This window comes from Miscanthus floridulus, chromosome 1 (assembly GCF_019320115.1).
Source record: "Miscanthus floridulus cultivar M001 chromosome 1, ASM1932011v1, whole genome shotgun sequence".
In the NCBI taxonomy this organism is placed as follows: domain Eukaryota; kingdom Viridiplantae; phylum Streptophyta; class Magnoliopsida; order Poales; family Poaceae; genus Miscanthus; species Miscanthus floridulus.
In genome coordinates this window covers 196,961,516-197,033,604 of record NC_089580.1, presented here as the reverse complement: position 1 = coordinate 197,033,604, position 72,089 = coordinate 196,961,516, and the positions used below count along the sequence as shown (strand labels likewise).

Sequence of the window (72,089 nt, the reverse complement as noted above, 5' to 3'; positions counted from 1 at the left end):
GTATAAAACATGCATGTGATAATTTTTGTACAGTGATTATTTGCTGTGTAGAACATAGGAAAAATATTTCCTCTATTGTTTGACACATTTCACAGTACAAAGTATTTTCATGTTCATAATTATGCCATAGCTTGTTATTTTTGTATAGGCTAATCCACTCATTCAAATACCATGAAAATCTGATGGTAGACTACTTAGGGTAGTACTGTGCTATAGTAATTTTCTAAGATTTTTCTAAGCAATAAAAATAGATGTTACTATTCAAACCTATTATTAATTAGGGTTTAATCAAGTGTTGCTTTATGTGTGATTAAGAAATTACTGAAGCTTTGGTGTATCTTTGAAGCAATTAATAAGATGTGTTGATTTAGCATATTAGTAGTAGAAGAGAATGCAGTAGATGACATGTGCTTGTAGTATATGTTCTTGGATGATGTTGACTACCTTGTATTCAAGCATATCCATTGTATTCATTCATCTGATGCACTTTTTGCATAAGCACTTACGTACATGCATCATACAGGATCGCAAACCGAGAACCCAGTCGTCATACCCGAGGAGCCCGAGGAGCAGCTCGAGGTGCAGCCGCAGGAAGTGCCCGAAGCCGACGAGGAGGACGTTGAGGAACTTCCGGAGTGCCCCGATCACCGCCCGAGCTCCTTCGAGAGAGGCAAGCCCCGGAGCATTTTCTCCCCGGTTTGCAAATTATTAATTAAATGCTTTACTTTAATTAATGCATTACGTTCAGGAGTTGTTTGCAACCGTTGCTTCATTATACCTTGTCTACCTTTGTTATACTATATCCTTGTTACCCTGGTATCCGCAGTCGAGTCAATGCTTAGCTGGCTTAGACCGGTAGAAGTCGGGTGATTTCCTGTCACCTATGAGCTATAGGTGGTTACCTGGATCTGCTTGGATAACTATGTAGTCATGGTATAACTAAGTGTTAAATGAAGTTGAGACCGGACAGAGACTTACAGAGTTTTGAACTGTAGTACTTTTCATCTGTGTCGATTAAGGACCGACCGTTGTTGGGCCTCGAGTCATGTTGAACGCATGCCTTACATTTAGCTGGCCGGATAAAGTACCTTCTGACCGCAAAGCTAGGAGATTATTTGGGCCGAGTAGATTGCCCGCAACGCACTGTGCCGGAGCAGGTGTGGTAGGACACGGGGCGAGATGATAAGACCAAAGTGTAGTCGGTCGGCCCTCGGGTACATGTGGTTCCTAGCAAACTCGAGATTCCTGGATAGTTGACTCGATGATCAATACCTCACTTTAGCGGGTGAGTGAGGTTTGTGTAAGGAATAAATCACCAGCTGGTTAGGAATCGATTCGAATTGCTATCGCTCCTGGATAGTGAGCACTTGACTTGAGTGACTTCATCGTAGTAATGTTAATGGAACACTTGGACAGTTATAATGAATATGACATTATGGAAGTTGATTAATGATCATTGGTAATCATTATCTGCTTAATCACATGTTTGCTCTAGTATAGGTGCAAATCTAGTCGACAGGTTATAAATAATTAACTTGGCAATAATGTTTTTAGAAAGGTTCTTGAAATGCTAAAAACGCTTCTTTTTGCAAATAAGTCAGCTACCCTACTATAAAGCCCTTCATAATCCTTGGTGTCACTTATTTTCGGTTATGTCGGGTAAGTCTAGCTGAGTACCTTCTCGTACTCAGGGTTTTATTCCCACTTGTTGCAGATGGGTAGATGTATTACGGCTACTGTATCAACAGCCTTTATCCTATGATGGGTGATGCTTAGGACCATGGGCATGTTCATTCCGTACGTCTCGTCTAATGCTTTTGTTGGAGATGATCATCAGCTGGCACTGTATTTGAACTCCATGTGAGTGTGTGTGGTTTTGAACAAATGGCTTCCGCTACTTCTATTTGAACTCATTTTGTAATAACTATGTTTAAACTCTGATGTATCTGAGATGCAAACTTTTATGTAATATGTGATGGTGACCGCTAAACTTATTACGATCTTGGCTGGGATGTGAGTTGGTTGAAATCCTTCGTGATTTCACGGACTACCGGGTTATACGGGCTTAAGTTTGCTAAATCGTCTGCTCTGGTGGATGATTTTCTTACTTAATTTCGTATAATTGGTCGGTTCTGTTACATGCCATACCTTTGATACCCAGAGGTGTCCAAGGGTTTTTACCATGTTCACTTGGTACGGTAAATGCTGGCGCCCACAACACTATCGATGCCCAGAGGCATGCGGGGGGAGCCTTACCGTATGGGAGTCAATGGCGCCCACAATACTGTAGGGGAAAATGTTAGCACCTACAACACTGCTTACATTCTATCATGTCAGGGGGTCATAGGGTACTATCCTATAGGTGTACAGGGCATGGTCCTCGGTATGCGATTGACTTAGGTGCCCTACCTTGCTTTCTACGTCTGTGTCCTGGTCCTTACCGAGTGGGCATCTATGGTCGGTCTAGTCCTAGTCGGCTCTGATTGCGCTAGTTGGAGAGGAGTTGTAAGTAGGGGTTCGGAGAAGCAGGTCGGAGTCAAAAGTAGAGTTTGGCCAGGCCTTCTAGTTAGAGAGGCTATCCGAAGGCGGGCTAGAGATCGAAGTGAGCGCTCTGGTCGGAGAGGCGGGCTGGAGTCGGAAGCGGGTGTCGTTCCTCCTCAGTCAGGCTTTCTGGTGGGAGATTGGATCATCATTCTAGCCTATCGTTTAGGCTCTTAGGCCAGCCCAAGAGCTATGCATTCATTCGTAGCATTACCTGCTAGGCTGAGCCTTTGTTGGGAAGCCAGTCTACGAGGGACCCCGGGTTTATGAACCCGACAGGAGCCCCCAAACCCCCAGGCGATTCAGGTAGAATCATCTAGGGGATTTTTGTCTTGATGGCGGGTGCGCGTGAGCGCACCCACGGGTGTAGCCCCCGAGCCCTCGGGCGATTCGGGTAGAATCGTTCGGGGGGGGGTTCATGTTGCCATCAGGGGAGGTTTTTGTTTTGTCGGCGGGTGCGCACGAGCGCACCCAAGGGTGTAGCCCCCGGGCGATTCAGGCAGAATCGTCTGGGGGGTTTTTCAGCGGGCGTATGTGAGTGTTTTTAGTCATGATAGAGTCATCAACCAAGGCATCATTACATAGCCAAGGTGTTTAGTTTTGGGATCGGGCGAGGTAGAGCTCGTGGATCCTGGCGTTGATGCGCGTCGTGGGATCAGGTGAGGCAGTTAGTTAGTTTAGGGATTGGGCAAGCCGGAGGTCACGGATCCTAATGGGGCGAGTTCGAGGTCACAGACCCTGGCATTTTTGGTGTGCAGTCGAAGCGTAGCTGAGGGATGGGGTGAGTTTGGGGTCGCAGACCCTGGTGTTTTGGTGTCTTGAGCCCCCGAGCCCCATTGGACTTTGGTAGGGGTCAGTTTGAGTTGTGTGTGTTACCCTGTCCTCGGTTTCTCACAATCGGAGGGGCTAAGCTTTGTTGCTTGCCTTGATCGCTTAGGCTCGAGTGACGTGCTCGGTGAGCTCACTAACGGGTATGATCGAGTGGAATCTAGGTCCATCGTTCGTGATAGGGTTGGCATAGCCCTCTTGTGACATTCCACTGCTCCTTTACCTGCAACCCGGTAGATGCCTGGGTCATTCCAGAGACCAACCCGAGTGGCCTGCTGGCCTCCCCTCGATGGAGATTCTATGGGCTTGGTAGAGGTTTAGGATCGAACAAGAAGGTTGAGATGACCCTGTCTGCTTTGGGGCATACTGGACGAGGGTCGCATGGGGCTCATCTGTATTTTCTCCCCTGGCTCTATTTGACATAGGATAGCCTCGAGCCCTTGTGGGCTAGCCTTCGAACCTTGGTCGGTCGTTGCTCATGTCGAATGAGGCAACTACCGCTTCGTGATGCAACACGGAGTGTTGTGATGCATTTTGCTGCACATGCGATGCTTTAGTTCCTGAGCCCCCAGGTGATTTAGGGCCCAAATCGTCCGGGGGCATGGGCATATGGAATGAATGCGTGTATGGATGTATGAAATGATCATAAAGAAATAGCGGGGGTCGGTAGTGTTACCTTGATGACTCGAGTGACGGGGTTTGAAGAGCTCCAATAGGAAATGCCTGATTGGGACCCATGCTTGTTGTTCGTGATGAAGTCGGCATGACCTATATGGGGCGCCCCTTTGCTCCTTAGTTGTCTCTCGGTGTTTTCTTGAGCCGTTCGATCGACTTTAGGTACCCGTTGCGCTCGTCGAAGTCAAGGGAGCGGAACCGGGCGAGGCCCCTATGGCGGTGGTTATGTTCGGTGGCGTGTCCCATGGCCTCTCCTTTGGCATCAGGCGATGTCATCGAGCGGTCGTAGTAGTATTTGGATTAGAAGTAGTTAGAAAATGTAATAGTTGCGTTCATGGGTGAGCCCCCGTGTAAATTTTTTTGTATCAATGAATCCATCAGTTCTGTTCTTGTGATAGAACCACTATTCGTTCCTTGTTTTTTATCCTAGTATAACTTTTGTTTTTATCCTTTCTTTTTCGCACTTGCCCGTTAGTTCCATAGGCTATAGCTGTTAAGAACCTAGGCATGGCCCGCGGGGCTCGGCTGCTCATAACCATAGGAGTAAGAACAGAGTCACGTAGGGCAATCAAAGGAATAGAATGCGCTTCCATTCAGGGACAAAGTTGTTACCATGTGATAGTAAAAAAAGAGATAGTATTTAGTATTCTACAGTCATGGAGCCCTCGAGCGACCTGGGCTGAAAGTGTTTAGGTTGGGGTGCTTTACAGGAGCGAGTGTTGATTAAAAAGCGGTAAGACCAAATTTAGGGGAAATGACGTAGTTGTTCAATGTTCCAAGTGTTGGTGAGAACATTGCCATTATCGTCCTCCAGTTGGTAGGTGCCTGGTCATATCACTTCGGTCACCGTATAGGGTCCTTCCTATGGTGGAGAGAGTTTGTGTTTTTCCTTCATTGATTAGGTCCTCCAGAGTACGAGATCGCCGACTTCGAGTATCCTCCCCTTGATCTTCCTTTCATGGTACCTTCGGAGAGTTTGTTGGTAGCGAGCGGAGAATATGATGGTCGTCTCGTGGGCTTCTTTGAGCAGGTCGACTGCGTCTTGCTGAGCCTCTGCGGCTTGGTTGTGGTCGAAAGCCTTCACTCTTGGGGCGTCGTGGTTGAGGTCAGAGGGTAGCACCGCCTCAACTTCATAGGCTAGGAAGAAGGGTGTAAACCCTATGGATCGGTTTGGGGTCATTCTCAGGCTCTAGAGGATCACTGGGACCTCTGCAACCCATCGCCCGGTGTACTTGTTGAGTCAGTCGAAGATGCATGGCTTAAGTCCTTGGAGGACCATGTCATTAGCTCGCTTGACCTGACCGTTAGTATGTGGATGTCCGTCCGAGGCCTAGTCGATCCTAATGCCATATCCATCACTGAAGTCTAGGAACTTATTTTCATTGAAGTTAGTTCTATGGTCAGTGATAATACAGTTAGGAACGCCGAACCGGTAGATGATGTCGAGGAAGAATTTGACCGCCTCTTCCGAGCGGATGTTGGTGATGGGCTTGGCCTCTATCCACTTGGTGAACTTATTGACTACTACGAGTAGGTGAGTGAAGCCGCCTAGGCCCTTTTTGAGGGTCCCACCATATTGAGGCCCCAGACCACGAATGGCCAAGTGATGGGGATGGTTTGAAGTTCCTGTGCCAGCAAATGAGTTTTCCGAGCATAGAATTGGCATCTTTCACACCTGTGAACGACCACTTCTACATCTCGTAGTGTGGTGGGCTAGTCAAAACCTTAGCAAAACTATTTTCCGACCAGCAACCTCGGGGCCGCATGATGTCCGCAGATCCTGGCATGGACCTCGAGGTGGAGCTGCTTCCCTTGGTTGGTGTGGATGCACTTCATGAGTACCCTCGATGGACTCTGTTTGAAGAGTTCATCATTGAGCACGACGAAGGTCTTGGCGAGTAGCAGCGCTCGCCAGTCGGTTTGATCGAGTGCCAATATGACAACATCAGCGGGTGATGTCGTCATAGAGGCACAGGGGTCAGAGCCCCAAGCATCGGCTTAGCATGGGGGTCGGCTTGGCATTGGGGTGTGTTTGGATTGGACCTTCTAGGACATGGGTGGACAGCTCATGGAGATCATTGATGAAGACCCTGCTTGGGGATGGATTCCGCCTGGCGGCCAATTTTATGAGAAAATCGGCGGCGTCATTGTCCTTTCGGGGGACATGATGCAGCTCGATTCCCTAGAATTTGTCCTCGAGCTTGCGCACCTCTTGGCAGTATGCCGCCATGAGGGGGCTTTCACAGGAGGACTCCTTCATGACCTAATCAACAACCAGCTCCAAGTCACCATGAACATAGAGTCATGTAGCACCAAGTTCGATGGTGATGTGTAGTCCGTTGATGAGGGCCTTGTACTCCACAGCGTTGTTTGAGGCTAAAAAGTGAAGGCGGATGGCGTAGCGGAGCCTACTCCCATCTGGGGAGATCAGAACCACTCTTGCCCCTGATCCGGATGCCATGATGGACCCATTGAAGTACATTGTCCAGTACTCATGGGTGACATCTGGAGTCAGTAGCTAGACCTCTATCCATTCGGCAACAAAATCCATGAGAGCTTGAGACTTAATGGTGGTACGGGGGATATACCTGATGTCATGGCCCATGAGTTCGAGTGGCCACTTGGAGATTCGTCCTATGGCAGTGCAGTTACGGATGATGTCTCCGAGCGGGTATGAAGTGATGACCGTAACTTCATGGTCGGTGAAGTAGTGTAGGAGCTTTCGGGTTGCCATTAGCACGGCATATAGAAGATTCTGCACCTGGTGGTACCAGACCTTGGGGTCAATGAATACCTCCCTGATGAAGTATATAGGCCACTAGACCTTAAGGTGGTGTCCTGGTTCCTCCCTTTCAACAACCAAGGCGGCGCTTACCACATGGTTGCTGGCCGTGACGTAGAGGAGGAGGGGTTCTCCTTGTTTGGGAGCGATGAGGATTGGGGCCAACATTAGAGATGCTTTGAGGCTCTCTAGAGCTTGCTGAACTTCCTCAGTCTAGACAAAGGCGTTTGTCATTTTGAGGAGCTTGTAGAGTGGCATCCCTTGTTCGCTGAGCTGAGAGATGAACCAGCTCAGAGCGGCCAGACAGCCAGTGAGCCTTTGCACACCGTTGACTTTGCGTATGGGCCCATGTTGGAAATGGCCGTGCTTTTTTTGGGGTTGGCCTCGATGCCACGCTCGAACACAATGTATCCTAACAGCTTCCCCTTTGGAACCCCAAAAACACATTTCTCAGGATTCAATCTGATATTGAACCTTTGGAGGTTCGCGAACGTTGCGGCCAAGTTTGCAATAAGGTCACAAGCTCAAGTTGTTTTGACCACTATGTCATCAACATAGATGGCGATTGTTGGTCTCGGCCGCTCGGCTTGATTAGGCTGATCGAGTGGGTCGATTTGGTCAGCGAAACATTGCTGCATGCACCTTTGGTAGGTGGCGCCAGCGTTTTTAGGCTGAAAGGCATGGTTACATTGCAGTACAAATGATACGGGGTGATGAACGAGGTTGGAAGCTGATCAGACTCTTTCATCGTGATATGGTGATAGCCCAAGTAGGCATCCAGAAAGGAGAGGATCTCGCAAACTGAGGTGGAGTCAACTATCTGGTCTATGCGTGGCAAAGGAAAGTGATCCATTGGACACGCTTTGTTGATGCCAGTATAATCAACGCACATTCTCCATTTCCTGGTCTTCTTTTTAACAAGAACGGGATTGGCAGGCCAGTTGGAGTGGACAACCTCTCTGATAAATCCGGCTGCCAAGAGTTTGGTGATTTCTTCACCTATGGCGATGCGCCTTTCATCGTCAAAATGGCGTAGGCATTGCTTGGCAGGCTTCGAGCCCAGGAAGAGGCACAATGCATGCTCGGTGACCTCCCGCGGTATGTCTGGCATGTCAGAAGGCTGCCATGTGAAGACATCATGATTGGCGCGCAGGAACTCAACGAGCTCGAATTCCTATTTGGCTAGGAGCTGGGTCTCGATCCGCACCGTCTTGGTTGGGTCAGTGGGGTGATTCCCACCACCTTGGTTTCCTCGAGCGGGCAGAAGGCCATTGAGGAGGGTGGTTTGTTGCAGTCTAGGACTACTGGGATCGATGATTCCCCTAGCCACAGGAGCTCGGATGAGTTGACGACCGCGGTGGTGAGCTTGAAATGCTCGCGGTCGCATGTGAAGGCGTGTAAAAAGGGGCTGCTCATGGTGATGACGCCGTTCGGTCCTAGTATCTTTAGCTTGAGGTAGGTGTAGTTGGGGATTGCCATGAATTTGGCGTAGCATGGCCGCCTCAAGATGGCGTGGTAGGACCCTAGAAAGTCCACCACTTCGGAGGTGAGGACCTCTGAGTGGAAGTTGGCTCGGTTGCCAAACGTGACGGGCAGGTTGATCTGCCCGAGCGGGTATGCCTGCGCTCCTAGGATCACCCCATGGAAGGGAGAGCCCGCCAGGCGGAGTTCAGATCGGGGGATGCATATGGCATCGAGGGTGTTGACATAGAGGATGTTGAGGCCACTGCCTCCGTCCATCAGCACCTTGTGTCGACGATGAGAGGATAATGTCTCGGTCTCGCAACATGGGAGGGATGGTCCCTCTGATCGAAGGTGGTCGAAGATTACAACCAGCTGAGGAAGGAGGGGACGGTCGTCTCAGCGGTGCATGCCTCCCTATAGCGCACCTTGTGCTAGCGCTTCGACCAGATGGTGTTGGATCCACCAAAGATCATGATGCATTCCTCAGGGTCAGGGAAGCCACCTTCGTCCTTGCCCGCCGCGCCTCCCTTCTTGGCTGTCGCCTCTTTGCCATCTCCTTCTTTTGGCCCACCGGCCTGTCATAGAAATGTTTGAGGAGTTCGCAGTCCTTGTAGAGATGTTTAATGGGGGTAGGCCTGGTTGGTGCATGGGCTGTTCATGAGCATGTTGAAGTGGCCCGAAAGGTCCTGTTGGGGCTGCTTGCCCGTGTGATCAGCCGTGGCGACCAACACGGAGTTGGCCGGTCGGCAGCGATCTTTTCTATTCTTTTTTCCCCTCTGCATGGAGGGGCCCTCATCCTGATCTTGGTGCTTTGCCTTGCCTTTGCCTCGGCCTTCATTGGAGTGCTGCGGGAGCGGCGCTCTCAGGATGCATCGGACAAAGGCTTGTGGTCCTAGGCCATCTAGGCTAGGACTTCGGTCGCTGCTATGAGCATCTCGGTTCGGCCCGAGCTGCTCGTGTATAGGTGGTCGATGCGGAGCTGTTGCCAAGTCAAGATGAGGCATTGATGTGGCCTGCTATGCCGTGCTCGGTGGCTATAGCGGTGAGCGGGTGGAGTGATTCGTCTGCCGTGTCCCCACTCCCCTGGTGGGAGAGAGAGGCCACAAGTCGGTGTCACGATGCGAAGCTCTCTGCCTATTGAACGGCAACGGTCTCCACTAGTGCCCAGAGGTTCCGGTGGATCGCCTGTTCCTAGGGGTCATTCGGCTCGGGAAGGCCGCGCAGAAGCATTGTCGTTGCGGCGATGTTCTGAATGGCCCAAGTGAACTGTGGGGGATCATTCCCCCTGTCCATGGTGTTGCACTGGACCCGACTTGCACGACCCTGGGCATCGCTGAAAGGGTCGAGATGGCAACTAGAGGGGGGGTGAATAGTCCTTTTTAAAACTTAATCACGTTGGCTAACCGAAACAAGTGTGGAATTAAAATTATCGGTCTAGCCAAGACTACACCCCCCATCTATGTTCACTAGCACCTTGCAAAGATACTAATCAAGCAACAAAGGTGCCGGGCTAGCTATAGCTCTCCTAACCAATTCTAGAAGCAAGGTCACACAAACCTATGCCCTAGTACTTTAAGCAACAAGGGAGCTCCTACACATGCTAGTAAGCAAAAGCACAAAGCCACCTAATGCTCACTAGCAATGCTCAATAACAAGGAAACCAATGCCAAATTAGAGAGCGCAATTACTTAGCTACACAAACTAAGCAATGTGACTAACAAGGTTATACAAACCAAATTAGCCATGCAAGGGAGCTACTTCTATGCTACACAAGCAAGAAGGTAACTAGTAAGCTACACAAGCTAACTAATTACAAGAGCAACTACACAAGCTTAATATGTATAAAAGTAATTGCAAGCTTGTGTAATGGGGATGCAAACCAACAGGAAGAACAAGGTTGACACGATGATTTTTCTCCCGAGGTTCACGTGTTTGCCAACACGCTAGTCCCCGTTGTGTCGACCGCTCACTTGGTGGTTCGGCGGCTAATTAGCATCACCCGCTAAGCCTGCACGTCGGGCGCCGCAAGAACCTACACCGGAAGTGAGGGTAGCTCAATGACATGCTTTACTAAAGTTGCTCTTCGCGGCTCTCACAGGGCGAGCACAATGCCCCTCACAAGCTCTTCTCCGGAGCGCCGCACAAGCTTCTTGTGGGCTTTCACAGAGACCACCACCAAGCCATCTAGGAGGTGGCAACCTCCAAGAGTAATAAGCACCACCGACTTGCAACTCGATCACCTAGTGCCACTCAATGCAACCTCATGATGCAATCGCACTAGAATCGCTCACTCACACAATCGGATGATCACTATCAAGTATGTGTGAGATGGAGGGCTCCTAAGCACTCTCAAGCAAGGACACAAAGTCCCCCAAGGTGCTCAGCACCAGCCATGGCCAAAGGCCACTTCTATTTATAGCCCCAAGGGCTAAACTAGCCATTACCCCTTCACTGGGAAAAAATCGAGCTGACCGGACGCTCTGGTCGTGTTGACCGGACGCTGGACCTCAGCGTCCGGTCACCCGATGACAGCCACGTGTCACCTGCGTTCAACGGCATTCTTCTGATCTCAATGGTCATCATCTGACCGAATACAGCAGCTTCAACTGACCAGACGCTGGACCCTCAGCATCCGGTTGTTTACAGTAAGGTACCGACCCCGACCGGACACGTCCAGTCGAACATGATCGGACGCAGCCCCAGCGTCCGGTCACTCTCCAGTGACACTGCTTCATCCGACAATAGGACCAGACACTGCCTCCAGCATCCGGTCACTTTCAAAGCCAGCGTCCAGTCGACTGACCGACGCTGCACGCTGACTGCCACCACTGACCGGACGCTGAGCCTCAGCGTCCGGTCACTACGTGACCAGAGTCCGGTCCACTCTGTGGGACCTTTCTCATCTCCATTTCTCCACCGAGTTGATCCACATCAACTCCAACTTCATCTCCTTTGTAAATGTGCCAACACCACCAAGTGTACACCACCATGTGTATGTGTGTTAGCTTTTCATAATCATTTTTCAAAGGATTAGCCACTCAACTTGCCACGCCACTCAATCCTAGCGAAGATGCAAAGTTAGATCACTCGAGTGGCACATAGATGACTGATATGCAAACAAGTTTGCTCCTCTTGATAGTACGGCCATCTATCGTAAACCCGATCATAAACTTCTCTACACACCTATGAACGGTGAAATGAAATGCCCTAGGTTATACCTTTGCCTTGCGCATTCCATTCCATCTCCTCCAATGTTGATGCAACACATGCACCAACACGATCAACAATGATATGATCCACTTCATATCATCACGTGATCATATTGGTTCCTCGATCTTGACTTCACTTGCTTTTCACCGTTGCCTTCGTCCATCGGCGCCAAGTCTTGCTCAAGCTTTAACGCCACGCGGTTCATCACTCCAAAGCCTCCGACTTGCCCTTCACGCTTGCAACTGGTCCATCAAGCCAAGTCTTGTCTTGATCTTCTCCACCTTGATCACATGACTCAATGTCATGTCTCATGTGCAATGAGCTCCTTCATCATCACATGTGTGAGCTTTGCAACATCTCTAAGCCATTTTCACCTTCATGGCATATGTTGCTCACACACATGTACCTATGGACTAATCACATGTGTATCTCACATAAACACAATTAGTCCACCTAGGTTGTCACTCAATTACTAAAACCATACAAGGACCTTTCAGCCGCTGGCCGATCTATGCGCACAGGGCGCAGCGTGGTGCACCGAGTGCGCTGGCACAGTGGGCGGCTGGTTCAGCCGCTGTTATCATAGCTCCTCACTGTGCTCCCGTGTGAGAGTGGGGGTCTCCACACAAGGTCTGAAAGGACTCTGTTACCACCGGTGGCTGTCCCAGAGTGTCCGCCATAGCGCACTCCTAGGACGGACGGTGGCTAGGCTCCACATCGCCGATGCTAGAGCTATTACTCTCAACATCGTCATCCATGAGGTCAAGGAAATAGGTGGGAGCATAGCTCGCCATCCCCACGAATTTAGACCTAAGAGGGGGCGGCGTCGGCATCCTTCAGAACCCCCGAGCGTACGCGTCCGCAGGGGACGTGAGGTCATAGGAGAACCGGTCGCATGGCGGTTGCAGCGAGGACAACAGGGTCCCTCCGGATAATCGGCGGAAGATAGAGAATAGCAGGTAAATAACAGAATGTACATTACTCACAGCGGGGTTTGAGCAGAGAGTTTGCTCGGAATGAAGCACAGATGCCTCATCGTTGAAGTCATCGTGTGTCCCAAAGCCAATGGAGGGTGCCCCGCTGATGGGCGCCAAAATGAGAGCCTCCTCACGGAGGTGTAGTATGCTGAGCCGGTCGGCGACAAAGTCTAGGCTTCCAAAGATGAAGGCCTAGGACGGCTTGAAGACCGGTGGAACCCACGTACCAAAAGGTGGGAGTGCGGGAAACTCCAATGAGCCAAAGCGAGTCGTATTGCCTGAGCCCGCCATGGCGAAGGTGGCGGAAAAGTGGGTCATCCGATGACCAAAAAGTGTCAAACGTACAGCGTCTATCCCACGGACGGCGCCAACTATCGGGGCAGAAAGTGACCAACACATAAATATTTGTAGTTTTGTCATACGTTGTGATTGGAGGTGGCCTAGCACTCAATGACATAGGGTTTATACTGGTTCAGGCAACGTGCCCCATGTCCAGTTTGAGTCGATCGGTGACTTTATTCCTGAGCCCAGGTGCTCGAAGTTTGCAGTGGGGTTACAAACGAGAAGGAGAAAGATGGGGGGTACAAGAGGTCTGGTCGGACTCTGGTCGGATGGACCAAAAGCAATAGGAGCTCTGCTAGGTGCTAAGTATTCGAGCGAGTGGTCGTGTTTGAACCTGGTGGTTCTGCTGTTGTGTACTAGTGAACTTGATCGATCTAATGAACCTACCTGTTGGGAGAGAGCGCATCCCCTTTTATAGATGAAGGGGATGGCCTTACAAGTGAGAGGGAGAGAATACGTATGCTACTAAGCCTTATCACCCATGTCAGTGGGTACAAGATGATGGTAGGCGCCCACAATACTATTGAATGTCAGATGCACGTGGGAGGTCATGTTGTCTTCTTCGGGTATGGTAGACATCAGCGCCTGCCATACTGTTGATGCCTAGAGGTGTGCAATGGGTTTTACCCTGTTCACCTGGTATGGTAAATGTTGGCGCCCACAACACTGTCGATGCCCAGAGGCATGCGGGGGGAGCCTTACCGTATGGGAGTCAATGGCGCCCGCAATACTATAGGGGAAAATGTCAGCGCCTACAACACTGCTTGCATTTTGTCATGTCAGGGGGTCGTAGGGTACTATCCTGTAGGTGTACAGGGTATGGCTCTCGGTATTGCGGTTGACTTGGGTGCCCTACCTTGTTTTCTCTATCTATGTCCAGGTCCTTACCGAGCGGGCGTCCTCGGTCGGTCTGGTCCTAGTTGGCTCTGATTGTGCCAGTTGGAGAGGAGTTGTAAGCAGGGGTTTGAAGAAGTGGGTCAGAGTCAGAAGTGGTGTTTGGCCAGGCCTTCCAGTCGGAGAGGCCGTCCGTAGGTGAGCTGGAGATCGAAGCGAGCGCTCTGGTCGGAGAGGCGGGCTGGAGTCAGAAGCGAGCGTCGTTTTTCCTCGGCCCGGCCTTCAGGTTGGAGATTGGATCGCTCTTCTGGCCTGTCATTTAGGCTCTCGGGCCAGCCCAAGAGCTGCGTGTTCGTTTGTAGCATTGCCTGCTGGGGCGAGCCTCTATTCGGAAGCCAGTCCACAAGGGACCCCGGGTTTATGAACCCGACAGTCGGCGAGTTCATGGAGACCCACACGCAGACACTAGCAGAAAAGCACGCGCGCCCGACCGGCGTGGCCCGCATGGCCGTAGGTCATAAATGACATGGCGACGGCGACACGACCATGTGTGTGCGGCATCAAAGCAGGCCAGCAACACAGCACGGTGCAGTGGTGTAGGGTCTAGATGGCAGACTAGAGGGGGGTGAATAGTCCTTTCTAAAATTAATCGTGTCAGCTAACCAAAACAAGTGCGAAATTAAAACAATCGGTCTAGCCAAGACTACACCCCTCTATCTATGTTCTCTAGCACCTTGTAAAGATCCTAATTAAGCAACTAAGGTGTCGGGCTAGTTAGAGCTCACCTTACCAATTCTACAAGCAAGGTCACACAAACCTATGCCACAAGCACAATGTATATGAAAGTAATCACAAGCTTGTGTAAGGGGATTGCAAACCAACAGGAAGAAAAATTTGACATGGTGATTTTCTCCCGAGGTTCACGTGCTTCCCAACATGCTACGTCCACATTGTATCAACCGCTCACTTGGTGGTTTGACGGCTAAATGGCATCACCTGCCAAACCCGCACGTCGGGCACTGCAAGAACCTACCCCGAAAGTGAGGGTAGCTCAATGACACGCTCAACTAGAGTTGCTCTTCGCGGCTCCTTCGGCGCAAGCACAATGCCCCTCACAAAGCTCTTCTTCGGAGCACCGCACAAGCTTCTTGCGGGCTTCGACGGAGACCACGACCAAGCCGTCTAGGAGGTGGCAACCTCTAAGAGTAATAAGCACCACCGGCTTACAAGACGACCACCTAGTGTCACTCGATGCAACATCATGATGCAATCGCACAAGAATCGCTCACTCACTCGATCAGATGAATACTATCAAGCTCAAGTGAGTTAGAGGGCTCCCAAGCACTACCACATAAGCCACCAAGGCTCTAGTGTGCTCAGCAACCAACCCAAGGCCGAGACCCCTTCTATTTATAGCCCCCACGAAAATAGAGCCGTTGTACCCCTTCACTGGGCATAGCTCGGGGTGACCGGATGCTCTGGTCAGATCGACCAGACGCACCCAGTCCAGTGTTTGGTCAAAGGATGCACGCCACGTGTCACCTCTGTTCAATCTCAGTCGCTTGATCTCAATGGTCAAGTGATGACCGGACGTAGCACAGTGCCAAGACCGAACATAGGACCCCAGCGTCCGGTCACTTTCAGTAAGGTTCCAGTTGCGACTGAACATGTCTGATTATTAGCGACCGGATGCAGACCAGCCAGAGTTCGGTCATTTTCAGAGAGCTCCCCGAACCTCTATTTTGCGACCAGACACGTCTGCTCCTGTATGACTGGACGTAGCACCTGAGTCCTATCATTCTCCAACTACCACGCATCACTGCTATTCCTCACGCTACCACGTCAGCGTGCGTCAGCACTAATCGGACACAGGGCCTGAGCGTCCGGTCACAAGACCGAGACTGCATGCTCACTGCTGCTACTGACCGAACACAGGGTCAGAGTCTGGTCACCGTGTGACCAGCGTCTGGTGCACTTTGTGAAACCCTGTCTTTTCTGTGCAGGGCGTCCGGTGCACCTTGTATGTTTTGTGATTGCTTCCTCTCAATTGTATGCTTATAGTGTTGTAGCATGGATTCATGGTTGGGTATTGCTTCTGGCTAGAGGCATGTGTCTCGTGCCTGAGGTTAAGTGCTGATGCAAACCATTGTCGATCCTTTTGTTTGGAAACTATTCTTGCTCCAATCTAGTGTCAATTACAGATGGTGTCTCCACTTGATCACCATCTGTGATTCACACCAGATGCTGGCAGTTCCTTTTCAATACTACAGATGCTTGCTAAGCTTTTTTATGAGTTTGTGTAGAGAAATTATTGTTTACATTTCTCTGACTGCATCTTGGATCTCAAACAGGCTATGTTCTACTACATCTAACTGTAGTTATATCTCAACGAGGAAAAACAATATCCTGATAACAGCATGTATTCCTTGATGTTTTTAGCAAGTATTCTAGTTACCAACTACCAAGCCACCTTTTTCAGGCTTAACACTACTAAGCTGCTAGCACAAATTTATCATTTGATATGCATTCTGTGGTTGTAGCTACAGAAGACGTTTTGGACTCCAGGATATATATTTGACAAAGAGGGAAAGATGGGGAGCTAAATTAAAAGTTTAGTTGATATTCATCATGCCTTCTCATACATTAGCATTCCTTCTCCACAGTTTGTAAGGAAAATGGACCCTTGGCCCATTTACTTTAGATTTTGGTGTTTGATGACCAACACAACCAAATTGGACTAATGATTTGCAAGTGTTTGTTTTGTAGTTCAACAGGGTGCAAGACATGTCTTGGACGAAGGCGACGTGATGATCCGATGATCAACACCATAACCAAGACTTTAGGAGCACAAGAGAAGACTCAAGATATCAAGCAAAGTCTAAGCATAAAGATAGGAACCAAGTCGTACGCACGATCGTGAAGAAACGAGCTCGCAAAGGCGACCGGACGTTGGAAGAAGCGACCGGACGTTGGACCAGAGGCTCGGCAGACAGGCGTCATCAGCAGCAATCGGACGCTGGACCAGACGCTGGCGACAATCGACCAGACACAGGGCAGTAGTGTTCGATCAAGTACAGAGAGGTTCTAGAGCGGCAAAATTGCAACCGGACGCGTCCGGTGGCAGGTGACCGGACGCTGGCAGCGTTCGATCAAGTGTTCACGGCTCCAACCGTCGGGACGACCGGACGCATTCGGTCAGGACGAGTTCAGCGTCCGGTTAGTAGCAGAAAAGGTGGATTTCATCCCTAATAGCTACTTTCTCAGTGGGGCTTATAAATACAACCCCAACTAGCCAAATGAGTGTGTGGAGTTGAGGAAACATACCAAGGGTGTTGATACACCATTTTAGTGATCTCCACTTGCATAGTGCTTAGTGTTTTATTAGGTGATTAGTGTAGGTGCTTTACGAAGTGCTTAGGTTGATTAGACTACCGCTTATGCGCTTGCTCTAGGTTTAGGTCTAGTGTTTAATGAGGTTTGCATACCTCTTACCACTCGGTGCTTGTGCGCAACATTGTTGTACATCGGAGGGCTTGTAGTCTTGTGAGATCACACCAACCGAGTTTGTGGTGTGGCCACCATCGTGTACCGGAGGGAACAAGGCCCACGACGGTTCGGCCGGAAGCTTGATAGTGAAGATGGCCAGGAGCATCTGGGAGAGGCTTGCCGGAAGGCACGTCGGAGACCTACTTGTGTGTGGGGAAGGCCCAAGGCTATCCACGGAGTTACCCGACCAGGAGCTTGGCCCTTGTGAGGGAGTCCTTGTGAGGGGCTCTAACGAGGACTAGGGGGAAGCTTGCACGCTTCTCAATACCTCAGTAAAAATACCAGAGTCATCGATGGGAGTTTGCATGTCTCTACCTTGCTCTTTAGCTTCCGCATTTACATTGTTTACATTACTTCGTTTGCGGTAGAGATAGCAACACACTAGCAAAACCGTAGTTGCGCATTTAGATAGTTTATCTATTGCATAGATTTTGCTAGGGTTAGAAAAAGAGGCCATAGTTTAGAGTTAAAATTTTAAGTTGCCTAATTCACCCCCCCCCCTCTTAGGTGCCATGGCCCCTTCAATTGGTATCAGAGCTAGTTGGCTCAATTTGGACCTTTGGCTTAACCGCCGTTGAGCCGACGCTACTTAGAGTGGTTGGGATGGATACCTCTAGGCCTCCGCACTTTGATGGCACTAACTTCCCATACTACAAGGCAAGAATGGCTTGCCACCTTGAGGTGGTTGATTTGGGTGTATGGAGAGTTACTCGTGACGGGATGAAACCCATCAAGAATCCCGAAAAACCCACAAAGAGTGATGAAAAAGAAATGCATTTCAATGCTAGAGCTAAAAATTGCTTGTTTGAATCATTTAGCATGGATGTGTTTAACCAAGTGTTCATTTTAAATATGGCACATGAAATTTGGTTAAAACTCCAAGAGCTCCATGACGGCACAAGTAATATCCACGATCAAAATCATTCTCTAGCTAAACAAAATTATGACTCCTATACAATGAATGATGATTAGCTTGTTCGCGATATGTATTCTCGTTTGAATCTTATTATCAATGAGCTCCATTCAATAGGATTAATAAAGCTAGATGATGCGGACATCGTGAGGAAGATCATCTATGTGCTACCACAAAAGAAATATGCAAGCATCATCACCATCCTTCACAATATGGAGGACTTGAGCACCATGACCCCGGGCATAGTCATTGGCAAGATAGTGGCATTTGAAATGTCACGTAAGATGGGTCAAGAAGAAGCTTCTTCATCAAGCAAAGGCAAAGCTCTCGCATGTAGCGAGAAAAAGAAGATGAAGGGCAAGCAAGTTGAGACAAGCTCAAGCTCCTCGAGTGAAGATGAAGTAGAAGATGAGGATGATGAGGATGAAGATTCAAGTGATGATGATCAATCTTCCTTCTCCACCTCCGACCTTGATGAAGAATCAATCAAACTAATCAACAAGGTGGAGAAGATGATCCAAAAGCTCAATGTTAAGGGTGTGCCCATCCAAATCCAAGATCTCATTTTCACCAATCAAGAAATGAGCAAAGAAAGAGAGGATGCTATGGATGCAACGAGTTGGGGCACTTTGTTGAGGTTTGTCCAAATAAGCCCACACCCAAGACAAAGAAGAAGGCGTGTAAGAACCAAGCCCTCACATCAATAAGATCATGGGATAATTCATCAAGTGAAGAAGAACATCATCACAAAAGGCGAGTCCGCAAGCACTCATCATCAAGCTCTTCTCATGTGTGCCTTATGGCACGAGGTAATGAAAGCTCATCCTCTAGTGAGAGTGATAGTGATGATGATATGCCTTCTTATGATGAAATTGTGCAACAAAATCTTAATTATGCTAAAGTTTGCACTAGTTAACAAAAGAAGCTCAAAAGTTTAAAAGAAAAGCTAGATAGTTTCACAAGAACCATACAAAAATTTGCTTGAATAATATGAGAACTTTGCTAATTATCTACTAAAATTGAGCAACTTAAGGCTAGTGCAACAACAAATGAATGCACAATCAATGATGAGCAACTTATAAAGAAAAATGAAAAATTAAAAGAAAAGTTAGCTAGCTCACAAGATGCTTATAAAAGTTTGCTTGCAAAAATGGAAAACACGTGCAAACATTGTGATGAGCTAACTAATAAAGTTGCTAATCTTGAAGCCATTGGTACAACCCCCACCAAGGCATCTAAAAAGAAAAGTTATATCTTTAACATGTCTAAAAAGGATGCCTCTACTTCTTGTAATGATTTATGTTTAGACTCACCTTTGTGCAACCAAGTTTGTGTTGAGAAAGTTGTTGTAGATACATGCACACAAGAGGTTGCAAAGGAGAATGAGCAACTCAAGCAAGAAGTAGCTCGTCTCACCAAGGACTTGACTCAAGTGAAAGGCAAGGCGAAGCAAACTCAACTTCATCAAGATAACACCATCAAGGGAGTGAAGAAGCTTGATGAAGGACAAACCATGGTTTGTTACGTGTGCCACAAGGAAGGCCACAAGTCCTATGAGTGCAAGGTGAAGAATGGGGGAGGAGCAAAGAAGAAGGAGAAAAAGCAAACAAGCAAGCTCTCCAACACCTACACCAACAAGGTGGACAAGAAGGCCTCCACACCTTATCTCTTGAAGAAGAAGAAAAATGACAAGGTAGTGGCCATCAAGGTGATCAAGCAAGCCACCAATGGGGTCAAACGCTTTTGGGTGCCAAAGGAAATCATCTCCAACATGAAGAGCACCAAAAAGATTTGGATCCCAAAAGGGAAGTGAGAAGTCCAATGGACTTCGGGGAATTTGGAGACTTGGCAAAGTATGGATGCATTTCATGGGGTGCATCATGATGGACAAAATCATTGCCAAGTGGATCAGTGAATACTATGAACCCAAATTCCCCTACCCATGTTAGATAACTAGATTCTATTTGCTTCAATTCGTATTAGATTTAAATTTTCCTACAATTGGTATCTTTTAGCATCTAGTTACTATTGATGCCTAGGTTTGCATTTGCATGCTTATATCTTTTGTCATGCATACACTAGGTATTTCATATGGTAGGCTTGCTCAGTTTCATTCTTATTCCTTGGAGCAATCCTACATGGTTTAAAATTGTTTAGGAGCACGACACATAGCTTGTCCTTCAATTGTTCATCTAATATGTGCCAAAGTCCAAATTGTAGATAATTTCTCCTGAATATCATCTTCGAAAATAATTCTCACATTTATGAGATGTCATCTTTCAAGTGTATTATTGATTCTAAAATCAACATGCATAACTTCTACAAGTATCCCATACTTGTGTGCACAAATTTAGGGGCAGGTTACTCTACAAGTTGGATGCTTTGAGACTAACACCTTTTCAAGCTTATCATGTGTGTAGTAGTCTCATTGCAAGGAAAATGGGGTCCCCGAAGTTAAGCATCATACTTTAAATATCCACCACCTATTGCAAGTGGTAGAAATCAAGTTGATTTCCACATATGGTATTTCTAAACCAATATCATCATGTTGATTTCTTTTTTATATTTATATGCTTTCTCCATGCATTATATAGATTAAATTCTCTTAAGCAATAACTTGCTAACTATGCATATACTTTGCTTTCTATCATATGTATGCATATATTTAGGGGGAGCTTAATCTATATAATGTGAGAGTCAAATTTTGTGACCTATTCCACTCTACATACAAAGGATCACAAAGTTTGACCCTCCCTTGTGCTACTAATTAATGTCTTCCTTTTTTGTGTTTAATTCCAAAGGGGGAAAATTTAGAGGACCAAAAACAAGCATTAATTTGTAGTAATGGTCCGAGAAAGGGAGGATAGTGGATTATAGATTAGCCTAAGTAATGGGAAAACTTGTAGGAAGCAAGGCTTAAATCCATAATACCACGTGGGGACATTTGCAAGGGCAAGATAAGTTTCTATATAGTCTTACAAGTAGTATTGCTTAGCATCATATAATCTTGCCCCTTGCATTGCATCCTAGCAAGTAGGTAGTTTTTAAATTTCAAAAATTCTACTATTTGGTTGCTTTGGTCGTGTTGTCATCAATCACCAAAAAGGGGGAGATTGTAAGGAAAATGGACCCTGGGCCCATTTACTTTGGATTTTGGTGTTTGATGACCAACACAACCAAATTAGACTAATGATTTGCAAGTGTTTGTTTTGTAGTTCAATAGGGTGCAAGACGTGACTTGGACGAAGACGACGTGATGATCCGATGATCAACACCATAACCAAGACCTTAGGAGCACAAGAGAAGACTCAAGATATCAAGCAAAGTCTAAGCATGAAGATAGGAACCAAGCCGTATGCAAGATCGCGAAGAAACGAGCTCGCAAAGGCGACCAAACGTAGGAAGAAGTGACCGAATGCTGGACCAGAGGCTCGGCAGACAGGCATCATCAGCAGCGACCAGACGCTGGACCGGACACTGGCTGCAATCGACCGGACACAGGGCAGCAGCGTCCGATCGAGTACAGAGAGGTTCTAGAGCGGCGAAACTACGACTAGACGTGTCCGATGGTAGGTGACCGGACACTGGCAGCATCCAATCAAGTGTTCGCGGCTCCAACGGTCAGGACGACTAGACGCGTCCGGTCAGTAGCAGAAAAGCGGGATTTCGTCCCCAATGGCTACTTTCTCAGTGGGGCTTATAAATACAACCCCCAACCGGCCAAATGAGTGTGTGGAGTTGAGGAAACATACCAAGGGTGTTGATACACCATTTTAGTGATCTCCACTAGCATAGTGCTTAGTGTTTCATTAGGTGATTAGCGTAGGTGCTTAGGTTGATTAGACCACCGCTTATGCGCTTGCTCTAGGTTTAGGTCTAGTGTTTAGTGAGGTTTGTATACCTCTTACCACTCGGTGCTTGTGCGCACCATTGTTGTACATCAGAGGGCTTGTAGTCTTGCGAGATCACACCAACCGCATTTGTGGTGTGGCCGCCACCGTGTACCGGAGGAAACAAGGCCCACGGCGGTTCGACCGGAAGCTTGATAGTGAAGACGGCCGGAGCATCCGGGAGAGGCTTGCTGGAAGGCACATCGAAGACCCACTTGCGCGTGGGGAAGGCCCGAGGCTATGCACGGAGTTACCCGATCGGGAGCTTGGCCCTTGCGAGGGATTCCTTGTGAGGGGCTCTAACGAGGACTAGGGGGAAGCTTGCGTGCTTCTCGATACCTCGGTAAAAATACCGGAGTCGTCGACGGGAGTTTGCATATCTCTACCTTGCTCTTTAGCTTCCGCATTTACATTGTTTACATTACTTCGTTTGTGGTAGAGATAGCAACACACTAGCAAAACCATAGTTGCGCATTTAGATAGTTTATCTGTTGGATAGATTTTGCTAGGGTTAGAAAAAGAGGCCATAGGTTAGAGTTAGAATTTTAAGTTGCCTAATTCACCCCCCCTCTTAGGCACCATGGTCCCTTCATAGGGGACAGGCAGGGCCTACCAATAGCAGCCACAGGCACACGCGCCACCCACAAACCAATCAGCAGCATGCTGCGGTGCTGCTCACAGATGACCAGCAAGAAACCATCCGGTCCATATGGAACCGGCCGGTTCAACTAGTTTTTAGCGGTTTGATTGCACAGACGGTCTTTTAAGTGAACCAGACTGGTCTAGGCTCTGGTTCGGTCTTTTAGCGATCGAACCGCCGGTCTGGTCCGGTCCTAATAACTAGGGGTGTAGCAAATTAGTTGAGGTTATATAAGGATTGGACTGACTCCCTAATTGGCAAAGGGTTGGGGCTCGATCCTGATCCATTACCATACAGTAACCCCTCTGCAAAGTATGTGGAGAACCTGAAGAATCAATTAGGCATGTCCTGCTGAACTGCACTATAGCCAATTATTTCTGGGCACAAACAAGATTGGCAACAGGGGTGAAGGTCCTTGACCTACATGTGGTGTCATGCGCCCTGTTCGTTTGGGCTTGTTTAGCTTATAAGCCATGGTTGAAAGTACTATTGGCTGGTTTAGTATGAGAGAAAAATACTGTTCGTTGGCAGATAAGCCATGGCTTATAAGCCAAATACGACCAAATGAATAGGCTAATGGGCTGTTGACTTGATGACAGAGCTATGTCCAAAACATGACCAAGCCCTCATCATGTGCGGCATGTGGGCACTCTGGATGATGCGGAATAAGCCTATCTCAAATTCATAAGACGAAAGATAGAAATTGATTCTATAGATTACCATACTATGTTTCTAATTTACAACTTATAACACGTTCTTCAGCTCACTCCTCTATGATAGAAATGCAACACATAAGCATCTTTCTCGTATAGTCAACAATAATATAAAAATATATTCCATAATATAACCATATTAGCTTAATATGTGCCTAAATTATGATTATTAAAATAAATTCAATTCCAAGGATCGGCCCTAGAGAACGTATGATTGCTGGACGCCTGGATCAGTGCCAAATGTATGATTGCTGATCCCTTTCAAGGCAGAAATGGCTAGAAGCAATTCGTGAGTTTCTCACTAAGTACTTCTGATTAATTAGACAGAAAAAGCACTTAAAAAGGAACTATAAACTCTGAGGTCATGATGCTTACTTCGCGTTTTCTTCACATGACTAAACGTCTAAACCCCTTAAAAGATCTTCACATGACTATACATCTAAACCCCTTAAAAGATATTCCCTCTCTCCAAACTGGTCAGACGTTTTGTTTTTTAGATACATACTAGTTTTTACGATGCACTTCGATGCACATTGTGTCTAAAAGCCAAAACATCTTATAATTTGAAACAAAGGAAGTACATGATTGCTAGATGTAATTACAAAACTATATCAGAAAACCATTGGAATCATTGCCTGGCGTCATAATTGTACGATGACACCTCCAATGCATTACTGCTCCTTGCTCAGAAAATTGCAGAGAACAACGTCCTTGGCTTTTACTCATGCCTATTGGGTTTCTTGATACAAAAATAGGTCACATCCTTCATCGTCATCATCAGTCCTGATGTTTGCTGGAAAGATTTCAAGGGTACTCAAGGTTAGATGAGATTCGCCAAAACATATGGTACAATGCCAATGTACAGATATCTATTCGGTTAACAATGGACATGCATAATGAAGAAAGCACATTACTGCTACCTTAATATACTTATGATCAAAGTGGTTAAAGACTTGTCATGATCATTCTTCAGACATGTGACCAACCTTGATGACACTATTCAGACATGGGGAAATTACACAAGAGTTAGCTACATGGTCATAAATATTGATGCTTAACTGGATACCACAGGGAACATCAGCGGTAGTGAAGTACAACAATCTCAACAACATAAAATGTATCACAACAATTAGCTTTGGACGTTATTTGTTTGTGGCAGAACCGCCCAAGATAACGCGCTTACGGAGGTGCTTGTCTTCCACTAACACTAAGCACCCCTAGAGCGAGCTACATCGGGCGGGTTTCGTCGGGCACACCCCAAGGGAGAGCCCGAAAGATCCACATTTTCCCCCAAGGATCTAATAATGAGAACGACTTATAATACTTAGTCCATTTCATACATCCAGAGTTCTTAGAAATACAATATTACATTACCAAATTCAGAGTGTAGAATATTAAACAACGGAATGAAAAGAAACAACTATCGATAATGAACAAGGATTCGTCTGTGCCCACCAGAAGAATCCATCACACAACGGCTACTCCTCAAGCAGTACCTGCAACAGGGGTAAATAAACCCTGAGTACACAATGTACTCACAAGACTTATCTGACTAGTGAGAATAATTTTCTGACTCTAAGGGATATGATAAGCTTTATGGTTTGCTGGGTTTCTTTTTGCAGAAAGCAATTCTAATAGTGAGTCCTTAGTTATGTTCTTATTAGCAATACTAATTAATTTATTATCTAGTCATTCTATGTAAGCACTTGTTCTATTTTCAAGCAAGAGTTGAGCAATCAGTTTCATTTCATCACCTTTTATCTTTCAGTTCTTACTACGGTGCTAGACTATAGACAAGCCGTACCGGAACGCCGATGATTCATGAATCAATGCCCCTAGCTGGGTATTCTGAAAACACACACCCCGCTTATACCCTAGGCACAAGCAGGACCAGCCCATCACTCTTCTATCATGGGGTCTAGGTCCCCGTCTAAACTTGGACTACAAGCCCCCGCTCCTAAGTCCTAGACTCAGTGCGGTGCTTAGACCTCCACTATCCCCACCTCTAATTAGTCGGTCCGGAAAGTGCCAGAACCCACGACAAGAGAGCAACAAGCCTTCCCTGCGCCCATACCCATGTATGTGCTCGGGATAATAAATCTGTGACTTGCCTAGAACCCAATGCAATGGCCGGTCCTTAACCGACACAGGCAGGAAAAAAGTGTAACCAAGCTATGCCCTATTGGCCACAGGACACAACCTCTTACACCCACCAATACATAACCACATCCCTGCCCGGTCTCTATTTTTCCTTTCCATCATTTATCAGGGGTGATCATAATTGTTCACCTATTGTGAGTAACGGCAGTTTACTCACGCTACCAATATCCTGAGCATAGCAGCTACTTGACCTATACTAGTAGGACTCATAGGTAGATATAGCTATGCATGTAGTTTCCATAAAATGTTTGTAACGCAAATGCACATCACATAGGGGTTATGCAAAAATAGGGGTTATGCACTGGGGCTTGCCTTGGGGCAGGCGGTGTGTCAACAAAGTCAGCAACGAATGGCTCTGGGGCTCCCTCCTATACGAGAACCTCCTCCTCATACTCCTTAATAATCTCCTCATAGTCTTATTCGTCCGCAGACACGAACTCTACCAACTCGTGATCTACATGCATGAAATGATGATGCAACACTTAGTAGTACGACAATAGCAACTCTTAAAATAAAAATACATATGTCAAGCTATTGAACTAGCTCTACCGACTAAGACGCTACGTTACCTATCATTCCCACTGAACAGGTATGCAACATTTCATGTATTAACTTAGCAACTAAAAGAATCCATAGTCTTAATATCGATTTACTCTATATATGATAAAACAGGGAGTACTAGCTATTCTATTTATCAACCTACTCTAGGGCTACAAGAATTATAGTGAGCACATAATAATCTAATGAGCCTACTGTAAAACTTTCATGGCTAAAGCTATAACCGATTTGCCACAAAAATTCCTACAAATATTAAGCTAACTAATACTAAGCTTTCTAAATTAAATTTATGAATCTATCATTATCATAGCTAACTGTAAACTAACTATACCAACAGATAGTTAGCATTTTTATGAACCTAACAAATTTTGTTTCACTATTTTTGAACATCTACAGAATTTACTATAATTTTACAAAGATCAATTCAAAACTAAATTGAATAAACATTTATTCATTCACTGAAAAAGAAAACTGAATCCACCCACGTAGCCCACCGCACGAGCGGCTTGGCCCACTCCAGCGCCTCGCGCATGCACACTGTGACCCACCAGCATGGCCTGCTCGCACAACTACGGCCCACGACGGGGAGGCTCGCGTGCGCCGGTCATCTTGCGAAAACATCCTCGGACTACCTAGTAATAGCGAGCCCTAAGTGCACTATTCCTTCAGTTGAGATTACGTAAAACAGCCCCTGCAACAACCTATCTTCACATCGGGGAGGTCCTTGACCTGGCTGCGCACGCCGGCGTGGCGGCCAGTGGCACCGACGGCCCCCACCGGGCACCCGGGACCCTCCCCGCCCTATCTACAGAGCCGATGTCTGCCTAGGCACGAACGCAAATCACTAGGCGAAGAAAGCATGAGCTGGGACACCGCAGTAAAGCCGGACCACAGCGGCGGAGCTCCTGTAGCAAAATGGTGGCGTTCCGGTGAGTTACAATAACACCGGAGTAAATAGGGTAGCGAGTGAGTTCCAGGCACTCACCACGGACCCAGTCGAGGTGGTAGTTCGGTCGGAGGTGGCCTAAGCCAAACTGGTCGCGTGCGCATAGACGGTGTGGTGGTGCACAGCGGTGTCAAGCCTGTGTCAGGGGTGGCTAGAGGGTGGTAACGACTTAGCAAGGGTGCGCCGGGTGATGGGTAGATGGAGGTGAAGCTAGCGGTGCAACAAAACAAACTCGAGCATCTCTAGAGTGGGGACCTTGTCGTCGACGCGTGCCGAGATGGACTTAACGACCCGGCGAGAGGAAAGCTCCAAATTGAAGCATGGCATAGCAAGGATCACCGCACCATGGGCTTGGGTGGATGGCTGACAACACCATGAAGCCATGGACAAAGCTAATTGGACCGACGTGGCTCCACCAAGCTAAATTGAAGGCATGGGTCCAGCGACCAAGGCGATAGAGGAATAGGGGAAGAGCCAGCATGGCTTGGCTTGTCGCTACCATGGCGGGACGTGATTGTCAACTCGATGCACAAGCACGCACGTGCTACAGGCCGTTGGGGAATCAGCCAAATGTGCTCTGGGAGGGTTGGTGTGGGGGTACGACCCTGGATACCCACGGCAGGTCACATGGGCTGTGCCTCCAGGGGCGGTCTAGCCCCAAGAAGGAGCCTTGCGGGGCACGATTCTGTTCAGCGACCCCCGCAAGGCACAGAGAGGATATCCTAAAGATGTTACGAGATCTGATAGGATATATACGATCCCATGTTTCTTGTAATCTGTTATTACTTTCCGATTATCTCTCAGATCTAACCGACTTGTAACCTTGCCCCCCAGACCATATAAGGCGGGCAGGGACCCCCTACGAATTCACGGCAAATCATACGATAGCTAATGCAAACCAACAGACCACAGGAGTAAGGTATTACATTGTACCGACGGCCTGAACCTGTATAACTCGTGTGTCTCAGTTGCCTTCTTGTTCTCGATTACACGCTCCTCTACCGATCAATCTACCATCGCGGGGTGCCCCTCGGTGGACTGCCGACGATATTCCATCGACAGTTCGCGCGCCAGGTAGGGGTGTGCGTGTTGTTTCCTTGTCGAACAAGATGGTTTTTTCCGCAGGCTCTTCGTCCCTCCCGCAGCCTGGCCAGATCTTCACGGTCGGATCCATCATGTGGGTCATCAACGCCGACGGAGTCGGAGAGCTTCTCGAGCCGATGTAGATCGGCTCTGCACCGACCACCCTCGCATCTGCAACTGCAGATCCAATCTTGGAACCACTTCCGAGGTCGGCTCCATCAGCCACCCACCGCTCGCTTCCTTGCTACCAGAGGAGGCATGTCAACAACGATGATCTGATCGAGTCTATCGATCAGGTCGGCCTGAAACTTGCCGATTGCCTCTCCATTGCTGAGTCGGCTCTAGACACCCTTGTTCAGCACCGAGCACCCTCCAATCCCGATCTGTCAACGTTCAATGCTTGGCAGACTCCAGGGCCCGCTGCCCTGCCTTTTGGGCTCACCAACACCGCAACTACATATCAGGACACCCTGAGGGGCAAGTTCGCCGACCAGCTCGCCGACCAATTTCCACCAACCGTCAACATGCTGCACGTCGGCCGGGATCTCGGAGCATCTCTCCAAACTATCCTCGAGGAAAATCCGGACTCCGAATCTCAAGGATCCACCGAGCCCCTCGCCAAGACCTTCACCAAGCAACCTCCTCTCCTGCCTTTCCGGGGTGGCGCGATTTTCAACGTCAGTATCGACAGCCCCCCCCCGGAACGGCGAAATAGATGAGGAACACGCCGCCCGTGAAAACAGGAACGCCAACCGCGCGCAATGGCATGATAACGAACGCGCCATCACGATGGCCAAGGCCGCTCATGATAACCAGTTCGATTCACAAGGAAGGCCCCTTCATCGCAACCTCAACGAAGAATTCCTCCGCATTGACGGCCACGATGTTTTCAAGACTCCGAGCGCTAATTTGGCCGTGGCCGCCAATGAACTCGCTCACCTCCCGCAGACGCCCGAGCTCGCCAAGGTCGCCGCTATGCTTAAAGCGGCACACTATCAAGTTAACGAGATCCGAGAAGTTCAGAGACCTTCGTGCTCCACAAGCGTGATCCACCGATCAGTTGATCCTAGATCCAATCGCTGCCCCAGTCAAAGCCGCTTCGCTGACCAGTCACCACCTCCCCAGGGGGGAGTTGGAGGCCACCGCGTCGAGCATCATCGCCAGCACGACCAAGAGGTCGAACAGGACGCCCGAGTGCACCTCAGCAATCTTCGGGACGCACGACGGCGTATCGACCGACGACGTTTCGGGTGCCATGAAGATGAAGTACGACGTCGCCAGGAGTACGAGCAGGAATACAGCAACCCGAACTCAGCTCTGGAGCCGATCGTCGCCGGCAACACCGCCGATGCTGGTCCCGACAGCCCAGAAGGGCCCCCTGCGTTCACCAGGGCACTCCGAACACTCCAGTGGCCCCGTGGTTTCAAAATCACCGGAGTCGAGCCCTATGAAGGAAGAATGAACCCAACTCAATGGCTGCAGGCTTATGCCACTGCCGTCCGCGTCACCGGAGGAGACACCAACGTTATGGCAAACTATCTCCCTATCATGCTCACGCCAGCCGCCATGAGCTGGTTCACAAGCCTCGCCCTGGACTCCATCAGCTCTTAGGAAGATCTGAAGAGAGTCTTCACTGACAACTACATGGCCACATGTAGGCGGCCGGGCACTAAGCACGATCTCAACCGCATCAACCAAAAGCCGTCCGAACTACTCCGTAGCTACATCAGACGCTTCTCCGAGATGAGGAATTCTATTCCCAACATCATGGAGGCCGAAGTCATCACCGCCTTCGTCCGAGGACTTCATCACCGAGAACTCCATTCTAAGTTCAATAGAAAGCCACCCACCGGCATCGGCGAGATGATCACAACCGCCAATCAGTACGCCGATGCCGAGGAAGCGAAGGCGCATTTTAACGAAGACACGGGCACTAATCGCCCGTCTCGCCGCCACGACGACTGCAACGACGACCGACAGCACAACGTTCGCCGCCATGACGACCGCAATGACAATCGATAGTACAACGATCGCCGCTACGATGACCGTAGTTTCCATCGGGACAGCGGACGTGATCGGCCAGATGGATTCAAACCTGGTCAGAATCGCCGCCGCCGACCAGATCACTTTGTCGCCAACATCAATGAGCCGCGCGCAAAGCGTAACTACGACGAGCAGTACAAGAAGATCCTAGACGGTCCGTGCCCCCTGCACAAGAACTCCAAACACAAGATGAAAGATTGCCTTGGTTTGGCTAAGGAATTCCAGGATAAAAAGTACAACGACGACAATGGTGGGAACAAGAGGACGCCGAACCACCAGGGGATAATAATAACGCCTTCCAGGACCACGACAAGGTGGTCGCCACCATCTTCGAGGGTCTCGCCTCCAACGAAAGCAGAAGGGAACGAAAGCTCGCCGCCCGACGAGTGCTCACCATAGCTTTAGAAGAAACTACCGCCAACCCCAGCTATCGCCCGTGGTCCGAAATCTCCATCACCTTCAGCAGGGCCGACCAATGGGCAAACATACCCTACATAGGGTGTTTTCCCCTCGTCCTTGACGCGACTGTTCAGAAGGTGCTCTTCAGGAAAGTCCTCGTCGACGGTGGGAGCGCTTTGAATCTACTCTTCGCCGGGGCCCTAAGGGAGCTCGGACTCAGGACAACAGACCTCACGCCTTCAGACTCCTCCTTTTGGGGTGTGGTGCCCGGCAGGGCATCCAGACCACTGGGGGAAATTACCCTACCAGTACAGTTCGGCACGACAACCAACTACAGAGTGGAGCATATCAACTTTTATGTCGCCGACTTCGACACCGCCTACCACGCCATACAAGGGCGCCTGGCTCTGACCAAGTTCATGGCTGTTCCGCACTATGCGTATCTAGTGTTGAAGATGCCTTCGCCTGCTGGAGTCCTATCTCTGTGGGCCAACCTCTCCGTCGCCTACGCCTGCGAGACGGAAAGTCTCGCCCTCGCCGAAGCCACCGACCCCTCCATCCAGATGGCCAGCGTGGTCGCCGAAGCCAAGACCGCATCTGCTGACGACATGGAGATCCCAGAGCCTCCCCGGGCCTCCGCCAAGTCCAAGGAAGTCAAGGAGATCGGCCTCGGCCTCGACGACCCTTCCAAGACGATGAAAATTGGGGGCTCACCTTGACCCCAAATAGGAAAGCGCGCTCGTCTCCTTCCTACGTGCCAACGCCGATGTGTTTGCTTGGAAACCTGCAGACATACCGAGGGTACCACGAGAGAAGATCGAGCACTCCTTGAATGTCTCGCCGATCGCTAAGCCGATCAAGCAGAAACTTCGACGATTCGCGCCGGATTTATAAAAGAAGTGTATCATCCAGATTGGCTAGCTAATCCTGTTTATTTAAGAAAAAGAATAAAGAATGTGTGTTGATTATACTGATCTTAACAAACACTGCCCTAAAGACCCCTTCGGCTTGCCTCGGATAGACGAGGTTGTCGACTCCACCGCCGGCTGCGAGTTGCTCTCCTTTCTCGACTGTTACTCAGGCTACCATCAGATCTCCCTCAAGGAGGAAGACCAGGTTAAAACATCGTTCATCACGCCTTTCGGTGCATATTGTTACACCACTATGTCCTTCGGACTAAAGAATGCTGACGCAACCTACCAAAGGGCTATCTAGACGTGCCTCGACCAACAGAATGGCCGCAACATCGAAGCCTACATCGACGACGTGGTCGTCAAGACTAGAACCGCCGACAATCTTATCTCCGACCTTGAAGAAACTTTCTCCAACCTAAGCAAATACCGATGGAAGCTGAACCCTTCAAAGTGCATCTTTGGAGTTCCATCCGGTACCCTGCTCGGCTACATCGTCAGCGCTCGGGGCATCGAACCAAACCCCGACAAAGTCTCCGCCATCACCAACATGAAACGGCCGACGTGTGTCAAGGATATACAGAAGCTCACAGGCTGCATGGCTGCGTTAAGCCGATTTATCTCGCGCCTCGGTGAAAAAGGGCTGCCTTTCTTCAAGCTCCTCAAGGCCTCTGAGCTCTTTTCTTGGTCGGAGGAGGCAGACACAGCTTTTGAGCAGCTCAAATTGTTTTTAACAAAACCTCCAATCATGACAGCGCCACGACCAGATGAAACTCTGCTGGTATACATCGCCGCCACTTCTCGAGTTGTCAGTACGGCTATTGTCGTCGAACGCAAGGAAACTGGACACGCCTACAAGGTACAGCGTCCGGTCTATTTCATCAGCGAGGTACTTAATGAGCCCAAAACTCGTTATCCTCAGGTGCAAAAGCTGTTATATGCAATTTTAATCACCTCACGCAAGCTTCGACATTACTTCGAATACTACAAGATCGCTGTGGTCACCGAGTTCCCTCTGGGAGACATTCTCTGAAATAAAGAGGCCAACGGTCGTATCATCAAGTGGGTTGTTGAGCTCGGCACCTACTCCATCGACTTCAGAAGCAGGCCGACCATAAAGTCGCAGGCGCTAGCCGATTTCATCGCTGAGTGGACCGAAATCCAAGAACCCGTCGCCACCACTTGCCCCGAGCACTGGGTGATGTACTTCGACGTCGCCCTTAACATTAATGGGGCTGGTGCGGGCATTTTGTTCATCACACCGACGAAGGATAAACTCCGATACGTTCTTCGCATACATTTCCCGGTCTCTAACAACGCCGCGGAATACGAAGCATGTCTCCACGGCCTCCGTATAGCCATTGAGCTCGGCATCAAACGCCTTATGGTATACGGGGATTCCGCGCTAGTTATCAATCAACTCAATAAAGATTGGTCTTGTTCCAGTGAGAAGATGGACGCTTACTACGCTGAAATCAGGAAGCTTGAAGGAAAATTCTACGGCATTGAGTATCACCACGTGGTACGGGATCAAAACCAAATCGCCGACCAACTATCGAAGATAGGATCTTCTCGTACCACGGCCCCGGCGAGGATCTTCGTTCAGGACCTCTTGACACCATCAATTAATGAAGACACGGAAGTTGTAGAAGTACCCCCTGCCAAGCAGTTGGTGCTCACGATACCTTCGCAGATCGCCGATTGGAGGGAACAATTCATCAAGTACCTCTCCAACGACGAAGTACCCGCCGACAAAATCGAAACCGAACGACTAATTCGCCGAAGTAACCACTACGTGTTGGTGGACGGTATCCTGATGAGGAAAAGTGCCAAGGAAGGGATACTGCAGAAATGCATCATCCAAGACGACGATGTGAAGCTACTTTCTGAAATTCACTCTGGCTCCTGTGGCAATCATGCGGCTTCGAGAACACTGGTCGGCAAAGCTTTCCGAGCAGGTTTCTACTGGCCCACGGCCATTACCGATGCAGAAGATCTCATCCGACGATGTGAGGGATGTCAATTTTTCACCAAGCAAATACATGTGCCGGCACAAGAATTACAAACCATTCCATCTTCCTGGCCATTCGCATGCTGGGGACTGGATATGATCAGGCCTTTCAAACCTGCGCCAGGAGGTTTCCGGTACGTGTACGTCGCCATCGATAAGTTCTCCAAGTGGATCGAGTACAAACCACTCGTCGCAGCTACTGCTAAGAAAGCAGTCGAGCTCTTTGAAGACATCGTACACAGATTCGGTCTCCCGAACAGCATCATCACCAACCTCGGGACAACTTTTACCGGCCATCATTTTTGGGACTTCTGCGAGGACAGGTGCATCTCTGTTAAATACATTTCCGTTGCTCATCCTAGAGCTAACGGTCAGGTCGAGCGAGCTAACGGTATGATCCTCGACGCCCTCAAGAAAAGGCTCTATCAGAAAGAAGAAAAGCACCCGGGGAGGTGGCTCCAAGAACTACCAGCTATGGTCTAGGGACTGCGCACTCAAGCTAGTCGCAGTACCGGCGTATCTCCATATTTTATGGTCTACGGCTCAGAGGCCATGCTTCCAGCGGATATTGCATTCCGAGCACCCAGAGTAGAAAACTATGATGAAGACCAAGCCGTAGCTGTTCGGACAGAGGACATTGATCGGGCCGAGGAAGAACGTTTGATTACTTGTGTTCGCACAACCAAGTACCTCGAAGGTCTGCGGAGGTATTACAACCGTAACATCAAAGGTCGTTCGTTCGCGATCGGCGACCTCGTCTTGCGTCGGAAACAAAAAACTGAAGGGCTTCACAAGCTGTCTTCACCATGGGAGGGCCCTTACATCGTAAAAGGTGTTACTCGACCAGGGTCTTATCGTTTATGCGACCTAGATGGACTCGATGTTCCCAACTCCTGGCACATAGAGCACCTTATACGTTTCTTCCCCTAAAATAATATAGATATGTATTCTTTACTTTAATATTAATAAAGTTCTGGTCTCCATAATTTCTCTACATTTTTTCCTTCATCATAAGCTTCAACTACCGTTAGCGAAATGTAAGCCACACCGCGATGGCCTCCAATACGCTCGACTAATACCTCCAAATCGCCGAGCACGATTTCTCCAAATCACCGAGCACGATTCCTCCAAATCGCCGAGCACGATTCCTCCAAATCGCCGAGCACAATTTCTCCAAATCGCCGAGCACGATTACTCCAAATCGCCGAGCACGATTTCTCCAAATCGCCGAGCACGATTTCTCCAAATCGCCGAGCACGATTACTCCAAATCGCCGAGCACGATTTCTCCAAATCGCCGAGCATGATTTCTCCAAATCGCCGAGCACGATTCCTCCAAATCGCCGAGCACGATTTCTCCAAATCACCAAGCACGATTTCTCCAATTCGCCGAACAAGTTAACTCCCGATCGCCAAATACGATTTCTCCAATTCGCCGAACACATTAACACCAAATCACCGAACATGATTTTTCCAAAAACCGCCTACTATGCTTCCTCCGGGACGCGTAGGTTTTCCTACAAAAACAACGACGGTGTTGCACTTTCAATTTCCGCAACATAGCCCGCCGATCGTCAAACAGCACACCTTTTTTCCTTCTATTTTCTATGGAAACGACCCAGTCCCCGACTACATCCTACACGTGCCTAGGGGCTCCGCACTGTGCGTTACGGTTGGTCGGCTGCGGTTCCTTGGCCATGCCTGTTCGTCCTACACGGGTCAGCGCCTCCGCGCTCAACATTATGGACTATGGGCTAGCCAAGGCCTAGATTTTAGTTATGAACTAACCGCTCGGACGCCGCTTTAGCCATTTCTCTCGCCACGTTATTTCACGTTGGCTGCTGGGCAGAACGTTTTTTCACAATAGCAATTCTGGAGGGCAACAAGGGTCTAACACCCCACCAAACGTACCATGAGCTCGGTGCTCGGCATGTTGGCCGGTAGGACACGGTCTTATGACAACGCCTATTTCTCCAACATACACATGGGCTCCGCGTTATGCGTTATGGATCACGACCTAACTAAGGCATTTAGTTCAGTGAAAGCTAAAAGATCGAACACAGCTTATATTGGGAAAAAGAGCATCGGGTCCATAATACACAGATTCTTCTTAGCCAGATAAATCATGTAATACAGGAGGTAATATCTGAGCAGTTCTTTAAGCTTTGCCAGCAGCTTCGGTTTCGCCAAACAAGTCTATATCGCCGACAAGCACTTTCGCCACATCCTCAACGTCATCCTCCAGCTACTGGGTCTGCGCGTCGCTCAGCCCATCGGCAAACCCACCACCTATCGACTGGATGTCGATGGACGGATAATGGGACCGAACCACCGCAAGGGCATGAGTAGCGGCGGTCAAAACGGCGTCGCGGTTGAAGTTTTTGAAGTTTTCCCACGCTGCCTTGCATCTCTGAATGATGGTGTCTGGCCCTTGCTGCCTACCATCAGGACGGGGCACTGGTTCAACGTCGACGCAGTCCAGCACTGGTTTTATTGCGGCAGTTATAGTGTTGAAGTTGTCCTTCTGGACTTTGGCCTCTTGCACCAGCACATTGAACTGTGCCTTGGTTTTATGTCGCTAATCTGCAAGAATTACAATGGTTCGTCACGGTAAAAAAGAATTACGGCGTCACTTCCGATCAGGGGAAGCCTACCTTTCAATTCTTCGGCCAGTTTGTCGGCTCGATCCGACTCCTTCGTTTTCTCTTGTCGGATTTGTTCGACGGTCTGGCGAAGCCGGTTGAGTTCTGCATCTTGCTCTGCCAGCACAAAAGATAAGACACAAAAAAAATACGGCCACTTACTGCAAAGCACATTATGTGAAAAAGAGTACCCAATTTCAGCTTGGATGCATCTTCCAACTGCTGGCACTTCCGGTCGAGCTGTTCAGTTTTACTATCGAGTTCTACGTTTTTCTTGCTCAACTGCTCGGACATCTTCTTAAGTTCCTCGGATGCAATTGCCAGCTCCTCGGATGTCTTCTTCAGTTGCTCGGATGACGCCGTTAGTCGCTCGGATAGAACCCCATTTTGATGTTCAAGGTCCCGCGAATTCGACTCCGCAAGGTCCCGCTCCCGCTGGGCCCTCTGAATACTTTTTTTCCGAAAGACTTAAAGCCTCCCGGAGTATCTTATTTTCCTCGGCGAGGGGCTCCATCCTCTTTATCAGTTGGTGCCGTTGTTCAGCTGTCCGAGCTATCCCCTGCGGATTAACAGTGCAAAAGATAAACCTTGATCTTCCGACAACATTTATCGGTGTTATTGGCGTGGCACTCACCTCGATTTGAGTCATAACTCCGGCAATGGCAGATTTCAACCTCTTTATCTCTCTGGTGGTGTTTTCTTCTTCGACGACTACCACCTCTTCCCCGCGTTTCCGAAGAATCCAGAAGGACTAGGGCTCAGGCGCGGCGCGCTCGATCTCCATGACCTCGTCCTCCTCCATCATCGCTTGAGGCACCTTCGGGGCGCTCCGTGGTCGGACCACCGCTCCGACCACTCCCGGCACCCCTACGGGTGACGACGTTTGCTCCTCAGCAGTTGACGGGGTGGCGTCTATAACCTCCGGTGCATCAACAGCAGCCGTAGTTTCCGTTTCCACGGTTATGACCTTTTCGGTCATAGCCGCGGTTGTGGTCGCCGACGAGCCCATCATGTGCGCCAACGATTCACCATCGCCAGGTCTGCTGGGAGCGGCGGCTGGCTCGTCCTCTGTTCGCCGAACACTCGGGGACTCCTGGACGGGGGTAGTCGTCATTCTTTCTTCTGAGGTCACGGGCCTCGGCGTCGCACTGTGTCATATCAGCGTCTCAGTGACAAGGTGAAATCAAAGAACAATATAATTACTCCAAGGCAAATATACTCACGGTTTGGTCTTCCGATTGATTTTCTTGAATCGGCGATGCCTGCCTGACCCCCCAGGCACGGCTGCTTGATCGACCTTGTGGGAGGACTCCTGCACCTCCACAGTGGGCTACCGCTCTTCTTGGTGCTCGGAGGCCCCACCTTCCGTGCGTTGTTCGGGGGCTTCAGTACTTTGCATCGCCGGGGCGTCCGCTGTTGCCCGACCATAACTTTCCCCTGCTCGATGCTTGGGAGCGACACTATCCGCCGGCACCTCCGTCGCGCTCGGCGGAAGTGCTGACTGGTCTTCGTTGTCGTCCGACCACTCCAGCACAGCAGTTCGTGATGGCCGAACTACTCGGTCCTCTCCAAGAGAGATGCCTCCTGGTTCGTGTGCATGAGAGCTGGCGGTTTTTCTCCTTTTTTGGGCCGGCTCGTCTACTGCCGGTCTCTTCCCGCGGACTTTCTCTGACACTGGGGATGGACTATCTGACGAGGAGCTTGGCTCACCTTCTTCATGCTGCAGTGGCCGCCGAGGATCTACTCCTTTTGGCCAATCGGCTCTCAGCACGTTTGAAAAGTATATTGCCCTATCCTGCGAATGAATCTTTTCATAAGTGAGTCAGTCCTATGCTCGGCAATTATTGCCTGATAGACGCGAAGCGAAATGGTTACCTGAGGAGGCAGGTTGGTGCAGTTGAAAGCCTTCGTCCCTTTAGGCCAGCTGAACGAGACATTCGAAGAAAATAGATCCATGGCATGGTCCATCACTTCTTTCTTCGACAGGCGGTCCGTGCTTTCACGGGTGCCGTCGTTGTCACCTTTAAAGTCGAATGCCGGGTGGGCCCTCTCTTTGCAGGGTTGCATGCGCCGAACTATGAAACTAGCTGCAACCAGTTCACCCCTAAGTTCCAAGCCTTTACTCAATTCCAGAAGTTCCATTACCTACTCCATTTCAGCGTTGTTGGGTCTCTCCGACCAGTTACTGTGGTTAACCGAGATGTGGTGGACGTCGCATCGAATCAACGGGTGACTCTGTTTGATATAGAACCATCTAGAGTTCCAACCTTTCAGGGAGGTATTCAGCGGAACGTTGATATACTCGCTGGTGATCCCATCCATGAGCTGCAGGTACACGCCACCGACCACCTTTGAACCGCTGCCCCCCTTCTTCTTCAGACAGAACAAGTGCCTGAAGAGGTTGAAGTGCGGCAGAACACCGAGAAATGCCTCGCAGAAATGGATAAAGATAGAAACATGCAGAATGGTGTTGGGGTGTAGATTACAGAGGCTAATCGCCCAAAACTCCATAAGATCCCTCAGAAAGGGGTGGACAGGAAACCCTAACCCTCTCCAGAAATAATCCTCAAATACTACAGCCTCATCAGTATGTGGTGTCGGGAAGGGCTCACCGCTAGCTGGCCGCCATCCAGCAGTAAGACGGTCAGGGAGAACGCCCGCCGCCACCATCTTATCGAGATCAGCCGCGACGTCCTCGACGGCACCCACTCCTCGTCGTGGCTAGCTCCGGTGGCCACTTTCTTCGGCTTTACGGCTCCTTTTTTCGGCGCCATCTCCTATGGTTTGGTCCTAGGGTTGAAGGCGAATGCTCACGATTGATGCGGAGGTGAAGCACAGGGATTGCGAAGGCAGGAAGTAGTGTGGCTTGACAGAGGTAGGAGGCGATGTGAGTGGTGGCGCGGTTATAAAGCACTTCCCCCACTCTGTCTTGACTCTGAGGGTTTTTGGGAAACCGTTCCCGCGATCAGCGCTACATCGATTCCTCCAAAATGGTTTGATGGGCTGCAACTTGGGCTATCGCGTCACAGTAGCCCACGCCGCTCATTTATCGCCGCCACTTTCTCCAAATTCTCCGCATTTTAATGAGGCTTAGTAACTGATACTGTACGGCCATTACTCCGAATCTCTCGCCGCGATTTGATTTATCCGATATCTATGCCAGAAACTCGGGGACTGGCTACCTGCTCGGACGGTTCACTAATTTCTGAGCCTGGCACCACGTGACTACGTCACCTACTGTCAGGCTCGGGGACTAAGTGGGCACACTTCACCTTGCGGTGAATGTGCTTGTTTTTTGTTTCGAGGCTATGCTCGGGGACTGGCTACCTGCTCGGACGGTTCACTAATTTCTGAGCCTGGCACCACTTGACTACGTCACCTACTGTCAGGCTCGGGGACTAAGTGGGCACACTTCACCTTGCGGTGAATGTGTTTGTTTTTCTGAAAGCCTCCGAGCATCCAAAGGATAAACCAGGTATCTTTACCATTGTTTTCGGATTCTAAGTGGGCACACTTCACTTTACCATGCATGAATTTTTAATTTTGGACTTGAGCTCCTTACACCCTTATGACAAGCCGTGCTCGGAACACACTGCTCGGCGATGTTGTACACTGCTCGGCAGTTGCTCACAACTGATCGGCTACTCCTTATGGTGGTTGGACCATGATTTGGACAGCTCGGTTTTGGTTCGCACCTGCTCGGAAAGTCTCAAGACGGCGTTGCGCAACGGGTACAAGGCTCTCGGGGACTAGCTGTGGGGGGTACGACCCCGGATACCCACGGCAGGTCACATGGGTTGTGCCTCCAGGGGTGGTCCAGCCCGCAAGAAGGAGCCTTGCGGGGCACGATTCTGTTCGGCGACCCCCACAAGGCACGGAGAGGATATCCTAAAGATGTTACGAGATCTGATAGGATATATACGATCCCATGTTTCTTGTAATCTGTTATTACTTTCCGGTTATCTCTCAGATCTAACCGACTTATAACCTTGCCCCCCAGACCATATAAGGCGGGCAGGGACCCCCTACGAATTCACGGCAAATCATACGATAGCTAATGCAAACCAACAGACCACAGGAGTAAGGTATTATGTCGTACCGATGGCCTGAACCTGTATAACTCGTGTGTCTCTGTTGCCTTCTTGTTCTCGATTACACGCTCCTCTACCGATCAATCTACCATCACGGGGTGCCCCTCGGTGGACTGCCGACGATATTCTGTCGACAGTTGGCCGCATTGCCATAACTCGCAAACCGACAGCGGCTCAGCCCTGTGTGCCGCAGTGGCTAGCGTCGGTCTAGGGAGGGGTAGCAGCGTAGCGTCGCATCGAGCATAGATGAGATGGCAATGTGTAGGAGGGGCAAGCCCACGCGCGGCAAGGCGACATGCGGGTAGGGCCATGTGCCGGCCGCAGCAGGCCAAGTGTGGCTACGCACGCACAGTCCCACACAGGTGAGCGCGAAGTGGCAGAGCGGCTCAGGCGGACGCGACGATGGTGGCAGAGTGCACGCGGGTGACTCAGTACTCGCGGCCGTGGCTAGCAGCAGCGTGGTGACATGACGCAACACAGGCAGCGACATGGCAAAGCAGGCGGCAACAGACTGGCCAGGGCAGCGGGCCCGCGACAATGGCGGTGGTGGCCGAGTGGCCAGGCCCGCCGGGCGCGGCGTGTGCATGCGTGCATGAGTCACATGCCAGGGCGCGGCAACGACAGTGCGGGTGTGCACGCTTGGGCAAGCCAGTGCTGCGGCGCTGAGCCGGATCGAGGCATGGTGACCGCGTCCAGATGCTGAAGCCGGCCGGGAACTGCCTTGCACGCTTTTTAAAGCGTCCCAAAAACCTAACTCAATGATCCCATTGCTAAACCACCTATTCTATACTCAAGAAGGCATATCAAGCTACTAAAACCAGCCATGAAATTATACTACTTGTTAATCCAATTTGCCTACAAAAATTACCAAACATGGCCTTGTCAAACCATTTTCCGACTTAGGAAATTCGACTAAGTTTCAATCGGATTCGCGTCGAATTCGATTTCCATGTTATTCGATATGCTAGCTAGTGAATTCCTTTTGTGACCTAAAGTATTTCATCGTCACCTATAAAGCTTATACTACAGACTTTATTAAAGTGTCGTATATGCGTTCTATAGCATTTTCGTTCAATAAAAATTCGTTTAAACCCTAAATGATACAACGCGACATGAAATATAACATCTGTTTTACGTTTTTGATGAACGTTTCAAGTTACGTACATTACTTTGCACCCTATATTACGCACATTTACACATAAATATAATGCTCATGTAGTGTTATAGCAAAAGACTGTACAGTGTAACACCGAGGGTGTTATATTGTTTCTCCTGTTTATGTATATATTTCTTCCATCTCAATCATCTGATTTCGGTGTGAGAAAATTTCTGAAAAAGTTTACCATTCTCTATAGCAGGCACTACTGGAAACTCGTATTCTTCTGTGTGTGCGAAAACACACAGAAAAATACGAATACCGTCAAAAAAATGGTTTTCTAACGGTGTACCCTCAGAAAAATACACACGGAAATATAATAACAGAAAAATTCAATTGTTCTGTGTGTTCGTCGTCAGAAACATTTTTTCTGTGGGTGTTACACGCACAGAAAATTTATGTTCAGCCATATTAAAAATAAAATTTATGTGCATTATTCCTCACAGAAAAAGAAAAAAATCGACAGAAAAATCATTTTTCTATTAGTGATGTCACGTCAGAGTTGCAGAGGTGCACTCATTGGAAAATTTTATATTTTTCTGTCGGGTTAGGTGAACGCACAGAAAATTTGTATTTTTCTGTCAGGTGTTAACAGACCACCGACAGAATAATATACACTTACCCATATGGCAAATTGGATACAATAATTATTTGGAAACAGTAGCAATATCATATTAAAATATGAACTGTCCATACAGTAATTTCATCATAACATATAAAGATGGAGTCTAAATGTTCAGCACATTCATTCATAGCATCCAGGTTACGTGTAGATGATGTCATTTGAGACATCACATGATCTTGGTCGCCTATCCTATCCGTTCGATGATTGAAGGACTGCATCTCCTTGCAACATCATGTTAGTAGCAAACTTTTAAATGCAACAATACAAGCACGAGAAAAAATACTGCATACATATGTTAAATATAACAATACAAGTAGAAAAATGACTGCATATATATGTCAAATATAACAGTAGAAAGCAGCAGATAGTAAAAGACTGCAGACATATGTTAAAAATAACAGTACAAAAGATACATAGCAGCAGATCACAGTGAGAAACCTATTACAAATTGAGACATAACAAATTGCTTGTCAAACAAAATAAAAATTCCTATACAGCTAGTAGTTGACCACTAAAAGACATAATAACAAATAGATTTCCTATACAGCTAGCACACCATAACCAGTGAATCACAATGAAAAATAGAGCAGCTATAGCAAAATTAGTCACTGGAAATTTGTGTTATGTCTAAATTTGTGCAAAATAGAGGAGCAAAATTCATTGACAAAATTATATGACAAGTGAATTAATCTGCATATATATAGAAGCAAAAATAGTCACAGGAAATCAATCAAAAGCACATCTAGATGCAAGCCTTGAAAGGATTGGAAGCAAAATCCTCAGGTCACTACTACGACCAAGGCTTCGATGGTGTAATATTGTTGCAGGAATCGCAATAGCTAGCAACCAGAGAGCAGTCAATTCTCCACAGCATATATGCTACATGGTGGCCATGGTCAGACCTTGTTGTCCGTCAGTGAGAGCCCAATTGTTCTTCCAGACGGGCTGCAGAGTTGGTGGTCCAGAAGCTAGAGTTGCTCCGGCTCGTCCGGTGCTGCAACAACAAAGAAGCCCCCACTGCATTTCAAATGCCACGGCGGGCAAAATCAAGTCAGATGCGCATCAATTAACAAGGGCAAAAAAAAAATACAAGATGCAAAATTGATTGGGGATCTGAAGATGAGAAATAAATCAAGAAAAGATGAGCACGTAAGACGGCGGAGGGGGCTGCTGCCCTTCAGGTCAGCGTGCAACGTGGTGGCTCAGGGCGGTAGTTTGGGCTGGCGCGGCGGCGAAATAATTTCATCGGGCTCCTACACGCGTCTCTTTTGGCCACAGTAGGTTACAAGATGTGAACAATCTGACCTACTAATTTTTAAATAAAGCAATTTGAATGAAAAAATAAACACCAAAGAAATTTCAAAGCTCTACTTATCAACTACTTCACTATTAAGTATGCTACTAATCCATTCACATCAGTTTTCAGTCAAGATGCCACTAGCAGAAAGGCCAATCAAGTGAACTCCAATAATAATAGTAAGACTGTATTCAGAAAACAAATTACACTAGCTGGTTAGCTAGCTAAGAAAAAACAAAAGACTATATTTAGAAAACAAATTACACCTAGCTGGCTAACTAGCTAAGAAAAAATAATCATCAGTTTTTTCAGTCATGCAGCCTGTTCGTTTGGCTGTGGCTTGTCGTAAACGATCATAAATTTCTAGCCGGAACAGTATTTTTCTCTCACACAAACCAGCCAGCAGTACTTCTTCACGAAACAGCAACGATACAAACCAGCCAACCGAACAGGCTGATGATCATTAGAACAATCAGAACATGTAAACGGGCATATAGTAACTAGAAACTCATAAATAAGCAACCAGTGTCGCAAGATCCGTTCTCCCTTGTATTCTGCCATGTTTCGAGACACAATCACACAGAATGACTGCAAGTCAGATACCAAATGGCATTGACTACAATAAATTACACTAGAAAACATACTCTGAATGCAATAAAAACTAAATTTGCGGTGCAATCTCAGCCGAAATATGGTGATTTTTGTTGCAAAAATCATAGTGATTCAGGAAATAGGAATTTGCATCACAGATTGCACATAAAAAATACAACAACCAACAACCACCACCACCGCAGCCACCGGCCGGATCCGGGAGAGGGAGGTCCGGATCCGGCCGGGTGAAGAAGGGGGAGGGGAGGGGCACCCGCCGGGGGAGAAGAAGGGGGAGGGGAGGGGCACCGACGGGGGAGAAGAGGGAGGAGGGGAGGGCCGCCGCCACCACCACGCCCCGCCGCCAGCCACCGGCCGGATCTGGGACAGGGAGGGCCGGATCCGGCCGGGTGAAGAAGGGGGAGGGGAGGGGCACCCGTCGGGGAAGAAGGGGGAGGGGAGGGGTGCCGGCGGGGGAGAAGAAGGGGGAGGGGAGGGCCGCCGACACCACCACGCCCCGCCGTCGGCCACCACCACCACCGCCGCCGCCGCAGCCACCGGCCGGATCTGGGAGAGGGAAGGCTAGATCCGCCCGGGTGAAGAAGGGGGAGGGGAGGGGCACCTGCCATGGAAGAAGAAGGGGGAGGGGAGAGGCGTCGGTGGGGGAGAAGAAGGGGGAGGGGAGGGCCGCCACCACCACCACGCCCCGCCACTGGCCACCACCACCACCACCGCAACCACTGGCCGGATCTGGAAGAGGGAGGGTCGGATCCGGTCGGGTGAAGAAGGGGGAGGGGAGGGGCGGCCGCCCGCCAGGGAAGAAGAAGAGGGAAGGGCGGGGCGCCGACGGGGGAGGAAGGGCGATAGGGTTGGGTGAAGAAGGGGAGGGGAGGGGCGGCAGCCCACCGGGGAAGAAGAAGACGACGGGGCGGGCGTGCGTTCGTAGCTGCTGCGGCGGCGCTGCGTGTGCGTGCGTGAGGAGAGCCGAGCAGGCGAGTCCGCGAGTGCGTGCGTGCGAGGGTATTTGGGGGCGGCGGCCGGCGGGTTAGGGTTAGGACTTCATTGTTTTTTTATTTATCCTATGTGAGCATATATTTTTTCTGTGCGTGCATATATTTTTTCTGTGCGTTTTTAAAGGACCGACAGAATAAATTGTATTTTTCTGTGAGTGCTGATTTTTCCGTGTGGGTTTTCGTATTTTTCTGTCAGGATATTTTGAAACCGACAGAATAATCGTAAATTTTCTGTGCGTACAGAAAAAAAACGCATAGAAAAATTCGTCACCCATAGGGCAATTCGAGTTTCCAGTAGTGAGGTGATATTATGTTCAATGTGTGACACAGGCTGCTAGCATGACAAAAAAAAACCCTCAGCAAGGTTACAGATAGACAAAGGATCAGGAACCTGAAAAAGAAATTAGAATTCTTAAGTAATGAAATGTGAAAAAGAAAACATGTCAGTATAGTTGGAAAGCTATGGACTCTACCTGATTTTCAAGTCACAGGATCACACATCCTGCATCCTTCTGAACACCTCATGAACAGATGAGGGATCTACATCACACCTGACACCCTCGCCTCCATACTGTACAAAGAGGCATTCTCTCGAAGACATTGGAGGGGGCAAAAGATCTGATATCAGCGCTAGATCTTGGTTGGGCAGTAAAGGTTCCCTTTGGTTTAGTGAGTAGTAGTGTACTCCCTCCGTCCCATTGAGTTTGTCGCTCGGGAACCGGGATTGTGAGAGGGGCACGGTTTTCAAACGACAAACTCAATGGGACGGAGGGAGTAGTACACATCCGCCGGCAGAAGCCAGACAAGGTCAGGCTGTGTTTAGTGGGGTGAAATTTGAGAATTTGGCTACCGTATCATTTTCATTTTTATTTGACAATTAGTATTTAATCATGAACTAACTTTTGTTTTTATTTGGCAATTAGTATTAATCATGGACTAATTAGGCTCAAAACGTTCGTCTCGCGATTTCCAACCAAACTGTGTAGTTAGTTTTTTTTCATCTACATTTAATACTCTATGTACGTATCACAAGATTCGATGTAATGGATACCGTAGCTCTTTTTGGGAAAACTTTTTAGAACTAAACGAGGCCTCAGCATCTATACAGGCAAGGCCTGCCAATGCCCAGCAGCTTCCTGCAAACCTGTCAAATTACTATAGGCAATGCCAGGGCCAGTTTGGATGCCAAAATTTTTGGCAAAACGCTATTGTAGCGTTTTCGTTGTTATTTAGCAATTAGTGTCTAATCATAGTCTAATTAGGTTTAAAAGATTCGTCTCGTGGATTTCGTCTAAACTGTGTAATTAGTTTTATTTTTTATTTATATTTAATGTTTCATGCATGCGTCAAAGATTCGATATGACGGGGAATCTTGAAAAATTTGATATTTTAGGTGCAACTAAACAGGGGCCAGTACACTTTCTAGTGCAACAGCACTTCTCTTGTTCGAAGATATTGCAGCGATCATGTCCAGGACTGTAATCTGAATCTTTTGGCTGGAGATCTCCGCCATAGGTTTCTCTGAGGTAAGCGAGGTATCCCAATATGGTAAAATTATTGCTTTTCCATCCATCTTTGACATTCGTCCGAACGGAGATAAGGCCTGGTTTAGTTTCAAAAACTTTTTCTAAAAAGTGCTACACTTAGGGATGAAAACGGTACGGATATTTTTCGACCGTATTCGAAACCGAATCCGTTTAGAGGGGTTGAGATCTGTCCGTATCCGAGTCCGGATATCCAACATCCGATACCATATCCGTATCCGAATACTCAAATCGCATATTTATGATGTCGATATCCAATCGTATCCTATCCGACATAGTTGACACTATCCGTATTCGAATCCGAATCCGGACAAAAATATGAAAACAAATGTAATATCGGTGATATCCGTCCGTATCTGATCCGTTTTCATCCTAGTACAGTAGCCATCACATCGAATCTTGCGATACGTGCATGGAGCATTAAATGTAGACGAAAAAAAACTAATTGCACAGTTTGGTTGGAAATCGCGAGACCGAACGTTTTGAGCCTAATTAGTCCATGATTGAATACTAATTGTCAAATAAAAACGAAAGTGCTACAGTAGCTAAATTCCTAAATTTCACCCAACTAAACACAGCCTAAAGCCAGCAACCTCCCAGCAGTAGATCCATCCTTATGAAACCGGCGTACATAAAAATCGCCGCCAGATATGCCAATTGCTCTACTCAACACTTCGGTGCACTTCGTAACAACCGGCTCCAAAACAACAGTATGGCAAGTGAATAACTTACACCTCAGGAAGGTAGCATACAATCAGGTTAAAGTTAGAGCAAAAGCAGATACCCCATAAACTAAATGTAACATGAAAACTGAAGTCCAGGAGCCAAGAAAATATAAACACATATAAATTTACTGTGTATTGACTATACTCCCTCTGTTTTTATTTAGATGTTGTATCAGTTTTTTTGAAAAAAAAAGTCGCAATTGCATGTCGTATTTTGGTCTAGGCGCTTCATTAGGAGAGTTGTGTAGTTAAGACGCCTAGATCCTTCTGCGGAATAATTAAATCTGCATGCAGGAGAGGGACACAGGTACTGAGTATGATGTAGCATTAATCCCACAGAGCAGAAAAACAAGAAGGATTAACTCAGCGTTAATCTCCTCCTTGGTCTGTGCACAAAGGCAGATACGACATCTAAATAAAAATGGAGGGAGTATGTCAAAAATCGATAGATATCCAAACTGACCACTATAATTCCTGACCCAAGCACAAACATATAAATTAGGTTTCCTTCTGTTGCAAACTACCTGTTCCATGATTAGAATACAACTAAACCTTAAAGAAATATTATGGAAGATATGAAGAATCAAGGAGTTGGACTAAAAGCTAAAGTAGGCAACATCATGCACTGTATCAAATTCAGATGTTCTACCTGAATAATGTTCAAAACCATATTGGGTGACCCATAATGAAAACTAATAAAAGAAAAGAGGGGGACTAGTCCCCTACACCACATGTCTAGTCCTAGTCAAACAGCTGTATGACATATGTAGATCAAAACCCAAGAACCGTCAGCCTGTTCGGCTGGGGATGAAACGATCGTATACGATCGTGGATTATTACTGCTGGCTGGTTTGGTGCGAGAGAAAAATATTGTTCTGGCTAAAAATTTACGATCGTTTACGACCAAGCGAACATGAAAAATGGCTGGTTTCGTGCAAGGAAGACATGAAAAAAAACTAACATTGATGAATCAAATCAAACGATAATAAACAACCAACAGAACTTACAAAATGGAAAACAACCAGATGTGAAAAAACCTACCACTGAGATCTTGTTCCTTAGACAGATAACCAAGTAAGGCCATAGTTTGTTCATTGCTGGGAGTAGCCTATTTTCATCGACATCTTCAGTAGCATCTGTACCATCAAGAAGCTCGTCAAATGAAAGAAACTGGATGGCCTCCTCAATAACTCCTTTGCTTTGACACTCACACTTATAAGCCTCCTCAACCTTGGCAATAGATATAGTGGCATTCTGGAGACAGTAGATAACATTGATGTTATGCCTACAACTGTCAGAAATAACTTCTGCACTGGGACGAAAAAGGAAATTTGAGGTATATGTTACTAATGTAACATTGCAGGATTTTTTTTCACCGATACTTTTTTTTTAACAAAGTTGACAGTATAGATTATGGCATGAGAACTATGTCTCCAAGTAAGATAAGGTAGAAAGACTGCAAAATCAGTTGGAATGATAAAAAAATACAGTGTTATCCCATTAATACAAAAATTGGAAAACAAATAACTTTACATAGCTATCCCACGGTATTGTATAGGCATACACTAGTAATTCATTGTATAAAGAACAAACAGTATATTGACCAAGTTAATAAAAATTAATATTTGGAATATCATTGCAAATAATGGCTGAAAGAATAGCAAAGAAAACAGTGCAAGCACATGAAAAAGACAAGGCCATATAAATTATTAAGAAGTTGATGTTATCCTTCAAGTAAAAGAATGAAATAAAAATCAAAACTTCAATTTATTAAAACGCATTGTCCTTACAGAAAAAGACAATACCTCCGCAACGTCAAGGGCCACAAGACATGTCGTTTCCTTAATCGAAGAGAGAAGTGGGATGGCAGCTGACAAACAAGAGCCTGCAAGAGACACAACTATTCTCATATATCTTCTCATCTTATTTAGCTTACAAAGTAAATCCTCCCAGTATTTCAACAACAACAACAAAGCCTTTAAATCCCAAACAAGTTGGGGTAGCCTAGAGTTGAAATCCAACAGAAACCATCAAGGTTCAGGCACGTGAATAGTTATTTTCCAAGCACTCCTATCTAAGGCTAAGTCTTTGGATATATTACATCATTTCAAGTCTCCTTTTATTGCATCTGCCTAAGTCAACTTCGGTCTTCGTCTGCCTCTCGTCAAGTTACTATCCTGACTTAGGATTCTACTACGCATCGGTGCATCTGGAGGTCTCCGTTGGACATGTCCAAACCATCTCAACCGGTGTTGGACAAGCTTTTCTTCAATTGGTGCTACCCCTAATCTATCACGTATATCATCGTTCCGAACTCGATCCCTTCTTGCATGACAGCAAACCCAACGCAACATATGTATTTCAATGACACTTATCTGTTGAACATGTCGTCTTTTCGTAGGCCAACATTCAGCACCATACAACATAGCAGGTCTAATCGTCCTCCTATAAAACTTATCTTTTAGCTTCTGTGGTACCCTATTGTCACATAAGACACCAGATGTTTGGCGTCACTTCATCCACCCTGCTTTGATTCTATGGCTAACATCTTCATCAATATCCCCGTCTCTCTGTAGCATTGATCCTAAATATCGAAATGTATCCTTCCTAGGCACTACTTGACCTTCCAAACTAATATCTTCCTCCTTCCGAGTAGTAGTGCCGAAGTCACATCTCATACTGAGTCTAAAACCTTTGGACTCCAAAGTCTCCCGCGATAACTTCAATTTCTGATTCACTCCTGTCCGGCTTTCATCAACTAGCACTACATCATCCGTGAAAAGCATACACCAAGGGATGTTCCCTTGTACGTCCCTTGTGACCTCATATTCCAAGGTCAGAAAAAAGGTCGAGCATCAACATTCATTCTTTCTGATGCAATAACGAAGACAGGATATTAGTGATACTACAATGTGAGGTCCCCATGAATAAAGTAAATCAAAAATTTTCATACAAAGTGCCAAAAAATAACAAAAAGACTAATACCCAGTTTGGATGTAGGTATTCAGCCTCAGAATTTGGAATTGGTATTGAGTAGCGCCGCTGTTTGGATACTTAAGAATTCGGAATTGAAAATTTGACCCCAATACGAAGGATATTCACTATACTTGCATCCCCTCATCTTCAATACCGAGCCTTGCCCTCCGTATTGCTCTGCATTCACCCGCCCGAGCCCTCCCCGACGCGCCGCCACCCAACAAGCCGCCCCCAAAGCCTATACGAACTTGGCAAGCCTATACAGTATTATTCTATGATGATATAATATACGAACTAGATATAAACTTCAGACTGTAATATTCCAAATTAAGTAGACTTGTTGGATTATGTTTGTTCCTTAAATGATTTCTATGCACACATTTGTATTTATTCAATAAATATTTCTGTGTGTGTGTAATTGGGACCCATTCAATTAAGTTCAGAAGATTTTTTTCATTTTTGTCTAGATTCTAGAGGCATGAGAAACCTTTTTGATGTGTGCATATACAAGTAAAATGGGAAAAAGGTGGGGAAACGTTAGGGGCATATGTATGCTTGCTTTGCAGTATCGCATTACTATTTTCCCTTCAGTTTTTTTTTTTCGTAAATCTTAAATGAACTTTGTCCTCGCTTGGCTAGATTCACATCTGTATCCTATAAGTACGCCCTGATTGCCCTATTTCTATATATTTTCATGCCGGTTCCTTTTTTCATAGTTAAAAAAACTAGACCAACCACGAGGAACTAGGTGGTATTTCATTTAAAAAAAATAGACACCCAAATTCGTCTTGACGAGGACTTGAACCAGGATCGTCTGGGTGTACATGCACACCAAGACTCCAAAGCTTTCTTAGCGCCGTGTTTAGTTCTCACCCTAACTTTCAAAAAAGTGTTACAGTACCCATCACATCGAATCTTGCGGTGAGCATTAAATGTAGACGAAAAAAAATTAATTGCACAGTTTGGTTGGAAATTGCGAGACGAACGTTTTGAGCTTAATTAGTCCACGATTGAACACTATTTGCCAAATAAAAACGAAAGTGTTACAGTAGCCCAAATTCCAAAGTTTGGGCAACTAAACACGCGCTTAGGGAAAGTCGTAAGAAGAACGAAATTTCACCATCTTATGAGTCTGACCTTTGGTACAGGGTGTTACACTTGGAGGTACTGGCAAGGAACATGGAGACAGGCACCCCAAGATCGGTCAGGGAGCTCTTATTGGAGCTGGTGCTACTATCCTTGGCAATATCAATGTAGGCGAAGGTGCCATGATTGCTGCTGGCTCCCTTGTTTTAAAGGATGTACCTCCCCACAGGTTAGAAACTAGACTACTGTATTACAATCTTACGTAATAACACCGCAGGTGAAAACTTTAAGGAACAGATCTGAACTTGGATGTTCTAATGTTCCTGCAGTGTGGATAGTCCTTGTAAAGAAAGCAAACATTAACTAGAAAATGATTAAAATGGTACTGTCCAGTGTCCAGCGCATGTTATTCATATATTGACTGATTGAGCGTTTTCTTTAAAAAAAAATGATTGGGCTGCTAGAGGCTGCACCTATGCTCACTTTATGCAATGTCTTACAAAATGCTCTTACGGATAGAAGTAGGAGAACCCTCTCCTTTCCCCGAGTGCTCCCCAAGGGCGACTCGGGGCGACCACCTCGGCGCCCCTAGGGCCTCCCCCTCCTAGTCTTCCCTCCGGCCGCTATCGCTGCCCTCCGGTGTGTGGCGGCGGCGGCCTGAAAAGTGGTGCCCGCCGCAGCCACTTCCTCTCCCCCCCCCCTTTCCAACTCCTCCACCTCCATACCCTTTCCCGGTGGTTCTCCAGTGAGCTCGCCAGCCGGTGGGTCAGATCCGGGCTCCTCGGGGCCGGATCTGGCCTCCCCCCCCCCCCCCCCGATCTGCGCCAGCGCGTGCTTGGCTCATTGGGGTCAGGGCGGTGGACGCTGGATGCGGCTGCTTCTCCACTACCGCTGCGGCATGGGATGGGTGGTCTTGTGGCCTAGCTTCCTGCGTCGCGGCGGACGGCGGCCAGCTGTCCGTCCGAGGCTTGTGGCGGCCGGATCGGCCCGGCTGCGTCCTGGGGCGGCTGGCTCAATAGCTGGGCAGCAGTGGCCTGCTGCCGGCTGGCCGGCCCGTGGCCTTGGGCGGGTGCCATCGGCTCTGCTGCTAGGGTGTTCATCTAGGCCAACGGCGTTGGCGCAGCACGTGTCACCTACCTTCTTGAAGGTGTCGCCGATGCTCTGATCATCTTATGGATGAAAATTCGGCCTGTGCTTCTCCGAACGATGTTGGCATCCGCGGATGTCATCCCCTTCTTGAAGGCTTCGATTGGGGCACTCCAGCTGCCACAACTCTCTTCCCCGCGTGTCGTTCGTCGGTGTTGCTATCTGCCTTGTTGTGCCTATCTGTGCTTCAACTCTATCTTCGCATTGGTTTGTCCTTCGGTGTTTGACGTTGCCGCTGTCGTTTGGTTCTTTGGCAGATGCTTTGCCGTTGTTGCTGCCTAGGTGGATGCTTGGCCACCTCGTCGCTTTGGTCTCCACGCTTATTCAGCTGCAGAGCGTGTGATGGCCCTCATTACGGATGCTTTGCCGTAATGGTCCTTTTCCGGTGGATGCTTGGGCATCGTGGTCGTTTCTCGAGCGGATGCTTTGCCGCTGTTGTCGTGCCGACTCCCTTGGCTTCCTTGGTGGATGTTGCCGGAAGCTCGCCTCGTGGCTATCGTGGCTACACTACACTATAGGCTACCAATGTGTTTTTGTCTTCCTGTAATAGGCTCAGTCTGTAAGGGTTTGGTGGTGGAGGCCCCCTCTCTCGTGCTTTCTTGTTGTATCATTTGTGATTGTGGGATTGCGCTGGTAATTCTAGGATTACCTGACAGTCCTTTATAACTAAAAAAGTTTGCTTCTACTTAATGAAATCCGTGCCTGAGGTACGCTCGAGAAAAGAGAAGATAGAAGTAGAACTAGCCGTAAAAGATGTGCCTGGTGTCATTTTCATTCCTCCTAGCGAAACCGCTGGTTCCGTTTGGGATGAAAGTTGATTGGCTCCACAGCCCATCTTTTTCTTCTTACTTTTTTTTATTTGGTGCTGATCCGTTTCAAGGCAGAAACGGCTAGAAGCAATTCCTAAGTTTCTCACTAAGTACTTCTGATTAATTAGACAGAAAAAGCACTTAAAAAGTAACTATAAACTCTGAGGTCATGATGCTTACTTCATTTTTTCTTCACATGACTAAACGTCTAAACGCCTTAAAAGATCTTCACATGATTATACGTCTAAACCCCTTAAAAGATATTCCCTCTCTCTCCAAACACTCAGACGTTTTGGTTTTTTAATACATACTAGTTTTTATGATGCACTTAGATGCACATTGTGCCTAGAAGCAAAAACATCTTATAATTTAGAACAGAGGAAGTACATGATTGCTAGATGTAATTACAAAACTATCTCAATCAGAAAATCATTGGAATCATTGCCTGGCGTCATAATTGTACGATGACACCTCCAATGCATTACTGCTCATTGCTCAGAAAATTGCAAAGAACAACGTCCTTGGCTTTTACTCATGCCTATTGGGTTTCTGGATACAAAAACAGGTCACATGCTTCATCGTCATCATCAGCCCAGATGTTTGCTGGTGAAAGGATCAAGATGCCCAAGAGAGGGGGTGATTTGGGCTAATTCTAAATTTCTTCACAATAATTAAGTCCTATGGTTAGCCCAATTAACCCCTTGTGCCTAGAAAGTGTTTCTAATTGTTCTACCGCACAAAACACTTGCAACCTAAGTTCCAATCCTACTCTAGCATGGCAATTCTAAGAATGTAAAGACATGAATTGAATTGCACAAAGTAAATGCTCAAAGTAAATAGAGAGGAAAGAACGCGGCGATGTTTTGCCGAGGTATCGGAGAGTCGCCACTCCCCACTAGTCCACGTTGGAGCACCCGCGCAAGGGTGTAGCTCCCCCTTGATCCGCGCAAGGATCAAGTGCTCTCTACGGGTTGATTCTTCGACACTCCGTCGCGGTGAATCACCCACAACCGCTCACAACTTGAGTTGGGTCACCCACAAGCTCCGCCAGGTGATCACCGAAGTCCCAATCACTACCAAGGCATCTAGGTGATGACGATCACCAAGAGTAACAAGCACGAACTCTCACTTGACCACGACAAGCCTAATGAGAAGGTGGATGCACACTTTGCTACTCTTGATCTTCACTAATGAGGTCTCTCTTCGGATTCTCAAATCTCAATCACCTCACTAGGACTTTGCTCTTCTTGGCACTCTCTAAGGTGTTTCTCAGCTGTTGGAATGAGCAAAAGTACCCACACACATGAGTGGAGGTGGTATTTATAACACTAGCTGAAAAACAAACCGTTATGTGCCTCTGTAGGGTGACCGGACGCTCCGATCTTGTTGACCGGACGCTCCGATCAGTACACCCCGAACTCCAGGGTTTACAGTGTGACCGGACACTGCCAGCGTCCGGTCAGCACTGACCGGACGCTTCCAGTCATGATTTACCCTCTCTAGCTGAATAAAGTTTGCTCCATTGGATCTTAGGCATATGTAGGAGCTACCTAGCGCTAGTTTTAACAAGTGTGCACCACACCTAACTCACTAGACTCACCTAGGTCAAGCTACCCGTTCATACCCCCCTTAATAGTATGGCCAAAGGAAAAACAAAATCCTAAACTACTCTAAGTGTCTCTCCAACTCCAATCGACACTTGGAACTAGTCCATCCCTAACCTTGTCGTCCATCCTTTGAAAACCGAAACGATTTCCATCGTAGGGGCATGACCACTTTGATTGCCCAATCGATCTCTATTACCATGACCTAACTTAACTGCCTCTGCAAAACACACGTTAGTCATAGTAATCTTGTATTGTCATTAATCACCGAAACCCAACTAGGGGCCTAGATGCTGTCAATCACCCCCTTTTTGGTGATTGATGATAATACCACCTCGAGTATGTGAAAGAGTTGAGGTTTTTAACATGCTTGGATCATATAAGCTTTTGTCAATAAGAACAAAGGTGTTAGTCAAGCTTATATAAACCAAGCCAACATGATGTACTCAAAAGATATAAATTAAGCATGAGTACAATTAATAAAGCTCATTTGCATCGGAGTAAAGCACGGAAGCAAAGGCAAATGAGCATAACACAAGTGATATGACATATAAATAATTCAAAGTAGAGAGCACACATGTCATATATCACGATCATGTAGATATCACTATCACATATATATATAGTTCAATGCATGAAAGTAAACACACGATGAATGCATAATAGTGTATCACGCATAAGAACTCCAAATGTAATATATAAGCTAATATAAAAACTAAGCTCCCCCTAAGCCTAACATACTCGAACCCTCTCCTCCTTTGGCGTCAAACACCAAAACCTATGGGTCGGTCGGTGGGACTACAGCGGACGAGCCGAGCGCTGAGGTACGAGGGGCAAGGTGGAACTGGGTGCCATCATCATCTAATCCGGAACTCTACGCTGTCTGACCCTCTGTAGCTGGCAGTGTTGCTGAAGCGGTCTAGGTCTGAGCTGGGACAGGTGCTGCCTGTGACTCTACTGGTATGCCTGTAGTAGGATCTTAAGATGCAACTAAGGAAGGAAGCCTCTGTGTAGTCACGGCAACGGGAGCTACTGTAGAAGGACCTGGGGCATACAAATGTGGCGGTGTAGGCTGCCCTGTCAACTCACTGAAGGAGGCTCCAAGACTCCTGGAGACTGAAGTATCTGGCTCAAGCAGCGATGATGTCTGTGCCGGTGTGAAGCCCGTCTGAAATAGAGTGAACAGCGGGGCTACCACTGGTGAAGCGAACCACTGGAACACCTGCTCTGTAGGAGAAGCATACTATGCTGGTGGTTGTCCTTGACTCTGAAGCCCACTGGGCTGTAATGCTAGAGTCATCGAAGTAGTAGCTGCCTGACCAAGCTGGGGCAAAGGCTGTGGAGGTGGAGCCCCAATGGCTGTCACTACATGCTGCATAAATCCAAGGAGCTATTGCTGCATGAGTATCTACTACTGATACATGGCCTGCTACTGCTGTAGAGCCTGAGTCTGCTGCTGAATAGCTAGCTGCTATTGCTAGATCGCCTGTTGCTACCGCTGGAACTCATCATATCGAGTCTAGAACTGGGCAAACATAGCAGCTATCTCCTGAGCCTGTCATGCCTGGTCCTGCCTCATCCACTCAAGTATAGCAATGAGAGCAGGGTTGGTCTGCGAGGCAGGTGGTGCTGAGCTAGAGCTGCCGGCCTCATGGTCATGCTGACGTGTAGGCATCTGAGGAATAGGCCGGTAATCATCATCTGAGCTGTCACTAGGATCGCTCCTCTCCTGCTGAGCCTCAAGTTGCTCCTCCTCAGTAGCTGTAATACCCCTGATGATCTCATCCTGCTGGGCTGTAGACTCTGGCACCTCAGGACGTCGACGTGACTGACTGGGTGCTGTAGGTGTACTGTGCCTGATCATCTGTGTCATGTTATAGACAGGAAACTCTGTGGTGGCACCACTGTACTCAGCAAGCATCTCTGGCGACCTCACTGTGACTGCCCTGTGGATAAGCCATGTGATCCAGTGAGCATAAGGTAGCTACCTATGTCCTCTGAAACCCTTAGCTATCGTGTCCTCCATCTCTAACAGAATAAGATCCCAAATATCAAAAACTGTCTGCTGCATCAGAGAGTTGATAAGCCAAAGCTATATCCGAGTCAAGCCCTCTCTGTATCCCATCCTGGGAAGCAGTGTCCTCCTCATAATAGCCTCAAGTATGTGAGTAGTGGGATTTAGGTCACTGGGGTTCCTGCGTGATCCCTCTCCAAAGGGCTGAGTGAAGCAGTGGCGAACCAAGTCCGTAGGGGGCACATTGCCACCATGAGGGCGTCTGGGGTGCTATCTGGCCACAGCACACCTCGTGAAGTCTGACTGGCTGCTCCTGAAGCCTCAGTATCTCCCTGACCCTCTAGCTCATCAGGCGGTAGTCTCTTCCTTTGAATGCGAAGTGAATATATCTACGCTGCGGGTCAATCCAGAGGGAAGCATAGAACTGCCAAACCCAAGATGGAACATATAGTCTGGACCATCCAATCAAACCTGATAGCCCTGGTAGATATGTGAGGTAGGGGCGAATGTGCTCGCCAGCTGCTGCAACTATAGAGTCAATGTGGCACACCCTCTGAGATCTGAAAACTGCCCCACTGTTGAGATAGGTATTGTAGAAATCCTCCTGCAGTGGAGTATAGAAGCCCTCTAAAGCTCTCTCACCCCTCCTCGGTGGAAACCATACCTCAAACTCAACAAATCTCAGTTGTTGAACCTGCTTTGCCGTGGCAGCCCTCAAGTCAAGATGGGTCACTAGAGGCGGACCCTATGGTCTAGGTGGTGGACGAGAACCCCTCCACTATGTGTTAGCCCTTGGCGTGACTGGGACACGAGTATGACCAGAGCGGCGAAGCTGAGGCTGAGGTGCCTACTCTGTCTCCTCGGCCTGCTGGCCCTCCTGAGTCTACTCTGTCGGCTCTGCTGGTGGGGGCTGCTGCTGTGGCTCCTACTGTGACTCCCCCTGAGGTTGAGGCTCCACAATGGGAAGATGTCGTCCTACCATCATGACAGTCCCAGGTGGACTACCATGAAGATGCTCAATACGCTCAAGTCTACCCTGCGCCTCTAGTGACAGATGATCTACAATAACAACTCCACTGCGAGTGCCTCCTCTCTCGGCACACTCTGTGGCCTCTGCAACTGCGGTGGCCCTCGTTGTATCTGCATCTGGATACTTGTGCTTTCTAACTGCCAGCTTCTTAGTCGCCTTGCCTTTGGGGTCTGCAAGCTGGCGAGGCGGGGGCCTCCGATCCTCATCTCCTGGACCACCACCGACATTCTTCGTGCGAGCCATCTGATGAATCTGAAGAGAATCAACTGCCGCTGACAGGTAACAACTGCCTTTGACACTTTCAAGGTCTGGCCTCGATCCTTACTCGCGAGCTTGGCCCCAAGTTAACTAACAACTGCCACACGTTCTCAACGACACCAACTCGCTGCATGATGGAATAGATAGGATATACAATAAATACAATGTATCTAATAGATGCGAAATCCTAAGAAGCAAGCACTTTAGATATGAAATTGAAACGCGGGCAAGCTACCTGACGAACCGGCGAAACGGCGAGCGGAGGAACGGATCAGGGGACACCAAATCGAGGGTTGGGGTTGGCGACGCAATGCGGCTTGAGCAGGAACTTGGCGGTTCTAGGCCATAGGCTTGCTCGGTGGCGCTGGTGAGCTGCGACGGCAGTGGGCTGCGCTGGCGCTTGGTGAGTGGACCTAGCACGACGGCGCGGCACTGGTGACATGGGGTAGTGGCGTGCGGTAGCATTGGTGTGGTGGCACATGGGCGCGGCGACGCTAGGCAGTGGCGACGTGCGGTGGTGCGCGGGCCCGGCTATGGTGGCGCTGGGAGGTGCGGTGGTGCACGGGAGCGGAGGCACGGGAGCTCTACGGGCGATGCGGGCAGCGCGCGGGGATGACGGCGGCAAGCACTGGAGGCGGCGGCTCGGCGCACGGGCATGGGAGGCGGTGATGACGGCGGCTAAGGGCTAGATTAGGTTAGGTCAACACACCAGCGATGATTAAATAAGGTGGCCCCCCGAGTCAGAGAAGGAAACGAGAAAAGAGATCTGATGCCGCATGTTTTTTACTGACCGGATGCTCCGGTGGTAGCGACCGGACGCTACCACCCAGTGTCTGGTCGATTCCAGAGAGGTCCAATTCCTCTGGAATCATGACCGGACGTATCCGGTGGACACCGACCGGACGTAGCCAGAGTCCGGTCACCTAGCCTTGATGTCTTCATCATCGACCGGACGCTGAAGCACCTCCTGACCGGATGCTGGAAAATACTATTTTAGTGTCCGGTCACTCCTTCGGCAGCAGGTTTACCTCCTATGAACTGACCGGACACTGGACATCAGAGTCCGGTGCAGCGTCCGATCACTCCTTCTTCATCAAATCTTCAAATTCCTTCGCGCTGCCTGTTCCCAATCAAGTCCCAACTCCAATAAGATCCAAATAAACACCAATTGGGACTGATGTGAGTGACCTCTCTCAAACCCTCAAGTTTTTCAAAATATTTTTCCTTAGGCTATAATTCTTTTTAAGAAAATAGGCGAAAAGAGGGCGATTTGAAGACAAACGACAAAACAACATTCATGCATATGCAATGCAATACTTGAAAGTAAATCTAGTTGCTTGTCAAGTTTGATCCAAGGTTAAGCTTCTTCACACGCTTTTCGGCGGTTATCTTAACCATGTTAGACAAGCCCTATATGCATTATAAAGCATTTAACATGTTGTATATTACAATGCAATGCAAGGGACAGCACAAGCTCAATTTTTAGTGAAGTTGCTAAAATCAAGCACATTAAGTTCATTTCGCAATCTACAAAATATTGCCTCATCTAGTGGTTTAGTGAAGATATCCGCCAATTGATCCTCGGTCCTTACACCTTCTAGTGATATATCATTTTTAGCAACATGATCTCTAAGAAAGTGATGACGGATATCTATGTGCTTGGTGTGAGAGTGTTGAACCGGATTATTTGCAAGTTTTACCACACTTTCATTGTCGCACAAAAGAGGTACTTTATCTAGAACTACACCATAGTCTAGCAAAGTTTGTTTCATGTAAAGTATTTGTGCACAACAAGCACCCGCGGCAATGTATTCTGCTTCGGCGGTGGACAAAGCCATACTATTTTGTTTCTTGAAGGACCAAGACACAAGTGATCTACCAAGCAAATGGCACCCTCCGAATGTGCTTTTTCTATCAACTTTGCATCCGGCATAATCCAAATTGGAATAGCCAATTAATTCAAATCTAGCTCCTTTGGGATACCAAAGGCCAATGCTTGGTGTGTGCTTAAGATACCTAAGGATTCTTTTTACGGCAATTAAATGAGTTTCCTTATGTTTAGCTTGAAATCTAGCATACATACACACACTAAACATGATGTCGGGCCTAGATGCAGTTAAATATAACAAGCTACCAATCATATAATGGTAGAGAGTTTGATCAACCTTGTTACCTCCCTCATCTAGGTCGAGATGTCCATTGGTTGGCATTGGTGTCTTGATTGGCTTATATTCATCCATCTTGAATCTCTTGAGGAGATCTTTTGTATATTTCTCTTGAGAGATGAAGATCTCTTCTCTCATTTGCTTGACTTGAAAACCAAGAAAGAATGTAAGCTCACCAATCATGGACATCTCAAACTCCTTCGACATCAATTCACCAAATTCTTTGCAAGAGTCTTCATTTAATGATCCAAAGATGATATCATCAACATACACTTGACAAATGAAGATATACCCATCAAGCTTCTTGGTGAATAGTGTGGTATCGACCTTCCCAATTATGAAGCCCTTCTCAATGAGGAAGTCCCGAAGGCACTCATACCAAGCTCTTGGGGCTTGCTTAAGCCCATACAGTGCCTTGGACAACCTATAAACATGATTAGGATATCTAGGGTCTTCAAACTCGGGAGGTTGATCAACATAGACTAGTTCATTAATAAAGCCATTTAAAAATGCACTTTTCACATCCATTTGATATAATTTCATTTCATGATGTGATGCATATGCAAGAAGGATACGAATGGCTTCTAATCTTGCAACCGGTGCAAAGGTCTCTCCAAAATCCAAACCTTCAACTTGAGAGAACCCATTTGCAACTAGTCTTGCCTTGTTCCTCACAACAACACCTTGATCATCTTGCTTGTTTTGGAACACCCACTTTGTTCCAATGACTCTTGCTCCATTTGGCCGCTCTTTAAGAGTCCACACTTCATTGCGAGTGAAGTTGTTCAACTCTTTATGCATGGCATTTATCCAATCCGGATCTTGAAGAGCTTCTTCAACCTTAGTAGGCTCAAAACAAGAGATAAAAGAGTGATGAGCAATAAATGAAGCAAGTTTTTGTGAGCGAGTCATTACACCCTTTGATGGACTCCCTATGATGAGATCTTGTGGATGATCTTGTAGTAGAGGTGTATTTCTTCTATTGACCACTTGAGGAGGAGGTTGTGGAGCATCAACATCTTGTGCTTGTACCACCATTTGCTCATGGGAGACATGAGTATCTTCATTTTCTACTCTTCCATCTTTTTCATCATCTTGTGGCATACTTGATGAAGAAGGTGGATCAATCACTTGTACATCATCTTCATCATCTTTAGGCTTGATGTCTTCAACAGGAATGTTCTTTATAGCCTCCCTCAATAGTTCATCACCTACATCATCAAGATTCTCATGTGCTCCTTGGGAGCCGTTAGATTCATCAAATTCCACATCATATGTTTCTCCAACCAAGCCGGTGGCATGATTAAATACTCTGTATGCTTTGGATTTTGATGAGTAACCAACAAGAAAACCAATATCACAACATCTTTGAAACTTCCCTAGGTGTTGCCGCTTCTTGTAGATCTAGCATTTGCAACCAAACACCCTAAAGAAGAAGACGTCTGGCTTCTTCCCATTGAGCAACTTATAAGGTATCTTGCCAAGGAACTTTTGAAGGAATAGGCGGTTGGATGCATAGCATGCGGTGTTGATTGCTTCCGCCCGTAGAGCTTCGGGGGTGTTATACTCATCAAGCATTATTCTTGCAAGAGTGATCAATGTCCGGTTCTTCCTCTCAACTACACCATTTTGTTGAGAAGTATATGTTGCAGAGACTTCATGTTTGATTCCAACTTCATCATAATAAGCTTCTATGTTTGTGTTGTTAAACTCTTTCCCATTGTCACTTCTTATCTTCTTGAGCTTCACTGCAAATTCATTTTGTGCTCTCTTGGCAAACTTCTTGAAGCAAGATGCAACTTCAGATTTGTCATGAAGGAAGAATACCCATGTATACCTTGAATAATCATCAACAATCACAAGATAATAAAGGTTTCATCCCAAACTCTTATATGTTGTTGGTCCAAATAAATCCATGTGAAGGAGTTCTAGCACTCTTGTAGTTGACATGAAAGCTTTGGTTGGATGAGTATTTGCAACTTGCTTGCCGGCTTGACATGCACTACAAAGCTTGTCCTTCTCAAACTTCACATCCTTCAACCCTCTCACCAAATCATTCTTTATTAGCTTCTTGAGTGAGCTCATCCCAACATGAGCAAGTCTTCTATGCCATAGCCATCTAAGTGTTGTTTTAGTGAATAGGTAAGTCTTCAAGTTTGCATCTTCGGAGGTGAAGTCCACTAGATATAGGTTGTTGTATCTAAATCCTTTGAATATCACTTGTTCATCATCCTTCTTAGATACAACAACTTCCTTCTCGGTAAACAAGCATTGGAAGCCAAGATCACACAATTGCCCAATGGATAGCAAGTTGAAGCTCAATGAAGCAACATATAACACATTGGAGATTGAATAGTCATTTGATATTGCCACTTTACCCAATCCTTTAACCTTGCCCTTTGAATTATCCCCAAATGTGATTCTTTCTTGTCCATCTACTTCTTCATCTAGTGAGGTGAACATATAAGGATCACTGGTCATATGTTGTGTGCAACCACTATCAATAACCCAATGACTTCCACCGGTCTTGTAGTTCACCTACATACAAGAGATCAAGTTTTAGGAACCCAAACTTGTTGAAGGCCCTTCACCTTCTCAGCAAGTGACTTTGCAACCCAAATTTTCTTAGGCCTATTCTTATTGGGAGGTCCTAAGAATATCACTTTCATCTTTCCACTAGAATCATTTCTAAGTATATAGTGAGCATTGAAGGCAAAGGGTCTAGCATGCTTGGGCAACGGTTGTGGCGGTGGAGTTTGGCACTCATGAGCAAAGTGGCCTTCTTGTCCACACTCAAAGCATCTCTTTGGCTTTGGCTTTGGCTTTAATTGTTGTTGTTGAACTTGAGCCTTCTTCTTCTCTACATTTGCCACATATCCAATGCCACTTCTATCCATCTTCATGACGATGTTCATTAAAAGCTCACTTTGAAGGTGCTTGCCTCTTGTGAACTTGCTCAATCCAATCTTGAGATGCTCTTTTTCCAACTTAAGCTTTTTTGTTCTCTTCCTTGAGTGCATCACTACTTTTATCTTCCTTAAGTGCGACCTTGTTCCTCTCTTCCTTGAGCTTCTTGTTTTCTTCTTTTAGCTTCTCATTCTCAAGGACCAAGTCACCATAATGATCAAGAGTTTCTAGCACAATGGTGTTGTGGATTTTGAACTCTTCAAATTCTTTCTTGAGCTTTTCATTGTCATGCTTGAGCTTGATATACTCATCATAGTCATTGCACTCAACCACTTGCTTGCCTTTGCCACTAGATCCTTGATCAATGCTCTCATCAATTAAATCATCACATGATGTAGCTATGTCAATCTTAACAACATTGTTAGTAGCTCATGTGGTCATTGGGTAAAAATTCTTGAGCAATAACAAGATTGTCATGATTAATCTTGAGAGTAGTATATTCATCTTTTAGCTTGTTATGGCTAGTGATGAGCTCTTTGTGCACCCACTCAAGTTTATCATGTTTATCTTTAAGCTCTTTCTTAGAAGATTTGAGCTCCTTGAGTTTGGATGACATAACATCATTTGCTTCTCTAAGCTCAACACTAGTCTTTTTGGCTATGTCACATTTAGCTAAAAGAGAATCATTCTTAATCTCAAGCTTTTCATTTTTAGCTCTAGTCTTTATAATGATCTTAGTGTATTTCTTTAGCAATTTAGCAAGATCATCATAAGTAGGTGACTCATATTCATCATCGCTATCACTATAACTATCATCATTATGAGCATGATCATCACCACTACTATCATCATCATGTGATACCTTGCGTTCACCCTTGGCCACAAGGCATAGGTGAGTAGAGGATGATGGCGGTGGTGGCGGTGAAGATGAAGAGTCAATAGCAATAGCGGCCACCTTCTCGTCGTCACTATCATCATCGGATGATCCACTAGATGAATCAATGTTCGTGAGCCAATCACCGACAATGTAAGCCTTTCCACTCTTCTTCTTCTTGTGGAAGTCCTTCTTCTTGCAATCTCTCTTCTTGTATGGCTTGTTCTTTTTCTTCTCATCTTCATCTTCATTGCTTGAGTCATCTTTTTTGCCCTTGTTCTTGTTCTTGAACTTGTCTTTCTTGGGCTTTGTACATTGGTGAGCTAGATGACCAAGTTCGCCACAATTGTAGCAATCCATCTTAGAGATTGGCTTTCTTCTTGAGCTTGTGAAGAACTTCTTCTTCTTGCCATCGAACTTGATGTCACTCTTGTTGAGCTTCTTTAGCATCTTGGTGGTTTTCTTCACCATGAGAGCAAGGCTTTCATCATCAACTTCATCATCACTTGAGCTCTCATACTCAAGCCTTGCTTTGCCCTTCTCTTGGCTAGCTTTGAATGCTAAGTCTTTTTCTTTCTTCTTTGTAGAGGATGAGCCATCTTGAGGTGTGATGTGCATATACATCTCATGAGCATTGATCTTTCCCAAGATTTGTGTTGGTGTAGCAGTGGAAAGATCACCTTGATGTAGCACGGTCACAATATGCCCATATTTGTCAATGGGGAGGACACTCAAGATCATTCTTACAACATCGGATGGTTGCATTTGAGTAAGTCCAAGCCCATTGACTTCCTCTACAAGAACATTCAAACATGAATACATTTCATTAGCACTTTCTTTAGGAAGCATTTCAAAAGAGTTAAACTTTTTCATGACAAGATGATAGCGTTCCTCACGCTCACTCTTAGTTCCCTCATGGAGCGCACAAACGTCCGACCATAGTGCATGGGCGTCTTTGTGGTTCCTCACCCGATTAAACACATCTTTGCAAATACCTCTAAAGATAGTGTTCCGAGCCTTTGCATTCCACTTCTCATAGTTCACCTCATCACCTTGTAGGTTAGTAGCATCCCGAGGTTTTGGGAATCCTTGTGAGATGGCTCTAAGTATACCAACATCTAGAGCCTCAAGATACGCCTCCGTGTGAATTTTTCAATAAGGAAAGTCATCTCCCTCAAAGATAGGAGGAGGTCCATCCCCGTGAGACATCTTGCTCTAGGCGGTTAAGCCTAAAACCGTGAGCACGAGGCTCTGATACCAATTGAAAGGATCAAGATGCCCAAGAGGGGGGTGAATTGGGCTAATTTTAAATTTCTTCGCAATAATTAAGTCCTATAGTTAGCCCAACTAACCCCTTGTGCCTAGAAAGTGTTTCTAATTGTTCTACCGCACAAAAGACTTGCAACCTAAGTTCCAATCCTACTCTAGCATGGCAATTGTAAGAATGTAAAGACATGAATTGAATTACACAAAGTAAATGCTCAAAGTAAATAGAGAGGAAAGAACGCGGCGATGTTTTGCCGAGGTATCGGAGAGTCGCCACTCCCCACTAGTCCTCGTTGGAGCACCCGCGCAAGGGTGTAGCTCCCTCTTGATCCATGCAAGGATCAAGTGCTCTCTACGGGTTGATTCTTCGACACTCCATCGTGATGAATCACCCACAACCGCTCACAACTTGAGTTGGTTCACCCACAAGCTCCGCCGGGTGATCACCGAACTCCCAATCACCACCAAGCTGTCTAGGTGATGGCGATCACCAAGAGTAATAAGCACGAACTCTCACTTGACCACGACAAGCCTAATGAGAAGGTGGATGCACACTTTGCTACTCTTGACCTTCACTAATGAGGTCTCTCTTTGGATTCTCAAATCTCAATCACCTCACTAGGACCTTGCTCTTCTTAGCACTCTCTAAGGTGTTTCTCAGCTGTTGGAATGAGCAAAAGTACCCCCACACATGAGTGGAGGTGGTATTTATAACAACGGCTGAAAAACGAACCGTTATGTGCCTCTGCGGGGTGACCGAACGCTCCGGTCATGTTGATCGAACGCTCTGGTCAGTACACCCTGAACTCCAGGGTTTACAGTGTGACTGGACACTGCCAACATCTGGTCAGCACTGACCGGACGCGTCCGGTCACAATTTACCCTCTCTGGAACTTTATTGGAAACGACCGGACGCTGGCTCTCAGCTTCCGGTCACTTGACCTTCCAGCGTCCGGTCACACCGAATGATTTTACCTCAGTCAAATGAACTGGCCGGACCCTGAGCCAGCATCCGGTCACACCAGAGCCAGCGTCCGGTCAGTATTTGACCCTCGATTTACTTCCAACTCTCGATCATATGTGAATGAAGTTTGCTCCATTGGATCTTAGGCATATGTAGGAGCTACCTAGCGCTAGTTTTAACAAGTGTGCACCACACCTAACTCACTAGACTCACCTAGGTCAAGCTACCCGTTCATACCCCCCTTAATAGTACGGTCAAAGGAAAAACAAAGTCCTAAACTACTCTAAGTGTCTCTCCAACTCCAATTGACACTTAGAACTAGTCCATCCTTAACCTTGCCGTCCATCCTTTGAAAACCGAAATGATTTCCATCGTAGGGGCATGACCACTTTGATTGCCCAATCGATCTCCATTACCATAACCTAACTTAATTGTCTCTGCAAAACACACGTTAGTCATAGTAATCTTGTATTGTCATTAATCACCGAAACCCAACTAGGGGCCTAGATGCTTTCAGCTGGAAAGATTTCAAGGGTACTCAATGTTAGATGAGATTTGCCAAAACATATGTGTAGGGTCGAGATGTCGACTAGAGGGGGATGAATAGTTCTTTCTAAAACTTAATCGCGCTGGCTAATCAAAATAAATGTAGAATTAAAACAATCGGTCTAGCCAAGACTATGTCCCTCTATCGAGTTCACAAGCACCTTATAAAAGTTCTAATTAGGCAACAAAGGTGTCGGGCTAGGTAGACCTCACCTATCCAATTCTAGGAGCAAGGTCACACAAACCTATGTCACTAGTGTTTTGCACACCTGGAAACTTCTACATAATTCTAGTAAGCAAAAGCACAAAGCTTCTAAGCTCACTAGCAATGCTTAATAACAAGGCAACCAGTATCAAATTAGAGAGCACAAATACTTAGCTACACAAACTAAGCAATGTGACTAACAAGATTACACAAACCAAATTAGCCACGTAAGGGAGCCACTTCTATGCTACACAAGCAAGAAGGTAACTAGTAAGCTACATAAGCTAACTAATTATAAGAGCAACTACACAAGCATAATGTATATGAAAGTAATTACAAGCTTGTGTAAGGAGATTGTAAACCAACGGGAAGAACAATGTTGACATGGTCATTTTTCTCCTGAGGTTCAAGTGCTTACCAACACGCAACATCCCCGTTGAGACAAGCTCCAAGGTTGCCGTCGGTCCTCTTGCTAGTGGTGACCCGCAAGTCACACTCTCCCACGTGGAGTGCTTACCATAAGCTCTAGCACTTGACCCAGTCGGACCACTTGTCGCCCCTCACGTCTCGCTCTACTAGAGTTGCTCTTCGCTGCTCCCGCGGGGCGAGCACAGTACCCCTCACAAAGCTCTTCTCCGGAGCACCGCACAAGATTCTTGCGGGCTTCGACGGACATCACCACCAAGCCATCTAGGAGGTGGCAACCTCCAAGAGTAACAAGCACCACCAGCTTGCAACTCGATCACCTAGTGCCACTCGATGCAACCTCACGATGCAATCGCACTAGAATCGCTCTCTCACATAATCGGATGATCACTATCAACCATATGTGAGATGAAGGGCTCCTAAGCACTCTTAAGCATGGACACAAAATCCCCCAAGGTGCTCTCTTTCAGCCATGGCTGAAACCACCTTCTATTTATAGCCCCCACGAAAATAGAGCCGTTGTACCCCTTCACTAGACACAACTCGGGGTGACCGAACGCTTCGGTCAGATCGACCGGACGCACCTAGCCAGCATTCGGTCAACGGATGCACGCCACGCGTCGTGTCCATTCAACCTCAGTCATTGGATCTCAATGGTCGGCTGTCTCGCATCAACAGTCAACTCACGACCGGACACAACACAGTGAGATGATCGGACGCTGCTACGCCTGAGTCCGGTCGTTTCCAGAGAGCTCCCCGAGCCTCTGTTTTGCGACCGAACGGGTCCGGTCGGTCACGATCGGACGCAGCATCAGCGTTCGGTCCTTCTCTTCTTCTCTGCGTTGCCACGTCAGTGGGACCGAACACACCCACCATGCGTCCGGTCACAAAGTGACCCAACATCTGGTCGAAGATCGATGCCTGCGCTTAAACTGCTGCCAATGACCGGACGCGCCGGTCCAGTTGAGGCCAGCGTCCGATCACTCTGTGAAACCCTGTCTTTTCTGTACAGGGCACCGGTGAAGTTTTGAACTCTTGCTCCCAAGTGCTAAACACAATGTGTATCACCTTTGTGCATGTGTGTTAGCATATTTTCACAGACATTTTCAAGGGTGTTAGCCACTCAACTTGCCACGCCACTCGATCCTAGCGACGATGCAAAGTTAGATCACTCAAGTGACACTAGATGACAGATATGCAAACAAGTTTGCCCCTCTTGATAGTACGGTCATCTATCCTAAATCCGGTCATCAACTTCTCTATACACCTATGATCGGTGAAATGAAATGCCATAGGTTATACCTTTGTCTTGCACATTCCATTCCATCTCCTCTATTGTTGATACAACACATGCACCAACCAAACACCAAATGATATGATCCACTTCATATCATCACGTGACCGTATTGGTTCATCGATCTTGACTTCACTTGCTTTTCACCATTGCCTTCGTCCATCGATGCCAAGTTTTGCTCAAGCTTCACCGCCACGCGGTCCATCACTCCAAAACCTCTGACTTGCCCTTCATGCTTGCAACCGGTCCATCAAGCCTAATCATGTCTTGATCTTCTCCATCTTGATCACATGACTCCATGTCATGTCTCATGTGCAATAAGCTCCTTCATCATCATATGTGTGAGCTTTGCAACATCTTTGAGCCATCATCACCGTCATGGCATATGTTGCTCACACACATGTACCTGTGGACTAATCACCTGTGTATCTCACTTAAACATATTAGTCCACCTAAGGTTGTCACTCAATTACCAAAACCAAACAAAGGACCTTTCAAGCCGTTACAGCGTACAGGGGCAGACGCGACGACGATACGACGACAGCGACAGCGTCGTGACACGAGGCAGCAGTGGCAGACGCGACGGCAACGCAGCGCAGGAGGGGGTAGGCGGCAGTAGCAGCGGCTCCGCGCGGCGGGGCCAGCGGCAGCAGCAGCGACTCCACGCGGCGGGCCAGTGACAGCCGAGCCATGGCTAGGCTAGAGACGGCCATGGTCGGCCGCGCACGGCAGCGCGCGCACGCGCGACCATGTGCACGGCGTGGGGAGGCCACGCGGTGACCGTGCGCCCGGCGCCAACCAACCCAAGACATGTGACACGCACAAGTTTTAAAGCGCTCAATATGACCAAACGGTTGCTTCAGGAGTCAAACCAACTTCACCATGCTCAAGATGGCATATGAGACTATCAAATCGAGCTATAACACTACACCACCCTTTAACCCAATCTCTCACAATAAATTGCTAAAGATAGTAATGTCTAGCTGTTGGCAGACTTAAAAACTTTTAAGTTTTTGAGCTAGATATGTTTTCAATTTGCGATTTCTAAGCTAGTGGAAATATTAGCTAGTAATATCATTTTTTCGACCGCGAGTTTTTCATTGTCATCTATAAAGTTTGCACTTCAAACTTTATTTAAGTATCACGTACAAATCGTGGAGCAACTTTCGTTTAGCGTTTTTGTTGATCGTTTTAAGTTACAGAAATTGATTTACACACTTTATCACATATATTAACACATAAACATAATGCTCATGACATATTTTAGTAGATAATTTACGGTGTTACATACACCCTCCTAGCCATCGATTGATCCTTTCACTCATCCCCCTCAAAGAGACATTGGGAAAAAAGTCTGTTAGTTTTTCAACGCATCGGCGAATGATCCTAGATACCGCACTGTATCATCTCCTGGAGTGTATTCCTCAGCCGACCGTTGAATCTTCACTCATTAACACTGGGCCCTCTTCACTGGATGATCCGCCGCGCTTGTCCAGTGTTGTTCACCGTATCACCTGGTAGGGTATCATACTGTTGGTCTTGATCGTTGCCTCGATCTGATCTTCACGAATGGTCCACTAAGTTGCTCTTATATATGCTACACCATATCGTATCATCTGGTGGCCGTGATCTTCTAGGTCTTTTCTAGCTCTTTGATATGCACTGGATGATCTGTCGGATGGTTCTTCTTTTCATTGTATATCATTTGGTGACCACTGTCATCCTTACCGACTTATTGGACTCCACTGTATGATCCGGCGGGACTCATCAAGTGATCCAGTGAAGGCTCCAACAAGGAATCTTCACCTTTCTTCTCTGTTTTAACTCGGATCTTGATTAGACTTTAACATTGTATCCCTATGGCCTATTATAACAAATCTTTAGCACACTATATCCCTAGGAGTATGTTAGTGCTAGACTTATGTTGCCATCACAATAAAAAAAAATGATCATGGGCACATGAGATTTACAATTAGTCATAGGACTAAGAGTCAAAACTGCATACACGTGATGAAAAAGCGTGTATTGAAAAAGTTGTTTTGGAAACTGAAAACGCCAATTATTCTTATATCAGAATCAATTCAATCCTAGGAGTATCAAGGACATAGGTCTAATCGAAGTAGTTAATAGACAACCATTTTTCTTCTACAAAGATGTCAGCAACATGACACACAACAACTACCAAACCTCTTTGACAACATTTAAGCATGATAGAACAAAAGACTCCCAAGAAGTCAAAGTGTATACACATCGTTTATATTGTTCCATGTAAATATAGGCTGGATTCACGATTCATTTCGCTAGCAAACACAGCTGCTTTCAAAGAAGCAATCGTCATTCTCAAGTTCACGGTGGATATATAACCCCAAGATGAGCACACGTAAGCTAAAAGGGTACTTCCATCTCTTAAACATTTGTCTGCTCCTCACACGCTATGCCTCTTCTTCAATTCATCTTCCTCAATTATAGACTGTACCTAGTCACTCCATTAAAACAGAAGAATAGTTCTCTTCTGTATCAATGAAATAGGCATAACCTTGTGCCCATCATTAAAAAAAAAGACCAAATAGCCGGTTTGCTCATGGCCTGTATGGGAGGGCTCTTCCAGGCTTTGGCTTTGGCTTTAGCTTCGGCTTCAGCTCCTCGTGACAATATACTGTGAGAAGAAACTCCTGATAACTTGTCTTTAAAAGAGAGAGAGAAGGAATAAGCCAAACTGCCCACATTAGAGTAAGTATAATAGCATGCCGTAAGCTGGTTTGTTTCTGGGCTGATAAGTCCGGTTGATGCTGGTTTTTTATGAGAAAAATATTGTTTATTGGCTAATAAACCCTGGCTGAAAATCGGCGGATGACCAAAGCGCGCGTCCCGCAAAACTTCACCAAGAGCAGAACGAACCCCTAGTTTTCCTCCATGGCATGCAAACCCTCTCCTCCGTCCATGCAGTCCAATCTCCTGGCCCTCCTTTTCTTCCGGCTCGGCGCCCCTCGTCTTCTGCGAAAGCTGTTCAAACAAAACCGTAGGATTAATTACCCGCGGCGTCACGCACCTTCATAAATGCAGTAACCAACATCCATCATCCATCCGTCCATATCTCAGCCAGCAGCTCCATCAAAGCTCGATCGGAATCATCCTCACCGCCACCCGTGCCGTGCCTCTCCAACGACTCGACTCATAAACCGATGAGAGAAAAATGGCGGAAATTAAACGCTCACGCCGCCCCGATCGCATGGCGTGATTCGCGTCCGTAACTCCGCCCAAAAACATGGCAGTGGCAGAGGCGCAGAGCTGTAGCTTGCACGTTCACCGTCCTCAGAGCACCCACCCACGTCGTCATGCACCTCCGTTGCGTTGCAAAGCCACCATGGATGGA

The 72,089-nt window shown here is 47.3% G+C and overlaps 1 protein-coding gene and 2 non-coding genes across 3 annotated transcripts; all 3 read right to left on the bottom strand.

Moving 5' to 3' along the window:
* Positions 1-40,163: 40,163 nt before the first annotated feature.
* Positions 40,164-56,688, bottom strand: LOC136469731 (uncharacterized; the record flags this gene model as incomplete). Its single annotated transcript, XM_066467811.1, has 6 exons — positions 56,332-56,688; positions 48,952-49,122; positions 48,188-48,400; positions 47,008-47,118; positions 46,281-46,480; positions 40,164-40,185 (listed from the first exon to the last, which is right to left on the bottom strand). Coding segments are annotated over exons 1-6 (1,074 nt in total), but the record flags the coding sequence as incomplete, so codon positions are not given.
* On the bottom strand, positions 43,754-43,891 carry LOC136512318 (small nucleolar RNA F1/F2/snoR5a). Its single transcript, XR_010773058.1, has one exon. It is a non-coding gene; the product is annotated as a small nucleolar RNA F1/F2/snoR5a (small nucleolar RNA).
* On the bottom strand, positions 43,950-44,031 carry LOC136512065 (small nucleolar RNA Z196/R39/R59 family). The gene has a single exon (XR_010772972.1). It is a non-coding gene; the product is annotated as a small nucleolar RNA Z196/R39/R59 family (small nucleolar RNA).
* Positions 56,689-72,089: the final 15,401 nt, after the last annotated feature.